The 72,089-nt window shown below is 41.2% G+C and overlaps 2 protein-coding genes and 1 pseudogene across 2 annotated transcripts; 1 reads left to right on the top strand and 2 right to left on the bottom strand.

The window, feature by feature from the left end:
- Positions 1–8,538: 8,538 nt before the first annotated feature.
- On the top strand, positions 8,539–10,365 carry WFDC11 (WAP four-disulfide core domain 11). Its single transcript, XM_063093751.1, has 3 exons — positions 8,539–8,629; positions 9,624–9,762; positions 10,314–10,365. The coding sequence occupies exons 1-3, from the start codon at positions 8,539–8,541 to the stop codon at positions 10,363–10,365; spliced, it is 282 nt and encodes a 93-aa protein (XP_062949821.1).
- A 1,493-nt stretch (positions 10,366–11,858) lies between these two features.
- On the bottom strand, positions 11,859–60,713 carry LOC134375278 (WAP four-disulfide core domain protein 6A-like; annotated as a pseudogene).
- Positions 60,714–60,942: 229 nt separating this feature from the next.
- LOC134375217 (eppin-like) lies at positions 60,943–68,529 on the bottom strand. The gene is made up of 4 exons (XM_063093501.1): positions 68,438–68,529; positions 66,825–67,009; positions 63,669–63,836; positions 60,943–61,025 (listed from the first exon to the last, which is right to left on the bottom strand). Exons 1-4 carry the CDS (start codon positions 68,527–68,529, stop codon positions 60,943–60,945), a joined length of 528 nt encoding a protein of 175 aa, XP_062949571.1.
- Positions 68,530–72,089: the final 3,560 nt, after the last annotated feature.

Raw genomic sequence — 72,089 nt, 5'->3', positions numbered from 1 at the left:
ATGCTGAGTGATGTGTTCCTTGAAGTTGATATGACAAGCAAACAGAAAGGACATTGTTGGGAGGGAGGGGGGAGAGGGAGGAAGGAGGTGGTTTCGATAATGGGCCACAATAATCAACCACATTGTATATCGACAAAATAAAATAAAATTTGGAAGAAAAATAAAACAAAATAAAATAAAATTCTCATAAAGAAAAAAGAAGCATCTGCTCTATGATAATATTGGGGGACCTGATCACACCTCTCAGCATTGGACAGATCATCTAGGCAACAAATCAACAGAGTAACCATTATTCTTCCAGAAGGAGAGAAGAAATCTAGTGATATCAGAGGTGCGGGGGAGGGAGAGGGGGACGGGGAGAGATTGGACAAGGGGCATAAAGAATAAGTACAATTTGTAGCAATATACATAATAGTAATATTGATTTGATCAACATATGTCAACATTGAACCCTCAAAATATGTATAATCAACTATGATTCAATTTAAAAAGTTAATAAATAAATAAAAATGAAAAACACTCATATGCACATAAAAACTGGTGAAATCTACATAAGGTCCATAGTTTATTTAATAGTTGTGGACCAGTGTCAATTTTCTGGTTATTATTATACGGTCAAATAAGTTGTTTCTATTAGAGGAAGCTGAATGATGATGGATACACAGGAGTTTTCCAAACAATTTTTGCAACTTATTGTGAGTCTAAAATTATTTCAAAATAAAAAAATTTTAAATCACTCATAAAAGATAAAAAATAAAAAGAATCGTCAGCCCAGAAGATGGGAAAGGAGAGCATTTGTATATTGGTTCCTAATCCCACTGGCCGAGCATTGCCTCGGGGGGTATTAATCCCCTCATACTTTAAGGTTGTGCATGCATCAGTGTGTCCCAGGATACAGCATCACTTAAGTCACAGGAGAGAAAGCAAGAGATATGCAGTATGACTGAGGCAAGGTAAGGTTGACTGGAAATACCTGGAGTGGGCTGAGATGAAGAGATGAGGCACAAGAGTTGTACACTCAGGTTCACTCACACCTCTGTTAATTGCAACCTGTCACAAAAGCTTCACAGTTACAACTAGCCTTCAAACTATTTAATATAGGAATGTTAGTGGAATAAGCTACAGACCTCACTGTTGCATCATTTCTCTCCTTTATTACCATTCTATATGTTCTTATCTTTGACCAGCCCTTCAGCAGGTCTAAATTACTTGCCTGGTGTTATGATCCAGAACTGCATCCCTGAGGGATCTGAATCACTAGCTGCCTTATACTTTTGAGGTCAGGGCTTCTGCAAAGACCCATTTAGACTTGCCCTTGAACCCATCAGACACCCCTGCCAATATAGTAACTCCTTCCATTGTATCTTGGTCCACCAAAAGATCAGGTAGCAGTTATAGCTTCAAGGTTAGTGGAACCTTCACTGTGTTCCTTGCTATAAATATCCCCACTCAGAGGCCAATTCCTTTTAACCTGCAGTGTCTAAGGTTTTGGGAGTGAGAGGTATAAATTATACAATTGGGACAGCGGAGATGATGGTGAGAAAGGCCAATCCTACGTCCACATCTTTGTTCCTGGACGTGAATATTCTCGCTATTGTAGAAAAAACATCAAGTTTCAGCTGTTTGGCCTGATGGAGTGAAGTGCAGGATTCTTTGCCAATAAATCTGTAAGCCCTTGGATGCTGGCGCTGGTGTAAAGCTGTTGGCAAGGAAGGCAAGGCTAAATCTATAGGGGTCAGTTCTAGTAAGGATGAGTTCCTGCCCTCTCCTGTCTCTGAAAACTTTGCAACATTTATGATCATTTTTTGGACAAACTTTTCAACAGTCTTCTCTCCAGCTGCAAAGAAGAATACTTCAGTGAAGTTTGTCTGGATTTCACGGCTTGCTTTGACCTAATAATTGCCTCTCATGAGTACGCCATTCTCTTTTTTTAAAGGGTTATACACTTAATATAAGCCAGTCAATTTCACAATCAATATTATTACCACTGACTTCATCTATTTCATGTGATATAACTATTGTATAAGCCAGTGGTTCCCCTTCCACATGTGCCTCATACCAACTTACTCTGGGTAACAATCAAATATGCGAGATGCTCCACTTATCACTCCACTTATCAGTAGGAATCACTCCACTTATCAGTAGGAATAAAACCCGTGTTGTCATGAGCCTGGTAAATGATCCAACTGCAAAATCCCATCAAGAAACTCTGCTGTTTACAGGCACTCTTGGCACAAACTATTTTGGTTTGGGTGCAATGAAAGCAGTTCCTGAGACAAGGATTTGAGTGCAAGTGTTTGGAAAGTGATCCCAGGAGGGAGAATGTGGGTTTGAGAAGGGAGGAAAGCCCATAATGTTTCATCATGAGTGTGTTACTACGTGAGAAACTGGAGCTTACATCCAGTGGGGGATCGTCTCAGAGAAATTGTGTAGATTCCCAGAACTGTCCCACTGGGGGTCAAGAAAGTCACTAATTCCCACCCCTCACTTGCTCAGCGTTGCTCCTGATATACTAAATGAACAGAACATTATTTTGACCCGTGCTTTCTCCAGAAGGCTGCAATATTATCAGGCATAGATATTCGAGAAGATGCCAGTGTAAACAGGAACTGTCTTCAGGTGACCTCTGAAGTGGATAGGGTACCCAAGAAGAGATGGGTAGGTACTTCCAGCATCTGATATGGAGAAGGAGCCTAAGCAATTGAACTGATATAGAACTTCATTTTTTATACCATAACCATTCTGTACATGGGCCCAATGCTCAAGCACTGGGCATAACTGTGTGCACTCTAACTTCGAAAATATACTTTCCGTTAATACTAAGAACTCCAGTAGCATATAGAACTTTGCTCCAACATAGCTTCCTTCCTTCCTCTCTCAAGTGCTATTTTTCATATATATTACATCTCTATTTTAAGCCCAATAATACAGTTGCATGATTATAATTATTGTTTTGCATAGTTGTCCTTCAAATTTAAGTGTAAAATTGTTTATATCATCTTTCATATTTAACTACATAAATACCTTTACCGGTCCTCTTTATATCTTAACGTAGATTCTAATTATTGCCTGTTGTTCTTTCTTTTTAGCTTTAAGGCCTTTCTCTTGGACTTCTTGAAGGCAGTCCTGCTAATGACAAATTCTCTCAGTCTTTGTTTTTTGGGGAATGTCTAATTATAGAAGAATGTCATTCATTATGGAAGAATAATTTTGCTGGAAATAGAATTATTGGTTATAGCATTTTAGATATTGCAACAGGAAATTCTTAACTGAAATAGACTAGGAGTACGCAGATTGCCCTAAATCCTGCAGAGCCTTCTGCAGACTCATCTGCATGATCCAGAGCCAAGAGTAACTAGCTCTGGGAGGAACCCCACTGGCACTCCTCACCTACTCATCAGTGACTGTGCTCCTCAAACAGACCATCAAGGACTTCCAGTATCTTGGCCAGACGTGGAACAGAGGACTGTGATCTCCTTGCATGGAACATTATTTTCCTGCCACATAAACCAATGTCATAGAAATCCATAATTCAATCATTTTAGGTTGGACACCATTTTCAGCCCCTATCAAAGTCCCCTTCAATTTGTTCCCACACCTTTATATCCAGGTCCCCAAACTCTGCCTTTTGTCTCTACTCTGATTTACCCCCTCAGCTAACTTCCCAGAGTCCTGGTATATACTTCCTATTGCTCAATGCACCCAATGTATCCTGAGAAGAATTGCTCATATATGGACATCTCCTGTCACTGTATAAAATATTCCTGTAGACACGGTTTGAGAAAAAGAGGTCTGTTCCTTCAGAGTCCCTGTCTCTTTCCCACTTAACTCTTCTCTTCCAATGAGCTCAGATCATGTGTATGTGTGCTCAATGTAATGCCCCTTTCCGACATTTGGTGAAAAAAATCCCTTCACTCCTCAACCAATAAGCCTATGCCAAGATTGTGCTGCAAGATTTGATCACTTCACTTTCTTCATTTGCTAGGTGGTTATCTATCTTTTCTAAAATCCTTCCTATTCAGTCTCTTTTTATCTACATAAAAACCAGAGGGCATTTGGTAGAGATGATGTTATACTTTTATTTGCAAGGGAAAATCAATACTGAGAAGGATGGGACATTAAATTGGAGACACAACAAGTCAAAGATAGATGTTCCGACTCTGTCCTCAACTCTCTACCTATGGATGGACTCAGATGTATCAGATAAAGACTCTGGGGACATGCGGCTTGGATCTGCTGGGAGTAGAGCTGCAATCCAGGTACACAGTGTTCTTTCCAGCTTATCAGGAGATACTGCCTACATCAAGGAAAATCTAGTACTTCTGGATGGGTAAGTATCAAAGGAAAGAGCCTGTGATACAGGCAGCCAACATGTACTTCCTGGGTAGAGTTAAAGATCTGCCACCACAAAAATTACCATTACATTCTGGGCCTTTGAAATTTGTTTTCCTGCTCTTCTGCCCCCTGTTCCAGGCCCCTCCTCTACCTCCTCCCCTGCCCTCTGTTAACAAGAGGCCAGACAAAATATCTGTCATCCACTTACCACAGACACCCAACTCGGACATCTTTACAGGTAGGTGGGGGTAAGGGTCTTGAAGTATGAGATTTTATTGTGGCTTGAATAAGATCCCTACCCAGATGGTGTCAACACTATTTCTATGAGGTGGGGATTATTGTCTCTTTTGTTCAAATAAGAAAATTGAGAGAGAAGTGAAATGACCTATCTGAGGTTCCACAGGTAAAAGGGACAGAGATAAAACAAGACAGCAGCATTCATGATTCTAAATCCAGTATGCTTTTTAAAAAAAACTTTACCCGAATAGCCAAAAATCCCGGATTTTGGAGGGAACAGTAATTCTGTGTCTTTCTGGGGATCTTTCAACTGTCCTATACTCCATTTCAAGATGACCTAAGAATTCACCCATAACTCTGTATGTGAGAAGTACCCAGTCTGGGCACAATGATATTTCTCTTCTTTGAGATCATTTAATACAACCTGAGGTGTGCAAAGAAAGGGATTAGTCATCCCCTGGATCCTGAACACCTTTGGGGAGCAAGTAAGGAACGCTGAAAACTGGACTAAGAATGAGGCCTTGCAAATAGATCTCCAATTTATAGAGATCTATAAATAGATCTCAAAGCTCTGGAAAACTTGTGCCTAAATGATAGTTTTGAAAACAAAAAAACAACCTCATAGAACCCATTGCTTTATATTTATTGTGTTCCTTTCACTGTATGCCAGTCTTGCTCCTTTTTTATGCAAAAGGAAGGTGCTAGGAATCCACAGGCCCACGGAAATTCCTGCCCACCTTCACTCAGTTAGCTAATCACTCACATTCCCACCTGTAAGTGGATAACAGCATCTGCACTGCACACATGTCTTGCCCTATGCTCGTGTCTTCACAGGTTCAGAACGCTCTGAGCCTCAGACTCGAGAACTGGGTGTTCTGCTACTGCTAGCTGGCTTTCCTGTGCAAAGAATGTGAGTGATTTTCAGAATTTCTGGAAGCCTGCCATGCTTAAAAATAGTTCTCTATGGCCTGAGTCTTCACTGATTAAGCTGTATCCTTCGATGTAAGTATTGTCCAATGGTAAATGACGTCTCAACATCGTAACTTGGCAATTTTCCTTCACGAAGCCACACTAAAGCAAGGTGGCAGACATGGGTTTTGAATAGAGAAGGTCAGAGAGCAGATATACACAAGCTTCAGAGTGGAAGCCCCCCAAACATCTGATCTCTTACAATTTAAGAGCATCTCTTCTCTTTTTCTTTCTCTTTCTAATTTCCTGCTCTTGCTCTTGCCTCTCTTCAAATCTCTTAATACCAATTTGCCTAAAAGTCAATGGATCTGATGTTTCGTGAGCCTAAAACTTGTATTTTTCCATCTTCCAAGGTTCGCATATGCCAAGAGGAGAATAAGTTTTTGAGCCCCCTTTTGAAAAATTCTGCATCTTTTATATGATCTCTAGTACTACACCTGCTTTTGAGCAGAAAAATTTTGGTGGATTCATCTACAGCAACATTGTTCAGTAGAACCTTCTGTGATGATGGAACTGTTCTATGTCTGAGATGTTCAATGTAATTGTTACTAGCTACATGTAGCATTGAATACTTGAAATGACTGGAAACTGAGTTTTTGATTTAATTTAATGAGTTTACATAGTTACATGTGGCTAGAGGCTACCATACTGGACAGCACAGATGAGTCTCTTCTGCTTGGTTGAAAACTTCTGAACAGATATAAAGACTTACAGGGAGAGAAATGATCACTGCCTTGTTACTATGTAATTAACAATATCAGAACTTTACCCCTTTCTGTTTTGTTCCAGTAAGGTGAATGAAGCAACAGAGAATGAGGGAGGCAGATAGAGAATGGGGGCAGGAAATTTTGAATGGTAATCAAGGCTCCTTTTCCCACGCTCCAACCCCCCCACCCCTCAGCTGCCATTTGCCAGCAGCTTATTTTATCTTCTTCTGTTTCCTTTGTTCCCTCCTTACCACTTATTGCCATCTGTGTATTTTCTTAATATCTTGTTTAACTAGAATGCCAGCTCTGTGAATGCGAAGACTTCTGTCTGTTTTGTTCCAGTGCCTAGAACTTGAAATGTAGTTAAGCACTTAATAAGTATTTATTGAATGAATAAACTCCCCCTCCAAACACACAGGCATACACATTAGACAGGTTAAAATGCTAATTGTAAAAAAAAAAAAAAGAAATGAAAATAGTTTTCAAACATCTGGAGGGGGAAAGAAATGAGTTTGATGCTAACAGCTAACATTTATTGAATGTATGTTATATTCCTATTCCTATGCTCAGTGTTTCAAACGTATTAAATTGTTTGACCTTCCTAGAAACACACTGAGATGAGTATTGATGTTTTTCTATGATATGGATGAAGAAACTGAGGATCTGAGAATTATGGGCTGACCCAGTTTCCACAGCTAAAAGTTAGTGGGAGTGACATTCTAGTTCAAGTTTGACTGTGGAGCCCATGTTCTTTCCTCTGTAAAATCACTGAATAGCAAACAGAGTGGTGACAGAAATTACCTTTGTGCTGCCTAGGCTAGAACAAGGTTGGGGGCACATGCATCTCATGTCCAGTCTGTGGATATGTAACCTAACTCCTAGTGAGAAAAATGTAGCAGCAATTGTCCAAAGCCTGAAAAAGACAATGTCTTTTGCCTGGTAATCTTTCTTTATTAACTCATATAAAAATAATATGTCCCAAAGCTTTAGTTGTAAGGAGGTTCATTGGGACATAACTCTTAATAATTAAAATGTGTAGGCCCATGAAATTAACCACAACTCCATAAATTGTTTAGAACTGTGGACTCTCTCTTCTCTCAGAAGCTCCAGTTACCGAACGAGACGTGGTCAATATCTCTTTCTCAGGCTCTTTGTGATTGTTTCTCCACCCCCACCTGGCTAAAGAAGTTTCTGTCTCCTAGAAAGTAGAGGGAGGAAGGACCAATAAGAGGGAGTAGGAAAGGTCACACAATAGATAATATCATAAGCTGGCTCTGTCCTGACTCTTTCGTGGGAGATTTCAAGGGTTCATTGGAGACATAAAATGTCATCTGGCCATTTACAACTGAGATACTTCCCAAACTGCAGATCTCTTTTCTGCTACTGCAAGCCACCTTAGCCAGATCTTCCCCCTTTAGAGTCTTTAGCCATGATTTGAAGACAAGTTTACTATGTCCGCACAAACTTTTGGGGAAAAACAGTGAGCTCTATGAGTAGTACTCACAAAGCCTTTTCTCTCAACTTGGAATTAGAAGGGAGCATCCCTTCTTCCCGGAACTAAGATTTTTACTAATAAAACCTGAAAAATCCTCTCTACAATTTCTTCAACTCTGGACCATCTATATAAAGTTTTATGTGTCTGTAACCAGTTCTTGATCATTATCTCTTCTCAGTGATCAAGAACTGATTACGGACACATAAAACTTTAATCCATATAGATACTGAATAATCTATTTCATAACTCACTCTGAAATCACTCTAGTACCTTTTGTCTTGGGACCTTTGTCAAACTTCCATTATACCATCCTGTTATATATAGTTTTAAATAAAATATCAGGACACTTAATGTGTCCAATTTCATAAAAATAATGGTTACAACATAAAAGTATGTATTTGTGCACATACTAGTTATCTCTAGGTGGTAGAATTACTAATGCTTATTTATTTCCTCTTTGTGTTTTTTTATTTTACAAATTGTATAATAGGAAGGTTTATTGCTTTTTAATTAGAAAAAAGCAATTCAGCTTAAAAAGAAATAATTTTTCAAAGAAAGGAGTATATATGTGAGATTGGGAGAAGCCTGGGGAAGTCAATGGCTAGCTTGGGAGTCCATAAGTTGTTGGGTAACAGAGGGTGAAAAGGAAAAGTGGCAGAAAGAATAACATAGAATTCACAAGCACTTTCCTTCTCTTTCCTACCTATTCTCCTCAGTCCCTTTTCTGTCTTTAGTAGCATCGGGGATAGACCTGTCTCCTGCCAGAACTTAACCCAAACACACATAGAGAACACCATGAAGCTGTGGATTCTTCTGCTCATCATGCTCGTCTGCGAGGTTGTGATGTTTCTGCCTGTGCTGGGAAGCTTCAAGAGCAAATCTTTCTGTATGTGATGTGGGAAGGGGAGGTGCTCTCCCCAGTCCTGACATAGCTAATTCAGGGTCCACATTTCTAGGATTAGCCTTTAAAGGATCAGAGCCCTCCTTAAGCAGATACATCCCAGTGAGATTAGGTTGGACATTCCCAGTCTAGTGTCTCTTCAAGCTCTCTTTCCCAGTTCTGAAAGCAATACTGACTATACAAAAAGGGACCATAGCTTTGAACTACATTTCATAAACTAGCAGGAAATAATATTTTTCAATTCACTTGAGCTTGGGTAGAGGAAGTACCAACACAGAGCTTCCCTCTGAGCCCATATTTTCAGAATCTCTGTGCCTCAGCTGAATGACCCTTTAATGAATACCACAAGGATAATATTTAACATATTCGTTTAGTATGAAGAGAAAAATATTTTGGAACACAAAAAAATGGAAAAAGCAACTAAGAGGCTCTTAGTAGGTTGAAGTTTGGGGTTGTATGCTATGAAATGGGGATAACAGAGACTGAGCAGGAGGGTTGTGAGTCAGCAAAAGACATGGAACTTAGGGAGAGGCTGGGTGCTTATGTGGTATCAGCAGGGAAGCAAACAGAAAGGGAGAAAAGCAGGTTCCTTTTCTTCCTTGGCTCAGTTTCCCATTCTGCAAATTGGGTCTGGAAACTAGAGCTAGAGAATATTGCAGGCCCCGAAATCTAAGCTCATACGAAAAAATTTGGTGGGGATGGTATCATACATGGTGAAGGTGTCCCAGGTCCTATCTTTAGAGCCCAGAGTCCTGCAATGCTGTGGGTGTAGAAGGAGAGAAAACATGTCATACAAAGATGGTCTCTTGTGAAGAGACAGTTGCTAGAATTTGAGAAAGGGATTTTCTTTGAAAGCAGAGAAATGTTTTGCTTGTAGCTTGGAGCTCAAGTCCCAGAAGGAACTGTTAAACTTGAAAAGGGTTTCTTCTCTAAGTCATGGGCGGATGGACTCTGCCAGCTTCTACCATCTTAATTCCAGCTGACATGGAAGTTGAGCAGTGCTGGGTACAGCCTCCAATAAAGTATTGTAGAAGAAGGTGCACTAAAATACAGACCTGTTTACTTCCAAATCACACATGCTGCTGGACCTACTGTGGTAACATCTGCTTGGATGATGAGTGAGTTGATTGGGGTGAGAAGGTTAGGGCCTATGGGATGGGAAGTTTAGGGCCTAGGTGTGCTTTGTCACTGCTCCTCATCCACTATTCAGAACCTGTGACCTGGAGCAGAGGGCTCCAGTCACCCAACTCCTGGTCAAAGAAACAGGCAGTATAAGGAAGTGGCCTCCTATCTCCATACCTGGGCTTCCATTCAGTGCAAAATAAACCAAGACACCATCATGGGATCCACTACTTTTTCCTTCACTCTCATTGGGTTCTTTGCTTCCCTCAAAACATCACCCATTAATTTGCACATCTGTCCTTTGTCCAAGGCCCCAGTTACTGCCTCCTTAGACAGGCCTTATCTCAGCCAGGCCCAAGGAGACCTAGTCTCCACCTGTCTGCTCAATTGGAAAACCTCTTGGGAGAAACAGCTTAGAAGTGTGTAACTCCTGATATAACAGACAGAATTTCTGTTCTCCTTACCTGGGCCCTAGGGTGCTTTTAAATTTGGAAACGAATTTCCTCCAGGGTTCCTGACTTTTAACCGCCTTACTTTTCTCTTCCAGAGAGCCAGTTAAATCAATGCTAAACCCTAGATTCTATCTGGCCCACCACTAACATGGGCTGGAGGACAAATAGGTGGTCTAGGAAGAGTGCTGCCTGCTTCCCTGATGGGACACCCACTTGCTCTAGCTGAGGAATTCTCTGCTGTCTTCGTGACCTCTTTACCCTGAAAAGGCTCAAGTTTTTGCCAAATAAACTGATACATCAACTTGAGGGCTCTGCATGTTTTTGGTACTCTCTATGACTTAATTTTCCTCATTATAATCCCCAATAGTCCCAATGCTTGTTCCGCTCCATCATGGGCACCAAATTCTGCCTTTCCAGGTTGACCTATTTATCAGCCAGGATGGCTAATTGCTGTAATGAAAATACAAAATATTTATAAAAATCTCAGGGGGTTAATGCAGTAAGCATTTATTTTCATTCAAAATACATTTCACTGAGGGTGGTCGGTGGTCAGTCATCCGTGCCCTAATTCAAGGACCTGGTTCCTTCCATCTGTAGCTCTGTTATCTCCCAGGCCCTCCTCTGCTAGGTCCTCTACATCCAGCCAGCAGATGAGAGAAGAAAGGTAACATGCAGGCTTATACAGAAAGTTTTATTTATTTATTTTTAAAATATTTTTTAAAAAGATGACCAGTAAGGGGATCTTAACCCTTGACTTGGTGTTGTCAGCACCATGCTCACCCAGTGAGCAAACCGGCCATCCCTATATGGGATCTGAACCCGTGGCCTTGGTGTTATCAGCACCGCACTCTCCCAAGTGAGCCACAGGCCGGCCCTATACAGAAAGTTTTAAAGGGCTGGGCCTACAAGCGGAGTTTGTCATTTTTATCCACATTCCATTGGCCATGGTGCAGTCATATGGTATTGTCTATTTGCAAAAGAGGCTGGAAATGTAGTCTATCTTTATTACCAAGAAGAACAGAAAATGGGACTTGATGAACACATGGCAGTCTATGATCTGTCTACTCAAGAAAAGCCAGACTCCTCAACAAAGACCCAAGACCCTGACCTCTATAGCACTCTGTCCAATGGAACAAACACCCTCCTTCTTAAAAGCTAGTATATCCTGTTATTGGAGAGAGCATTCCTGCCTTCCAGGTGGGTACCATGAGCTTCCAGAATGACCTTTTCCTTTTTCCATTCTTAAACTCCTCTTATTCCTGCCAGATCACTTCTGTCTGCCTGGCAGTTTTAGTTGGGTAATATTACACATATCCTAAGATTTCAGTAAAGAAAAGCAGGCTTTTATGCCCATGTTGTTTTTCTAGATTATGTATGAAGTTCCACCATTTGTCATTAGTATCCTGAAGATAATTTAAAAAATGTAATTTCCCCTTGATGGGGAGATTATAGAGTGCCTTCTATGTGTCCAGTCTTGTGCCTCTCCTTGGTGCCAGAAGACAAGATATTATCACTCAGATGGATGAGTCATAACGTCACATCTGTCAACTTTATAGCCTAAGAAAAGACTTGGGAGTGTTATATAGCAAAGCCCAAGGCCAGGCAAGGGACTTGAGCCTAACAGAATACTGGATAGTGCCTTAGAGCTCAAGAAATGAAAAGGGACAATGATTCAGGTCTTGTAGGCTCAGGTAAACATCCTTCAGGAGCAGGGCTTTGTCTTGACTGTAAGATATACAGACGGCTTGAAGCTCTTTAGAGTGAAGATGATTACTTATTCCTGAAAAAAAGTAAAGAAAAACACAAAGTTAGAGACTTCCAAAGAAAGTATTAGGTAAGGAAAAAGTTGTTTTCTTGGGTATCCTACTTTGTTATCATATTCCTTTTACATCATCATCGGCCAAGCCTGTGTCATGAAAGATGGAAAGGAGAGAAAATGATGCTTGGCCAATATTAACAAAAGAGTAATTGGCAAAGAGAAGTTGAAGAGCTCCAAATGGGTCAGTAAATTGTGGACTGGCAGACAGCACTGCTCCTTTGCCAGCTACATAGACACATGCTCAAGGGCTATGGATTGTACAGACTGAGAGCCAACTAAGTTTTCAGCCACGTCACTTACTGAAGAAGATATGAAGCCCAAATTGTGCTTCTCTTTCATGGTAGTTAATGCTAGTAGACTTCAGATTGAGTGGTGGAAAAACATAACCATCTTTGTTATTAAGACAGAAGTGGTAATAAATGCTGAAAGTAACATCTATTGGTATAACTCATTGGTCTTGTCCAGCAGCATGAAACAAATACGCCAATTAGTTTTTGTGTAAGACACTATTAGAACCCTACCCACATTCCCTTTATTGGCTGCTGCACTCATCTTTTAGCTCCTGAAAGTGCTGTGGGTAATGATGCATACCTGCAACTTTCTTTGGAGATTTGTCCTCAGTTGGTGGGAGTCACCTCAGCCAGAAATGCCTGCCTCTGCAGGTGGTATATACCTAATACAGGGCTACAGACCCTGGCTCCCCTGTCCAACATTCTGGCTTTTTGCAGTGCTCCCCAAGGGACTAGTTTCTGTCTTGGCTGACTCAGAGCTCTAATGGAACCAGCAAAGTTTGGATGCCTGGGGGCCTCTAAAGATAAGGGAGAGTGCAGGCAGCTTGCTGCAGTACCTGAGGACCTTCATTGCCACAGACAGAAGCTAGAACAGATTGGCATGATCAGGATAAGGTGCCGTACTTATGACTTCCACCTTGGGAGGGAGGAGGAAGAGTGAAGCATCCAGTGTTATGGCTTTTTGGAGGGCTGCCTGAGGGACTTGTATCTATCCTCCCTGACTTGGGGTGGTTATGGGGATACAGCATACTTTGGATGCCTGGAGGCTGCTGAGAACAAAGGAGAATGGAGCAGTTGCTGCTACAGCACCAGAGAACCCTCAGTAGTAGAAACAGACTCCAGAAGAAACAAGAGATTACAGGCTCCCAAGAAAAAAACAAGCAAACCTCTCAAATTGGGAAATTGCTGCACAAGCACAGAGAAGAGGCATCCCCTATAAAATCTCTCAGAAGCCCTGAAAATCTCTAGCCAAATTGTTTGGTGAACGTCTTCCTTGTACAAAATCAGTCCATAAAGGCTGGGAGGGTGGCTGTTTCTTCAACTGTATAAAATACAGCAACAAACAAAAATACAAAAGGCACATGAAGAAGGGAAAAATGACCTAATCCAAGAAACAAATTAAAACCCCAGAAACCAACCCCTAAGAAACAAAGGTCTATAAATTACCTAACAAGAAATTCAAAATAATTGTTTGAAAGAACACAGATACACAATTAAACAATATTAGGAAAATGATGCATGAACAAAATGAAAATTTACAACAAAGACAGAAACTACAAAAAAGAACCAAGCAGAAATTTTGGAGCTGAAGAATACAATAACTGTATTAGAAAATAAGGACCCAGGAAGAGCCTCTGCCTGTAGGAAAGAGGAAAGAGAAACCCCACCCTGGGTCACCCACTCAAACTGAGGTGCTCCAGTATACCCTAGTGCACCCATCAGGGTAATAAGACACAAGCCAGAGTACCAACAAGCCCATCCAGGGTCATCCCCCCAGCCAAAGAGTGAGAAGTTACCCAGGTGTTTCTCCCAAGAACTGAAAAGCTCCCCTATGTCCTTGACAACCCAACACAGTGTCACCAACCTCATCAAAGTATCACTAAGTGCTCCAGTGCCTAGGCCACAGAGGCACTCACACACAACTCTGACACTGAATGCAGCCAAAGTACCTTATACAGTAATCACTATCATGAATACACAAGAAAGAACAAAACCCACTGGTAGAACAAAAATGCAAATTAGAAAGAGAAAGAAACTAAATCTTTCCACCTCAAAAAACCAACAAACACGAAAGGAATAAAAGATATATAAAACATCCAAACAAAAATAAATAAAATGCCAGGAGTAAGATAATACCTTTTGATAACAATCCTAAATGTAAGTGGATTAAATTTCCCACTCAGACATAGAGTGGCTGAATTAAAAAGCTAGAACCAACTGTAACTATCTACAAGAGATTCACCTCACCTGTAAAGACATACACAGACTAATAGTGAAGAGATGGAAAAAGGTATATCACACAAGTGGAAAACAAAAATGAGCAGGACTAGCTATTCTTATGTTGGATAAAAGTCTTTAAATCAAAAACCATAAAAAGAGACTAAGAAGGCCATTCAATAATGGTAAATGGATCTATCCAGCAATAATACATAACAGTCATAAATATATATGCACCCAACACTGGAGCCCCCAGATATATAAAGCAAACACTATTGGATTTTTAAAAAATTTTTAAAAATTTTTAAATTATTTATTTATTTATTTATTTATTCATTTATTTTTTTAAGTTTTATTTTGTCGATATACATTGTGGCTGATTATTGCTCCCCATCACCAAAACCTCCCTCCCTTCTCCCTCCCCCCTCCCCCCCAACAATGTCCTTTCTGTTTGCTTGTCGTATCAACTTCAAGTAGTTGTGGTTGTTATATCTTCTCCCCCCCCCCCCGGTTTTGTGTGTGTGTGTGTGTGTGTGTGAATTTATATATTAATTTTTAGCTCTCACCAATAAGTGAGAACATGTGGTATTTCTCTTTCTGTGCCTGACTTGTTTCACTTAATATAATTCTCTCGAGGTCCATCCATGTTGTTGCAAATGGCAGTATTTCATTCGTTTTTATAGCTGAGTAGTATTCCATTGTGTAGATGTACCACATTTTCCGTATCCACTCATCGGATGATGGGCATTTGGGCTGGTTCCAACTCTTGGCTATTGTAAAGAGTGCTGCCATGAACATTGGGGAACAGGTATACCTTTGACTTGATGATTTCCATTCCTCTGGGTATATTCCCAGCAGTGGGATAGCTGGGTCGTATGGTAGATCTATCTGCAGTTGTTTGAGGAACCTCCATACCATTTTCCATAGAGGCTGCACCATTTTGCAGTCCCACCAACAATGTATGAGAGTTCCTTTTTCTCCGCAACCTCGCCAGCATTTATCGTTCAGAGTCTTTTGGATTTTAGCCATCCTAACAAACACTATTGGATTTAAAGAAAGAGATAGACCCTGATACAATAATAGTTGGGGACTTAAACAACCCTCTCTAAGTACTGCACAGATCATCTAGGCAACAAATCAGTAGAGAAACACAGAATTTAAATTACACTTTACAACAATTGGATTTGTCAGACATCTATGGAGCATTTCATCCAAATAACTAAAGAACATATGTTCTTCTCATTAGTACATAGAGCATTCTCCAGGAAAGACCACATATTAGGTTGTAAACCAGATCTCTACAAGTTTAAAAAAATTGTAATAATTTCAAGTATCTTTTCAGGCCTCAATGTATTAAAACTAGATGTCAATAAGAAATGAAACTCGGGAAACTATACAAAGACACAGAAATTAAACAACATGCTCCTGAACAACCTATGGGTCCAAGAAGAAACTAAACAGGAAATCAAAAAATTTCTCAAGGGCTGGCCCGTGGCTCACTCGGGAGAGTGCAGTGCTGATAAAACCAAGGCCAGGGTTCAGATCCCTATATAGGGATGGCCAGTTAGCTCACTTGGGAGAGCGTGGTGCTGACAGCACCAAGTCAAGGGTTAAGATCCCCTTACCAGTCATCTTTAAAAAATTTTTTTTTCTTGAAACCAATTAAAACAAATACACATCATACCAAAACCTATGGCATACTGCAAAAACATAATGAAGAGGTAAGTTTATTGCAATAAATGCTTACATCAAGAGCACAGAAATATTTCAAATAAAGAACCTAAAAGTGCATCTCAAAGAACTAGAAAAATAAGAACAACCCAATCCCCAAATTATTATATACTAAGAAATAATTTTTTTTCAGGCATAGTTCATCTGTTTTTTTTTTTACTGGCTATGAATATTCATGAGATACAAAGCTGATTGTCACTCCTCATGCCCATGATGTGAGGGCCAGATTCATAGTGGCAGCATACCTATTACCACAAAGTGCATTTGTACCCCATGTCCTCCACCCAACTGTCCCCAGCCTCCCTCCCCCTCCCCTTTATCCCCCACTCTACTTTGTAGCCCAAGGGATGTTCTCTCTCTCTGAAAGTCCAATGTACCACTGTGGTCTTTCTTTCCCTCCTTCTTTCTCTATTAGATCCCACATATGAGTGAGTACATGTGGTATTTATCCCTCTGTGCTTTGCTTATTTTACTCAACATGAGTTTCTCCAGGCTCATCCATTTTATGCAAATGAGAGTATATCATTCTTTTTTATGGCAGAGTAGTATTCCATGGTGTATATATACCACAGTTTCCTTATCCAATCATCCATTGATGGACATTTAGGTTGGTTCCATGTCTTGGCCATTGTAAACAGAGCTGTGACAACCATGGGAGTGCAGGTATCCCTCTGACATGATGATTTCCATTCCTCTGGGTACATTCCCAGAAGTGGGATTGCAGGATTGTATGGAAGATCTGTCTGTGGTTGTTTGAGAAACTTTCATACTGTTTTCCATAGTGGTTGTACTAATTTACAGTTCCACCAACAGTGTAGGAGCATTCCCCTCTCTCCACACCCTTGTCAGCATTTGTTATTCACTGTCTTTTTGATTTTAGCCAGTCTAACTGGGGTGAGGTGGTATCTCAATGTAGTTTTAATTTGCATTTCCCTGATGACTAGAGAGGTCGAGCATTTTTTCATGTATCTGTTGGCCATTTGTATGTCTTCCTTTGTAAAATGTCTATTCAGCTCCTTTACCCATTTCTTAATTGAGTCATTTATTTTTTTATTGCACAATTGCTTGAGTTCTATGTATATTCTGGATATTAATCCCTTGTTGGATATATAGTTAGCAAAAATCTTCTCCCACTCTGTAGGTTGTCATTTCGGTCTGTTGATTGTTTCCTTTGCTGTGCAGAAGCTTTTTAGTTTGATATAGTCCCATCTGTTTATTTTTTCTTTTGCTGCTTGTACATTTGGGCTCATGTTCATAAAGCCTGTGCCTTGACCTAATTGCTGAAGTGTTTCACCTATATTTTCCCTTAGTAATTTTACAGATTCAGGTCTTATACTTAAGTCTTTATACATTTTGAGTTGATTTCAGTGTATGGTGAGAGATGCATATTTAGTTTCATTATTCTGCATGTGGTTATACAGTTTTCCCATCACCACTTGCTGAAGAGGCAATCTTTTCGAAACCCAATGTAGATTTTTGTTGCCTTTGTCCAATATCAGATGGCTATAAGCCTGAGAAGTGATTTCTGGGTTCTTAATTCTGCTCCACTGGTCTGAATGTCTATTTTTACATCAGTACCATGCTGTTTTGGTTACAATAGCTTTGTAGTATAATTTGAAGTCAGGTAGTATTATGCCTCCAGCTTTATTTGTTTTGCTCAGGATTGCTTTGGCTATTTGGGGTCTTTTGATTTTCCATATGAAAGGTAATATTGTTTTTTCCATTTCTGTGAAGAATGTCATTGATATTTTGATGGGGATTTCATTGAATCTGTAGATCACTTTGGGTAGTATAGACATTTTCACAATGTTAATTCTTCCAATCCAGGAGCATGGAATATCTTTCCATCTTTTTGTGTCTTCTTTAATTTCTTTCAGAAGTGGTTTGTAGTTCTAATTGTAGAGGTCTTTCACCTCCTTGGTTAAATTGATCCCTAGGTATCTTATTTTTTTGTGACAATTGTTAATGGGCTTGCTTTCTTGATTTCTCTTTCCATTAATTCATTATTTGAGTATATAAATGCTACTGATTTTTTGGCATTTATTTTGTATCCTGCAACATTACTGAAGTTATTAACCAGCTATAGGAGTTTTTTGATAGTGGCTTTAGGTTTTTCTATATACAGTATCATGTCATCTGCAAATAGAGAAAGTTTGACTTCATTTTTTCCAGTCTGGATCCCCTTTATTTCTTTCTCTTGCTTGATTGTTCTGGGTAGTACCTCTAGTACTATGTTAAATAGAAGTGGTGAAGGTGGGTATCCTTGGTTTGTTCCTGTCCTTAAGGGAAAGGCCTTCAATTTTTCTCCATTTGGAATGATACTGGCAGTGGGCTAGTCATAAATGGCTTTTATTTTGTTGAGATATTTTCCTTCTATACCTAATTTGTTGAGATTCTTTATCATGAATGGATGTTGAATTTTGTCAAATGCGTTTTCAGCATCTGTTGAGATAATCATATGGTCTTTGTCCTTGAGTTTGTTGATGTGATGTATCACATTTATTGACATTTCTATTTTTTTTTAACTTTATTTTGTCGATATACATTGTGGGTGATTATTGTGCCCATCAGCAAAACCTCCGTCCCTCCTCCCTCCCCCCCTCTTCCCCACTAATGTCCCCTCTGTTTGCTTGTCATATCAAATTCAAGTAATTGTGGTTGTTATATCTTCTCCCCCCACCCCCAGTTTTTTTTGTGTGTGTGTGTGTTTGCGTGAATTTATATATTAATTTTTAGCTCCCACCAATAAGTGAGAACATGTGGTATTTCCCTTTCTGTGCCTGACTTGTTTCACTTAATATAATTCTCTCAAGGTCCATCCATGTTGTTGCAAATGGCAGTATTTCATTCGTTTTTATAGCTGAGTAGTATTCCATTGTGTACATGTACCACATTTTCCGTATCCACTCATCTGATGATGGACATTTGGGCTGGTTCCAACTCTTCGCGATTGTAAAGTGTGCTGCGATGAACATTGGGGAACAGGTATACCTTCGACTTGATGATTTCCATTCCTCTGGGTATATTCCCAACAGTGGGATAGCTGGGTCGTATGGTAGATCTATCTGCAATTGTTTGAGGAACCTCCATACCATTTTCCATAGATGCTGCACCATATTGCAGACCCACCAACAATGTATAAGAGTTCCTTTTTCTCCGCAACCTTGCCAGCATTTATCGTTCATACTCTTTTGGATTTTAGCCATCCAAACTGGGGTGAGATGGTATCTCAATGTGGTTTTGATTTGCATTTCCCGGATGCTGAGTGATGTTGAGCATTTTTTCATATGTCTGTTGGCCATTTGGATATCTTCCTTAGAGAAATGCCTACTTAGCTCTTTTGCCCATTTTTTAATTGGGTTGCTTGTTTTTTTCTTGTCAAGTTGTTTGAGTTCCTTATATATTCGGGATATTAATCCTTTGTCAGATGTATATTTTGCAAATATTTTCCCCCACTCTGTTGGTCGTCTTTTAACTCTGTTATTTGTTTCTTTTGCTGTGCAGAAGCTTTTTAGTTTGATATAATCCCATTTGTTTATTTTTCCTTTGGTTGCCTGTGCTTTTGGTGTCGTATTGATGAAGTCTGTGCCCAGTCCTATTTCCTGAAGTGTTTCTCCTATGTTTTCTTTAAGAAGTTTTATTGTTTCAGGGTGTATATTTAAATCCTTAATCCATTTTGAGTTGATTTTAGTACACAGTGAGAGGTATGGATCTAGTTTCATTCTCCTGCATATGGATATCCAGTTATCCCAGCACTATTTGCTGAAGAGGCAGTCCCTTCCCCAGTGAAAAGGGTTGGTGCCTTTCTCAAAGATCAGATGGCAGTACGTGGGTGGGTTGATTTCTGGGTTCTCTATTCTATTCCATTGATCAGTGTGTCTGTTTTATGCCAGTACCATATTGTTTTGGATATTATAGCTTTGTAGTATAGCTTTTTTAAAAAAATTTTATTTTGTCGATATACATTGTAGCTGATTATTGCTCCCCATCACCAAGACCTCCCTCCCTTCTCCCTCCCCCCCCAACAATGTCCTTTCTGTTTGCTTGTCGTATCAACTTCAAATAATTGTGCTTGTTATATCTTCTCCCCCCCCCCCGGTTTTGTGTGTGTGTGTGTGTGTGTGTGTGTGTGAATTTATATATTAATTTTTAGCTCTCACCAATAAGTGAGAACATGTGGTATTTCTCTTTCTGTGCCTGACTTGTTTCACTTAATATAATTCTCTCGAGGTCCATCCATGTTGTTGCAAATGGCAGTATTTCATTCGTTTTTATAGCTGAGTAGTATTCCATTGTGTACATTTACCACATTTTCCGTATCCACTCATCGGATGATGGGCATTTGGGCTGGTTCCAACTCTTGGCTATTGTAAAGAGTGCTGCGATGAACATTGGGGAACAGGTATACCTTCGACTTGATGATTTCCATTCCTCTGGGTATATTCCCAACAATGGGATAGCTGGGTCGTATGGTAGATCTATCTGCAGTTGTTTGAGGAACCTCCATACCATTTTCCATAGAGGCTGCACCATTTTGCAGTACCACCAACAATGTATGAGAGTTCCTTTTTCTCCGCAGCCTCGCCAGCATTTATCGTTCATAGTCTTTTGGATTTTAGCCATCCTTACTGGGGTTAGATGGTATCTCAGTGTGGTTTTGATTTGTATTTCCCGGATGCTGAGTGATGTTGAGCATTTTTTCATATGTCTGTTGGCCATTTGTATATCTTCCTTAGAGAAATGCCTACTTAGCTCTTTTGCCCATTTTTTAATTGGGTTGCTTGTTTTCTTCTTGTAAAGTTGTTTGAGTTCCTTATATATTCGGGATATTAATCCTTTGTCAGATGTATATTTTGCAAATATTTTCTCCCACTCTGTTGGTTGTCTTTTAATTCTTTTAATTGTTTCTTTTGCTGTGCAGAAGCTTTTTAGTTTGATATCATCCCATTTGTTTATTTTTCCTTTGGTTGCCCGTGCTTTTGGGGTCGTATTCATGAAGTCTGTGTCCAGTCCTATTTCCTGAAGTGTTTCTCCTATGTTTTCTTTAAGAAGTTTTATTGTTTCAGGGTGTATATTTAAATCCTTAATCCATTTTGAGTTGATTTTAGTCTACGGTGAGAGGTATGGATCTAGTTTCATTCTCCTGCACATGGATATCCAGTTCTCCCAGCACCATTTGCTGAAGAGGCAGTCCCTTCCCCAGTGAATAGGCTTGGTGCCTTTGTCAAAGATCAGATGGCAGTAAGTGTGTGGGTTGATTTCTGGATTCTCTATTCTATTCCATTGGTCAGTGTGTCTGTTTTTATGCCAGTACCATACTGTTTTGGTTATTATAGCTTTGTAGTATAGCTTAAAGTCAGGTAGTGTTATGCCTCCAGCTTTATTATTTTTTTCTCAGCATTGCTTTGGCTATGCGTGGTCTTTTATTGTTCCATATAAATGTCTGAATAGTTTTTCCCATTTCTGAGAAAAATGTCTTTGGAATTTTGATGGGGATTGCATTGAATTTGTATATCACTTTGGGTAGTATGGACATTTTCACTATGTTGATTCTTCCAATCCAAGAGCATGGAATATCTTTCCATCTTCTTGTATCCTCTCTAATTTCTCTCAGCAGTGGTTTGTAGTTCTCATGATAGAGATTTTTCACCTCCTTGGTCAACTCAATTCCTAAGTATTTTATTTTTTTGGTGGCTATTGTAAATGGGCAGGCTTTCTTGATTTCTCCTTCTGCATGTTCACTATTGGAGAAAAGAAATGCTACTGATTTTTGTGTGTTGATTTTGTATCCTGCTACTGTGCTGAAATCATTTATCAAATCCAACAGTTTTTTTGTAGAGGTTTTAGGCTCTTCGATATATAGGATCATGTCATCTGCAAACAGGGACAGTTTGACTTCATCTTTTCTGATCTGGATGCCCTTTGTTTCCTTCTCTTCTCTGATTGCTCTGGCTAGTACTTCCAACACTATGTTGAATAGGAGTGGTGAGAGTGGGCATCCTTGTCTAGTTCCTGTTCTTAAAGGAAAAGCTTTCAGCTTTTCCCCATTCAGGATGATATTGGCTGTGGGTTTGGCATATATGGATTTAATTATGTTGAGATACTTTCCCTCTATACCTAACTTATAGAGGGTCTTTGTCATGAATGAGTGCTGAACTATATCAAGTGCTTTTTCAGCATCTATAGAGATGATCATATGGTCCTTGTGTTTGAGTTTATTAATATGGTGTATCACATTTATTGATTTGCGTATATTGAACCAACCTTGCATCCCTGGGATGAATCCCACTTGATCGTGATGAATAATTTTACGTATGTGTTGCTGTATTCTGTTTGCTAGTATTTTAGTGAGGATTTTTGCATCTATATTCATCAAGGATATCGGCCTGTAGTTTTCTTTTTTGGTTATATCTTTACCTGGTTTTGGTATCAGGATGATGTTTGCTTCATAGAATGAGTTTGGGAGATTTGCGTCTTTTTCAATCTTTTGGAATAGTTTGTAAAGAATCGGTGTCAATTCCTCTTTGAATGTTTGGTAAAATTCTGCTGTGAATCCATCTGGTCCTGGGCTTTTCTTTGTTGGGAGCCTTCTGATAACAGCTTCAATCTCCTTTATTTTTATTGGTCTGTTCAAATTTTCTACGTCTTCATGGTTCAGTTTTGGGAGCTTGTGTGTGTCCAGAAATTTATCCATTTCCTCCAGATTTTCAAATTTGTTGGCGTATAGTTGTTTATAGTAGTCTCGAATGATTCCTTGTATTTCAGATGAATCAGTTGTAATATCGCCTTTTTCATTTCTAATTTTGGTTATTTGAGTCTTCTCTCTTCTCTTTTTTGTTAGCCATGCTAATGGTTTGTCAATTTTATTTATCTTTTCGAAAAACCAACTTTTTGATTCGTTGATCTTTTGAATTGTTTTTTGGTTTTCAATTTCATTCAGTTCTGCTCTGATCTTAATGATTTCTTTCCGTCTGCTAACTTTAGGATTGGATTGTTCTTGTTTTTCTAGTTCTTTAAGGTGAAGTGTTAGGTTGTTCACTTGCCATCTTTCCATTCTTCTGAAGTGAGCGTTTAATGCGATAAATTTCCCCCTCAATACTGCTTTTGCAGTATCCCACAGGTTTTGGTATGATGTATCATTGTTTTCATTAGTTTCAATAAATTTTTTGATTTCCTGCTTGATTTCTTCTTGGACCCATATGTGATTAAGTAGAATGCTGTTTAATTTCCATGTGTTTGTATAGTTTCCAAAGTTTCATTTGTTACTAATTTCTAGTTTTAATCCATTGTGGTCTGAGAAGATACATGGGATAATTCCAATTTTTTTGAATTTATTGAGACTTGATTTGTGACCTAATATGTGATCTATCCTGGAGAATGATCCATGTGCTGCTGAGAAGAATGAATATTCTAAGGTTGTTGGGTGGAATGTTCTGTAGATATCTGCCATTTCCAATTGGTCTAGAGTCTTGTTTAGATCTTGTGTTTCTCTACTGATTCTTTGCCTAGATGATCTGTCTCATATTGACAGTGGGGTGTTCAGGTCCCCTGCTATTATGGTATTAGTGTCTATTTCCTTCTTTAGGTCTAATAGAGTTTGTTTTATAAATCTGGCTGCTCCAACATTGGGTGCGTACATATTTATGATTGTTATGTCTCCTTGATGCATCAGTCCTTTTATCATTAAGTAGTGTCCCTCATTGTCTCTTTTTATGGTTTTTAGTTTAAAGTCTATTTTGTCAAATATAAGAATAGCTACTCCCGCTCGCTTTTCTTTTCTGTTTGCATGGTAAATTTTTTTCCATCCTTTCACTCTTAGTCTGTGTGAATCTTTATGGGTGAGGTGGGTCTCTTGTAGGCAGCATATAGTTGGGTCCTCCTTTTTGATCCAGTCAGCCAGTCTGTGTCTTTTAATTGGGGAATTTAAGCCTTTTACATTAAGAGTTGTTATTGAAAGGTGTTGATTTATTCCTAGCATTTTATTGGTTGTTTGGTTGTCTTAGGTGTCTTTTGTTCCTTGCTTTCTGATTTACTGTTTGGTTTCTGTGTTTGTTGGTTCCTTAGGTTGTAGATAGCGTTTTTGTTTGCTTGTTTTCTCTTCATGAATGCCATTTTTATTATACTAGTGGGTTTTGATTTTTCTTGGGTTTTTATGGCAGTGGTAGTTATTTTTCAGGAACCAAACCCAGTACTCCCTTGAGGATTTCTTGTAAGGGTCATCGTGTGGTAGTGAACTCCCGCAGTTTTTGTTTGTCTGAGAAATATACTATTTGTCCTTCATTTCGGAAGGATAGCATTGCAGGGTAGAGTATTCTTGGGTGGCAATCTTTGTCTTTTAGTATTTTGAAAATATCATCCCATTCCTTTCTAGGTTTTAGGGTTTGTGATGAAAAGTCTGATGTTAGCCTGATTGGGGCTCCCTTATATGTGATTTGACGCTTCTCTCTTGCAGCTTATAAGATTCTCTCTTTGTCTCTGAGTTTTGCCAATTTGACTATGACATGTCTTGGAGAAGGCCTTTTTGGGTTGAATACATTTGGAGATCGTTGAGCTTCCTGGATCTGAAGATCTGTGACTTTTCCTATACCTGGGAAGTTTTCTGCCACTATTTTGTTGAATATGTTTTCAATGCAATCTCCGTTTTCCTCCCCTTCTGGAATACCCATGACTCGGATATTTGAGCGCTTAAGGTTGTCTGATATCTCTCTCAGATTTTCTTCAATGTCTTTGATTCTTTTTTCTTTCTTTTTGTCTGATTGTGTTATTTCAAACAGCCCATCTTCACGTTCAGAGGTTCTCTCTTCAACTTTGACAAGCCTGCTGGTTAAACTCTCCGTTGTGTTTTTTATTTCGCTGGATAACTTCTTCAGTTCAGCAAGTTCTGCTATATTTTTTTTCAGTACATTGATTTCCTTGTACATTTCCTCTTTCAGATCCTGTATACTTTTCCTCATTTCATCATGATGTCTAGCTGAGTTTTCTTGTATCTCATTTAGTTTCCTTAGAATTATCACTCAAAATTCCTTGTCAGTCATTTCAAGGGCTTCTTGTTCTATAGGATCTAGAGTTTGAGATTTATTAACTTTTGGTGGTGTACTTTCCAGATTTTTTGTATTTCTGGTATCTTTTTTTTGATGTTTATTCATTGTGGCAGAGGGTTTCACAGTCCACCGGTTTGAGACTATTGACTAACTAAGATGTTGCTGTGGTTGCCAATTTGGTATGGCTACCTCTGTGACTGCTCAGTTGGCCTCTAGTGCCTTGTGTGCATAGTTGCCTTGGGTCTTGGGCCTCTCTGGGGAGCCCTCTCTCTGGTCATCTTGGACTATGCTGGGCTGCTGGATCACGTGGCGATACTGCAGGGCATGTGCTATCTGTTGAGCTTCCACTTCCCATGCAGGACTTCTCCCTGTTCCGTGCGCTCTGGCCCAGGTTGTTGGATCATGCAGTGGCTACCCCACAGGGTGTGTGGTTTCTGTCTAGTCTCCGCCTCCCTAGCCAGATGTCTCCCCACTCTGTGCATACTGGGCTGGGCTGGGACGTGTCTTCTGCAACCCTCATCTATCAGCTCGGCCTTCAAGACCCTGCTTGGCACCGCTTCACCCAGGAAGTCTACCAGGTTTCTGCTAGGCGCAGACGACCGTTTGCTCTAGTTTCCTTTGTAGCACTGTGTAGATCTTTCTCGGGACTTATCACCTTCCTCCTGGTATCACGGTTATTTGTGTGCTTGTCTTATCTCCCACACCAGAGTGTGAGTTCCTCGGGGGAGGAGCCTGCAGCACATGATTCACCTTTGAATCCCCCCGGCACGGACCGAGTCAGTTGCCTGCCTGCCGTTAGCTCTCCGGCAGGTTCAAGTGAACTCGGGAACTCTCCGACCACACTATTCCTAACAAGAAATCCGTTAGGTGTTTTTCCGAACTGGTGGCCACAGAGATGGTATCTTCCTCCTGGTAAAAGGAAGTTTACCGGGGGCTGGAGACCAGGGTGCTGTGGAGTGACAGTCGGCCCAGCCCATACTTCCTTGCCCTCCCCACCCTGGCCGAGGATGCCCCACGCCACCAGCCCCGCCAGAGAACCACAGAGGGAGTGGGATGGGAGGCCGGCCCACAGGCCCCGGGAAGCCCCGTGCCCGGGCAAGCAAGTGGGAAAGCTCAGTGAGGAGCCAAGCCAGGTGAGGAGGACAAGCTTGGCCAAGCAGGGCCAGAGCCACCACCACCTGAGAAAATGGAGGCAGCCCCAAGGCTGGTGAGTGGCCCGGTGGGTCAGGCGGAAGCCAGGCAGGCATCTGCCCCCCAAGCAGGGCTGGGCGGGGGTCACTCACAGGGCTGTGCTGGGTCGGGCGGCTCCCTCTCTGCCTCTGCGTCATCACCGTCCCCGTTCTCAGCCGCCACCGCCTCGGGCTGCTCACTCGGTCCCGCGGCATGGCTCGGGCACTCCCAGGAATCTTCTTTTATGCCGGCCTGAAACCTCGAATCCTGAGTAGGGCAGCTGGCTGCCTTCAGCGTGGCCCCGGCCTCCGGGATCCTGGCAGAGTCAGCAGCGGCCTGGCGCCATATTCCCTGTTTAGAGACTCGCTTTTGCAGCTAAGAAACAGTTCTTTTCCTGCTCCATACTTCAAAGCTGTTGCCTGTAAATGAGGCAGCCCCTCCTGCCGAGGGCAAAGTGGCAGTCCGCCCCCACGACCGGCCACCAGCAGCGGTCCTCCCTTAAGAGACGGCAAGAGGAAGGTCCACAAGTTTCCCGGCTGCCTCAGGCCCAGTGGCCGCCTTTTCCACCTCAGCTACTCCGCGCCAACCGCCGTAGCCACTGCCATCTTAGGATCCCATCCTGCCGTATTGACCTCTCTCTTTGACATTCAATTTTCTTCCCTTTAAAATGGGAGTGTAATAGCCACATGTTAGGCTTATTGACAGGTTAGGGGTAACCACTGGCAAGCATTGATATATCGGAAATAAATTAGTAAATAGTAGCTGCTCTTAATCTCTTTGTCCCTTCCTTAACCAAGAAGACTCTTGAGAACGAGGACATCATCATACTCATTTCTGCAGTGTTGGTGCCTCACACAGTCCTGGCTCTTAGTTCTCAATAAATATTTATTAACAACCACACGCACACACAAAAATCCTCCAAACAATCCTGAGCTCCTCTGAGACAGGGTTACAAATTTTTTATTTTCTCTTTATGTGTTCCTGTCCCCAAGTTTTATCTTTGCAGTAACCATTTCACAGTTGCTTTTAGGACTTGCAATGTTACGTGAGGAAACTAAGGTCGAAGAGAGGAAGCACTCGTCCTAATGTCATGCTAGGAAGTGGTAGGACCAAGAATCAACTCCAGCACGGTCCAGCTGCGATGGCTTGCAGGTTCTCAATCCATCTTTGTTGTTGAATGGATGGATGGATGATCACACCTACGAGAGTACTTCACAAAGTTCATGGAAAAATAAAATTGGAAGATAATATTAATTTTCGATGAACTTTTGAAGTACCCTCATATGGTGGAATTTTAGGTAGCAGCCTAGACAGGGGAAAGGTTCAGGCTCTGTCTTGTCCTTCTATCTGCAAGGCTGACTCTAAGAGTGAAGGATAATGGAGAAGAGGCAGAATAGTTTGTCCAATCAAGACAGGAGGTGAAGTGGGGTTGGTAGGAATGTTCATGAGACATTTTAGTCACAGCTGCATCACCCCCTGCAGGTGACTCTATAAGGACTGGAGTCCCACCTGCTTTTTCATTTTCTCAGTCTTGTCTCTTTGTTTTTCCATTTCATTAAACCAAAGGAAAATCACTTAACCTGTTTCCTTTCTTATGTAATGGGGATAATGATACTCTCTTTACGTGTGTGTGTGTGTGTGTGTGTGTGTGTGTGTGTGTGTGTGTGTGTGTGTGTGTTGTACTGTCTGTGTATTTTTAGTGCAACAGAAGATGTTCTAAGTACTTCACAAGAATCTGTTAAGAGCTGATATACTGAGAGCTTTATAAACATCAGATCATTTGATCAATGAAGTAGATAAGATGATTAGCCTTATTTCACAGAAGAAACAAGGCACAGAGTTTTTAAGTGGTGCAGCCAGGATCTGAACCCAGGTATGGCTGACCCCAGGTGGGTGTATCCTGTTGACCACACATTCTTCTTTCTTGCAGCATAGGTTCTCAAACTTGAGTGTGCATCGGAATCATCTGGAAGGCTGCTTAGAACAAACACTGTGAAAACCACTTCCATAGTTTCTGATCAGGTAGGACTGGAAGCTAGTAAATTCTCACTTGATGCTGCTGCTGCTGCTGGACTGGGTGACAAACTTTGAGAGCCACTGACCTTTAGGGTTATTGGGAGATTTAGGATTTCACTTGTATGTAAGAATCTATAATCTATAGCTTTATGTAGAGATGTGTAGAGGGATCAATGTGCAAGGATGTTTATCAGCACATTAATAGCAATAATCTATGGAAGGTAAGATGTTGACAAATTTTACTTTCTCCCTTACACTTTTGTGTATTATAATTTAAAAAATAGGAACCCCACTGGCTGCTCAAAAATCTCCAGAACTAAAACTAACTGTCCCAATTTCCAGCAGATTATCTTGGTTATACTACACTTCATCTTCCCACTTTCATTTGCAGATTTAAAGCTTCAGCAAAGAAAGGGGTCCAGGTAGAGGCCCTTTCGTATAAGTAGGCCTAAATTTTCCAAGTCACTAACCCTCAAATTTCGGCTATCTTCCTTTCTCAATCTCATCTTGCCGGTCACTAGCCTCACACCCATCTTTGAAGCCTCCTTATCCTGCTTTACTTTTTCTATTTTCTACAGCACTCTTACTGTCTGTCATATGTGTTAGGTATTGTCCATCTTTCTCCCAGTAGAATAGGAATTCCAAAAAGGCAGTCTTTGGCTTGTTCTTTAACCCCAGCACCAAGAACAGTACCTAGCACATAATATGCACCCAATATATATTTGATGAAATGGATTAAATTGACTCCCTATCCTGTGAGATAAGAAATGGACTCTCTTTGTACTGCCAGGTTCTTTGCTCCATGTCCAATCTACTCTTTGAGATCCCACATTTCATACTAAGCTGTTCTTATTTCTGGTCGAAGCTCTTGGCAGAGGGTGAGAAACAGAACAGGGAGAAAGGCCTGGTGCTTCATGGGGCCACAAAGCCAGTGGTGCAGCCTGAGGTTGCCATTTTAGAGAGAAAGGGGACCAAGGGGAGGGGCCTGCTCCCACAATCAGCTCATTCACCCAGAACCCCTGCTATCCATGGGGCCAGGCTGCCTCTGGAATAGAGTGTCCAGCCCACGCACAGCGCTGTTTTTCTCCCCCTGGCCTTATCTGATCTGGCCACAAAGGCCACTTTACTACCACTTCAGGGTGGAAACCTCTTTAACAACAACAAAACAACAGCTACCATTTGTTCAGTGCCTTTACTTTTCCAGGCGTCATGCAAAATACTCTTCACAGATCACCTCCGTTGAATCCACAGAGGAATCCTACATGACTTAGAACACTCACTTTGTACAAGAGGAGAGATTAAGCTACTTTGAGCATTGTTACATGCACGGCAAGTTTCAGAGCCAAGACTGAGACCCTGGTCTATCTACCCAGCCCCATGCGCTTGTATCATTCATTCATTCAACAAACATTTCTCAGGTACCCACAGCACATCGGGCATAGTGTTAGTAGGGCATAGTGAACCCATCCTATCTGAGTTCTCTGAGGGAATTATGAGAACACACACACATTGTCTGAAGATCAGAAAGAGTCACCTACTTGAAGAAGGAGCAGACTCAATATATTTAAATAGAAATGTCAAAAGCACAGTGTAGAAGGACCCAGCTTTGTCTGTTCCAGAAGGTCATTCTGTCTAGAGACATGCCCCAGTCACCGGAGTTCAGCACATCCCCCATTTGCCTCCTTTCCTGGATCCTCTAGAGATCTGATTTTGGGGGAAGACAAAGCCAGCATGCTTTAGTGGAATTTAGCGAGCCTCGGATTTGAGGTCTGAGGTTGTGTTGAGACCAGCTATTCTTTTTAAGACTATTATTTTATTATGTATTTCTTTTCTTTATTATTATTTATTTTAAAGTAAAAATTGTACACAGAAGGTCCCCAACTTCTGCTGGCTCGACTTTAGGTGGTGCAAAAGTGTCCCACATTCAGTAGAAAGTGTTGCTTGAGTATACATATATCCATTCTGTTTTTCACTTTCAGTACAATATTCAATAAATTCCATGAGATATTCAACAATCTCTTGTAAAATATGCTTTGTGTTAGATGATTTTGCCCAACTATCGGCTAATATAAATTGTTTAAGCATGTTTAAGGTAGGCTAGGCTAAGCTATGATGTTCAGTAGGTGGAGTATATTAAATGCATCTTCAACTAATGATATTTTCAACCTAGAATAGGTTTATCTGGACCACACCCTATTGTAAGTCAAGGAGTATCTGTATCTTTACAGTGTGCAACAGGATGTTTTTAAGTAAGTATACAATGTGGACTGCTAAATCAAGCTAATTAACATACGTCACATATTTATTATTTTGGGGGGCGGGGTGAGAACACTTACAATCTACCATCTTAGCAGTTTTCAAATATACATTGTTATTGACTACAGTCACCATGTTGTACAATAGATTTCCTCAACTTATTCTTCATATATAATTGAAATTTTGTACCCTTTGATCAACATGTCTCCTATATACCCCAACTCCCCTAGAGCCTCTGGTAACCACTATTCTGCTCTTTGTTTCTATGAGTTCAAATTTTTTAGAGTCCACATATAAGCAAGATAATGCAGTATTTGTTTCTGTGTCTGGCTCATTTCATTTAACCTAATTCCTTCAGGCTCATTCATGTTGCTGCCAATAGCAGGATTTCCTTCTTTTTAAAGGCTAAATAGTATCCCATTGTGCATATGTATCTCATTTTCTTTATCCATTAATCCAGTGATGGACACTTAGGTTGACTCCAGTCCTCTTGACCTGGGGTGAGTCATTTAACCTCTTTGGGCCTCAGTTTTCTCATCTATAAATTGGGATTAATTATGCTGGCTTAGCATACTTCCCAGAATTCACTCAAGTGTTCAACGAATATTCAAATGCATCATAAACTGTAACTGCGCACACAGGCACATGCCATTTGCAAGGGATATGTGTGTGTGGCATGATGTCTTTTTGGAAATGGGAATGCTAACTGGATGAGCACTGTACTTGGTCTCTACAGAAGTGTGTTTGAAACTTTGCAGATTAGTTGTAGCTTTTCCTTCTCTTTAAATCCCCCAAAGCCACAATACTCATTCCTTGACCACTGCTTCTCCCTATGGTAGTTCACAGAATTGTTGGTTAATCCTTTCATCATCTGTTGGCCTTCACTGCTTACTCTGTCTTTATTTCTTTGAAGGCATCTCTGAAGCTTACATTTCAACATCTCTGTGATACATCTTCCTTTGTAATTTGGTGGGTCCACAGGCATTATCCCTGGTTTGTCCTTCCTTAGCTCTTTTGGGTGGTCCAATCTATTCATCAGAATACAAACTAACAGAAGAAGGAGTCCTGAAGGGAGTGAACAGACTGGCATTTGCCATTTAGGCAGAGGACAGGTAGGGTGGCCCATTGGTGCTCCTTGGCGGAGAGATTACCACAGAGCTGACTGGGAAGGGAGAAGCTGCCTTTCAACACACTATTCAGGAAAGCAGGAGAGGGAGGCGATTCTGCCCCCAGGGACACTTGACAACGTCTAGAGACGTTTCTGATTGTCACAACTTGGGGATGAGGGATGCCTACTGACATCTAGTGGGTAGAGGCCAGGGATGCTGCTAAACATCCTACAATGCCCAGGACTGCCCTCCTTCTCCCCCCTGGCCTCATATGTTAATCATGTAAAGGTTAGAAAACCCTGCAGAAGTTATGGACATAAATAGTTTTTTAAATTATGAAAATATTTCCAACATGAACATCATGATAAGGACTTGGTGCAGTGGGGTGCAGTACTTGATGAGGTGTGACTGTACTTATTTGAACAACACGCCTTGTGGGAGAATGTGAGAGGAGCTGGCCTTTGAAAAGCAGGCATTCTGTACCCAGGTCATCCTGGGGGACCTTTGGTCATAACTCAGTGACTTGGTTCTTCCCCCAGGTGATCTGGGTGGCAGTGTTACTTGTAATTCCAGAAGATGGAGAGCAAGTGTAAGATTCATTAAAAATACATCAGAGCAGCTGTCAGGAAGCTTTTTCTAGTTATCTAGGACTTACCAAAGAATATCTTACTAGCCCTGTGTCAACCATATGTGCATACACATGTGCATGTGTCAAAAATAGTTACTTTATTTTTGATTGAGACCCAACTTTTTGGATGGTGTAGGGTTGGGCGAAGTAAATAAGGGTGAGATTTTGAAAAAAAAAGTCTCCCCATTCAGGTTCTAACCTCCATATAATGTTTATCATCTCTGGAAAGAGGAAGAGGACTAACATCATATGAGCACCTGCTATATGTCAGACAATTTTCTTCCTTGTTTCATTGAATTCTCATGAAAAGTTCTTGGAATAGATGTTATGACCATCCACATTTCACCAAACACAAGAACAGGAACTTAGAAAGGAGACATGCTTATACATACAATAAATACACATATGTATTATTAGACATGCTTATACATATAACAAATGTACATATTTGTATATCTAACAAATACATATATAATAAACACATACATACCAACCCAATTTATTTATCTTTTTACCTTGCTTATGTTCAAAATAAATGTCCAGAGGGAAACAATAGGATTGGTCACTTAAGAGTAGAATAAATTTATGTCTTCAGAAACCACAGTGGGATTTTTAGCAAAAGATATTTAGCATTCTGTGTCAAATAGCTTTAGTATAAATAGGGACTTTAGAGTAAGGAAGAAAATACCTGTAGAACTTAGGAACCTAAAATTCTCCATAAAGTATGGGAAATTCCTACTGTGGGGGGCTCCAGGTTGACTCCTTTCCTGGTAGCTGTGACCCTATAGGGTGTGCATCTCAGTGTCTGAGATCATGAAGTGGTGCCTGCATTTTATACTGTTTGTTCTAACAATAATACTAATCTTTATTGTTTATGAAACTTCTCCTAAATACCAGGCAGAATGTTATACATGTTACATAAATCATCTATAATATCATTTTGTGATCATAACAAAAATTCTATGCCACGGATTTATTGTTTTGCATATTTCACAGATGTGCAAACCAGCAAACCCAGAGAAGTTATGAGACATGCCCTACTTTATTTAAGTTTCAAGAGGCCAGACTGAGATTTAACTCAAGTCCCTCTGACTCAAGGCTTTGATAAACCATTTTACCCCGTCATCCCACCCCCCACCCCTGCAAGGGTCTCTGTCCCTCAGAGGGGCCTCTACTCTCCATTACTTTTCATATCCCAGACAGATCATGGGTTCTCCATGAACTCAATGTCTGTCCACTTCTGGGCTTTATTCCCTCTAGAAATGGAGACTGGTGGTAGAGGAAGAGAGGGACTCAATGTAGAGAGCAGAGTCTGCTGTGGCTGAGAGATTCCTCCATGCTTCGGATGCAAATGGAATTGGGTGTGTTTGTAGTGACTTAGATTCCAGTAAAATGTAGTAACTTTGCACCAGTACAGCTCCATTTTCTGCCTTGTTCTTTGTACTTTTATTGTCATATCTATTACATTTTTGTATGTTATAAATCTAACAATACAGTGTTGTAATCATTGCTACAAACTATCTTGTCCTTTTAAAAGAAATTAAGAGAAGACCGTATATACATGTGTATACACACACACACACACACACACATACACATCCTATTGTATTTATCCACATATTTACCATTTCTGGTGTTCTTAATTTCTTCCTGTGGATCCAAATTACCATCTGGAGTCATCTCCTTTCAGCCTTAAGGATAAGGTCTGATCTGAGAGAACCATCACCTTCTCTCACCTTTTGTTTATATGACAATGACTTTATTTTTATTTTTGTCTTTCTTTTCTTCCTTTTTTTAAAATTGAGGTCAGCGGTTTATATCAGCACTTCTCAAAACTTTTAACATCATTCAACGTAACACATGTAATGATGGTCATATTCCTACAGCATCTTGGGGAAATGGGGAACACACTGGGGCATGGAGTGGGTGTGGGCTGCAGGGTGGGTCCTCACGTCCCACCTTCTATCCCCTTTCCTCGAGTTGAGGCAGACATGGCTCTCAGCATCACTTGAATTACAGAGGAGCTCCGCTAGGGCCTCCCTGCAGGGAACTGGGTGTTTTCCCTTTATTTTCTTTAGTTCAAATTTTTGTTGAGAATAATTTTAGATTCACATGCTGTTGTTAACAAATGTACAGAGATCCCTTTTAACCTTCATTGTTTCCTTCAATGGTAACATTTTGAAAAACCATAGTACAATATCACAATTGGCAATTTGGCATTGAAACAATTCACTGATCTCATTCGTATTTCCTGTTTTACTTGTGCTTATCTGTGTGTGTGTGTGTGTGTGTGTGTGTGTGTGTGTGTGTGTACGTGCATCTACTTAGTTCTATACAATTTTATCACGTGTTTAGACCTGTGGATCGACCACCACAACCGAGATGCTGACCAGTTCTGTCACTGCGAGGATCCCTGATGTTGCCCTTTTATACCACACTCTCTCCTTCTCACTCTTCCTCTCCAGAACCAGTCCATAGCCCGGGACCACTAACCTGTTCTCCATTTCTAAAATTTTGTCATTTAAAAAGTTCTATAATTGGAATCACACATATTTAGTCCTTTGGATTTGGTTTGTTTGCTTTTTTAACTTGGCATATTTTTCTGAAGATTCACGTTGTTACATGCACCAGTAGTTCACTCCTTTTTGTTTTTGTTTTTTAATTTTTAATTTTAACATTTACTTACACATATTTGTGGAGTACAGTGTGTTGTTTCAATACATGCATATACTGCAGAATAATTTGCTTAGGGCAGATAACACAGTTTTATACCCATTAGTCCACCACTTCTCTTCCCCCCGTCCTCTCCCTCCCAGCCTCTGGTGACCATTATTCTACTCTCTGCCTCAATGGTTTTTGAGTCCACATATGAGTGAAATGTGGTGTTTGTCTTTCTATGCCTGACTTCACTTCACATGATGGTTTCCAGTTCCATACATGTTGTTGAAAATGATAAGATATCATTTGTTATAGCTGAATAGTATTCCATTATGTATATATACCATATTATTTGTTTTTAATCCACTCATCTGCCGATGGACGTTTAGGTTGGTTCCATCTGTTGACTATTGTGAATAGTGTTGGTATTATGTATCACATTTATTGATTTGTGTGTGTTGAAACATCCTTGCATCCCTGGGGTGAATCCCTCTTGATCATTGTGAATAATCTTTTTAATGTGTTGTCGGATTCTATTTGCTAGTATTTTGTTGAAGATCTTCACATCTGTGTTCATTAGGGATATTGGTCTGTAGTTTTTTTGTGTTGTTGTGTCTTTTTCTTGTTTTAGTATGAGGGTAATGCTGGCCTTGTAGAATGAGTTTGGAAATATTCCCTCTTTTTCAAATTTTTGGAAGTGTTTGAGAAGAATTGGTATTAGTTCTTCTTTAAGTGTTTGGTAGAATTCAGCAGTGAAGCCATCTGGTTCTGGGGTTTTCTTTGTTGGGAGACTTTTTATTACTGCTTCAATCTCATTACTTGTTATAGTTCTGTTTAGGTTTTCTAGTTCTTCTTGATTCAACCAATGTAAGTTGTACGTGCCCAGGAATTTACCCATTTCTTTCAGATTTTCCAGTGTGTTCACATACAGTTGTTCATCATTCCTTTCTATTGTTAAGTAATAATCCATGGATACCACCACTAAATTGCTTGTGTACTATTGAGTTTTGAGAATTCTTGTTTGAAATGTGTGCATGTGGGTGCCTACTACTATGACTTGAGATAAACATTCATGTTTATCAGCTGCTCTTAAGCTGCCTGCTATAAGCCTAAGAAGAGACACTGTTCTTATTTCCTTTTTATTTTCTTCATGGCTTGTGACATGGATTGAATGTGTCCCCCAAACGTCCATGTATCAGTAACTTAATCCCTATTGTGACAGTGTTAAGAAGGTGGGAAATCCTATTACAGTAATTGAAAAATGGGGCCTTGAAGAGGTGATTAGAATGTGAGGATGATACCTACTATAAGCAACAGAAACAGACTAGCACACTTGCAGTTGAATTAGCACCTTCACTAAGAATCACTGGGGTGACCATATGATGGAGTTTGAATGTGTTGTCCCCTCCAAAACTCATGTGGAAATTTGATCCCCAATGTGGCAGTGTTGGAAAGTGATTGAGTTATGGGGGCAGATTCCTCATGAATGGATTAGTGCTCTCCCTAGGTGGGAGGAGTAATGAGTGAGTTCTCGCTCTATTAGTTCCCACAAGAACTGGTAGTGTATAGGACCCTGGCACCCCCCCCCTCGCTTCCTCTCACCATGTGCTCTGCTTGTACCTGCCAGCTGCCTGCCACTTTCCTCCATGAGTAGAAGCAGCCTGAGACCTGTGCCAGATGCAGCTGTCCCAGAATCATAAGCCAAATAAACTTCTGTTCTTTATAAAATACCCAGTCTTGGGTATTTCTGTTATAGCAACACAAAGGGACTAATACACCATGCATCCTGGTGGAATTATTAATAGCACTTTTTTTTTTTTTTTGCAGCTGGCCAGTATGGTGATCCAAACAGCACCTTTGTACACTCTCAGAAGTGTCCCATTTGGATTATAAATTCACTACCACACTAACCAACTGAGCTAATTGGCCAGCCCTTGAATGATAAGTTCATATCTTCATTCAAGGATGATATTAAGTTACCTGCCTTGAAGGCATGGCCATCTCTCTCTTTCCCCACTAGCACTTATGCTTGAATGTGTTGTCCAAAATTTGGATGTGGGGTGGGAGCTGAGAGCCTAAGCCATGTGACATAACTCCATTTTATTTTATTTATTTTATTTTTTATTGGTTATGAATATTCATGAGATACACAGCTGGTTGTCATCCCTCCTGTCCAAGATGTGAAGGCCAGATTCACACTGGCAGCTTGCCCATTACCACAAATTGAATTTGTACCCCATGTCCCCCACCCAATTATCCTCTCCCTCCCTCTCCCTCCCTCTTTCTTCCCTCCCACTCCAGTTTGTATCATAAGGTATGTTCTCTCCTTCTGCAAGCCCAGTGTACCACTGTGGTTTTTCTTACCTTCCTTCTTTCTCTCTTAGCTTCCTCTTATGAGTGAGTACATGTGCTATTTATCCCTCTGTGCTTTGCTTATTTCACTCAACATAAGTTTCTCCAAGCTCATTCATGTTGTTGCAAATGGGAGAATTTCATTTTTTTATCACACAGTAGTGTTTCATGGTGTATATATACCACAGTTTCCAGCAGTGCAGGAGTGTTACCTTCTCTCCACACCCTCACTGGCATTTGTTATTCTCCATCTTTTTGATTATAGCCAGTCTAACTGGGGTGATGTGGTATCTCAATGTAGTTTTAATTTGCATTTCCCTGATGAATAGTGATGACACAACTCCATTTTAATCAGAAAACCTTGCACTGAGTAGTGCTGAATGCTTGACCATGTATTTCACAGCAGTACCTAGTTTCACATTTGCCTCTTGTCTTGTTCACAAGTTGGGAACCCCTTAGAGAAGGAAAGGTGAGAAGTTAGGTAGGATTTGGGAACTCCTGGCTGCCTTCTGCTTTGGGGCATGTGGATTTTTGTTGCCTTGTCAAAGATGGATTTCTCCTGCTCCTCTTTGGGACTGGAGATGGGCCATGAGGTATTCCACCTCCTGCTGTGCAGAGACCTGACCAAGGGGGAATGGGAGTCCAAGGATGTGCCACACATAAGTTGGAGGCAGGGGAGAGATCCTTTCTTCACGCTTTCCTGATGGTACAGGTGTAATAACTGAGGCCCAAAGAGGAGAATGACTTGCTTGTTATCACATAGAGATTAAGGTCTGGGAACAGCCTTAGAGACCAGTTCCCCAAGTCCAAGCCTTTTTCTACTATTCATGGAACTAGTCTAACTTTACCCTGTTATTCTGGACAGAATGCTCTTTCTGGTTCTCCCTCAAGCATCAGTTATTCCCTAATGTCTTGGTCCTTCCACTGAGAAAGCAAGATAAAAAATAACCTCAGTGTTATGCACTCCTGACCATTAATCTTCTAAAGGGCACCTCTTCCAAGGTAAAATTTAACCCAAAGGAATATGAAACACACACAACATGCTGACAGGCTTCAGGAACCAGTTGTATGGAGGCATTCCACTGAACCACATCACATACGGTGGCAATCAATATCATAAGAAAAAAAACTTCTGTTGAGCTCCTTGAGACTTCTAGCCTCAGAGTCCCTGCCAGGTACTATCCTTGCCACATCAGTCATGATTTCTAGACAAAAATCCAACTCTAGTTATTTTAGTATATGTGCTGCCAAAGCAAGCACAAACTCTAGTTATTTTAAACAGAAAGAAAATTTATTTTTAAAATTTTGGGTAGTTCACAGGATCACCAGTGGGACTGGAAAAAAGGTTAGGGGAATGGGCAGAAACAAAGAAGACTACAAAACAAGGGCTCTACTCAAAAGAACACTGGATTCTGGGTACCCATCTTGCACCCTTGATGCCATCATCATCATCCCTACCACTGCTGCTCCCTGGAAACAGAATGAGGCTGTCTGCTGTTGCTGCTGCCATTGGAATAAATTCTCCATTGTCTTTTCTTCTTTGCTCACTAGCTCCCAATTCAATGTCTGAGGTGGGAGTGTCTGATTGGCTGAGCCTAAGTCAAGTGCTTGTTTGCTAGCTGCAAGAGCGGCTGGGAAAGTGAATATGCTGGTTACTTCCTGTCTTAGCCCATTTTCTATTGCTTATAACAAAATACCTGAAACTGGGTAATCTATAAAGAAATGAAATTTATTTCTTACACATCTGGAGGCTGGGAAGTCCAAGGTCTAGGAGGCACATCTGGTGAAGGTCTTATTACTGGTTGGGGACTCTGCAGCATCCTAAGGCAGTGCAGGACATAACATGGCAAGGGGGCTGAGTGTGCTAATGTGCTCAGGTTTCTCTTCCTCTTCATTTAACGCCACCAGTTTCACTCCCATGATAACCCATTAATCCATGAATAGAATAATTCCTCATGATTCGATCACATTTTAAATTTCCCACCTCTCAATACTGCCACATCAGGGATTAAGATTCAACATGAGCTTTGAGGGGGACATTCAAACCATAGCATTTAGCTACTGTCTCCCAGTTCCAAGCCCATTCTTCTATACTCCTTTCTGTGATGCTTGGAATGGGACTCTGCAAACTAGATTTACTCTTACTCTTTTGCCAGTTTGCTTCTAGTCAGTGTCTGTGAAAGGGAGCCACTGAGAGAAAATTGACAGGTGAAAGAAGGAGAGAAGGAATTTTCATCCTGTTTCTGGCTCCTGTCAACATCTCTCCAGCAGCAGTAAACAGTTACACCTCCAGTTTCTGGATCCTTTTGGCACACTTCATATGAGCTGAACTCCACCACCGCAGAGATACCAACATCAGTTGGCTCTGTTCTCCCCTCTCCCCCATCCACCAGTGGACCAAGCACCATTTGAGCCCCCAGATGCTTCAGGTGTTTGAACACCAATTGCAGTGCATTTTAGAAGATAGAGTGCCAGCCACACAGCTCCCACCTGTCTGTGGCCTCAGAGGAGTGAGCACAAGCTGTTCTTGGCCCGCTTCCATTAACTCCTAGGTAATAGTAAATAGTTTATTCCTCCAAATTTAGGGGTGAGGAATGTCTCAGCTTCTCCTCCGTTTTTCTTTCACCCTCCCAATACTCATGTAACCAGTTCTCAGTATTAAATCCTCTCTGTTTGAAATGCACAGTACAGCTTTTGTGTTCTTTACTGTACCCTGACTAATAGAGTAAGAGTCTGGCCCTTTCAGCTCCTATACTGAAATGCTAGTCTTACCTCCCTCCAAGGCTCCCCTGGCAGGGAATTCTTCAACTATAGGAAAGACATTTAGATGCTGAGTTTTATAAAATAAAATGACAAATAGGCACTATGACCACCCTAATTTCCAACTAGTGTGTGGAATATGGCAACACCATGCAACCCTTCAGACCTGGATTTTGGCTCTAGTTTTACAATGGACTTGCTGTGTGAGCTCAGTCACGTCTATTCCCTACTAGAAGCTCCCAGTTGTACATGTGTAATAAAAAAAAAAAAGAAGGGGACTTGGGGCTGGTGGAGATCTCTAGGTCCTTCAGCTCAGACATTCCCTGAGTTTCCAAACCATCCATGTATCCTTCTGGCATTTCTGGCTATGGAGACAGCTCTGAGGAGAGAATAAGTAAGACAGGAAGACGCGGGATCCAGGGTCTGCATGGAACCATGAGAAACATCTAAAGATTCCACTTGAGGTGTCTTCTGGGGTCTAATAGGAAGAATAATGAGCAAAAAATCAGTAATAAAGAGAACCAGTATCCTCCAGCTCCACCGAGGTCCTTCAAGGAAGAGGTTCCTTGTGCTCAGCTCTGAGGGCTCTGAATTTATTCCTGAGCAGAGCAGGTGGGCAGATGTTGTCAATCACAGAGCACACTTTGGTTGTTTCCAGGGGCCTGTTTGGTCCCTGGGCCCCTGGGACAGAGTAATTCTGTTCCAGTCATTCATGTATGTCAACCCTGATCAAAGGTTGAGATGTACCAATGGGATGGATGAGCACCGGGTGCTTATCAGATTTGGCAGGATTCCTGAGCTGCCATATTTTCTCAAATTTAGAAGTACTTTTTGAGATCATTAGTCCATCACCTTCATCTTACAGATGGGAAACCGAGGACCTGAGAGGATCATCTTTGCACCCTGCCTCACCCCAACCAGGGTGAAGTTGGGATTCAGATTCAAATCTCTATTTCCAGACATGGGCTCTTCCCACAGCATGCTGACCAAGGTTGACTTGTTGGCAATTTGGTCTGGATCGTAAGAATGCACAGGTGTGAGATAGGCTCCCCAGGAGAGCAGACTAGCTCTCACACAGGTGTGAGACAACAGCAAATGTAAATGTGGGAGCTACCACACATGGGGACAACTCGACTAGATGGACATTTTGCAAAACTGCCAAATAAACAGTGTTATTAGGGTCTTCACCACCACCTTTCCCTATCCTCCTCCTTTCAACAATTCTAACATTTTCTCCTAATCTCACTCTACACCAGAATCAGGAAAAACTAGACTTTTTTTTCATAAGGACAAGAAATGTGGCACAATTTTGTTGCAATCATTCAAAATTTTAGTTCCAGGATATTATTGATTTTCTTTCCCATTATGTTAAATACTTAAAAAGTATTATGTCTTTTCTGTTCGGGGAGTTAATTTTTAACAATTGCATTAAACTTTTTATCTCAGTAACTATTTGGACTTAACAGTAATATTTATAACAGTTTTATTTAGACATCATTGACCCATAAAAATTATATATATTTAAGGTGTACCACTTGGTGTTCTGACATATTTATACATTGTGAAATGATCACAACATTTAGCTAATTAACATATCTATCACCTCTATTTAGTTACCATGTTTGTGTGTTTGTGTGTGTGTTGAGAAGATTTATATTAAATTTTATGCTCTTACTAAATTTCAAGTACACAGTACAGTACTGTCAGCTATTGTGACCATGCTGTACATTAGATCTCTGGAACTTATTCATCTTGCATAACTGAAACTTTGTACCTTTGACCAACATCAGCCCATTTCCCCCAGCACCTGGCAACCAGCATCCTACTCTCTGCATCTATGAATTGTATCCTTGAAAAATTCTAAGAAAGTGGCTTTTAAATGTTCTCACCACTAAGTGATAACTGTGAGATAATGCATATGTTAATTAACTAGATTCAACCATTCCACAATGTATATATATATTTCAAAGCATTATGTTGTACACAATAAATATAATTTTATTTGTCAATCATTAAAAATTTTTTTTATTCCATAAATATATATAATTATCATGGGTCAACTAAGAAAAAATAAATTAAGAAGGAAAAATTCAGAGACAAAAGTAGATTAGAGGTTACCAGAAACAGAGGGAAGGAATAATGAGAATTTATTACGTAATGGGTACAGAGTTTATATTTAGGATGACAAAAAAGTTTTGGAAATAGAGGTGGTGATCATACAAAATTATGAATATAATTAATTTCAAACAATTGAATGTTTTAAAATGCTTACAATAGCAATTCTTATGTTATAAATGTCCTACCAGCAAAAAAATTCTATGAGGAAAAAAGAAAAAAATTACCTATAGTGAGATCATGCAGTATTTCTCTTTGTCTTGCTTATTTCACCTAGCATAATGTCTTCTAGCTCCATTCATATTGCCCCAAATGTCAGAAATTTTTTTTTCCCCTAAGACTGATAATATCTCATTCTCTCTGTCTGCCTATGTACACATACACACACCCACACCCCACCACATTTATTTTTCCATTCACCTGCCAGTATATATTTAAGCTGTTTCAATATTTGTCATGAATAATGCTGCAATAAATATGGGAGTGCCGATATCGCTTCTCAATCCTGATTTCAATATCTTTGGATATATACCTAGAAGTGGGATTGCTGGATCATGTGATAATCTATTCTTAATTTTTGAGGAACTTCCATATTGTTTTCCAATGGCTGTACCAATTTACATCCCTATCAACACTGTACAAAAGTTCCCTTTTCTCCACATCCTTGCCAACACTTACAATAGCCATCCTAACAGGTTGTCAGGTGACATCTCATTGTGCTTTTGATTTGTGTTTCCCTGATAATTAGAGATCTTGGGCACCTTTCAATATCCCTGTTGGCCATTTGAATTTCTTCCTTTGAGAAGTGTCTATTTAGATCCTTGGACCATTTTTAATTAAATTGTTTGTATTTTTGATATTGAGTTGTATTAACCCCTTATTGGATATATGGTTTGCAAGTAGTTTTTCCCATTTAGTTTTCCCTTGTTGTGCAGAAGCTTTTTAGTTTGACGTAATCCCCCTTACATATTTTTTGCTTTTGCTGTCTGTGATTTCTGTGTCATATCCAAAAAAGTCAGTTCCAAGACCAATGTCAAGGGTTTTCCTCATGTTTTCATCTAGGAATAATTTTTCCTCCCAGCTTTATTGAGGCATAATTGACAAATAGGAATTGTTTATATTTAAGGTATACAGCTTGATATTTTGATATATACACACGTTGTGAAATGATCACCACTTTTAAGCTAATCAACATATACATCACCTTTCAGAGTTACCCCTTTTTGTGATGAGAACACTTACGATCTACCCTCTTAGCAAATTTCAAGTACACAAAGCAGTATAATACAATGTTGTTAACTGTAGTTAACACATTGTATGTTAGATCTCCAGAAGTGAACTCTTTCATCTTGCGTGACTGAAACTGAAACTGAAACTGAATCTCTTGACTGACATCTGCTTACTTTTCCCTTTCCATGTCCTTGGCAACCACCATTCTAGTCTCTGCTTCTATGAGTTTGAACATTTGACATTCCACATATAAGTGAGATCATGCAATATTTGTCTTTCTGTGTCTGGCTTATTTCACTTAAAGTAATGTTCTTCAGTTTCATCCATGTTGTGGCAAATTGCAAGATTTCCTTCTTTTTAAAGGCTCAATAATATTCCATTGTATATATACATACATATGTATACACACATACATATATACATATACATATACAAACATATATATATATACATATACATATATATATATATACATACATATATATATATATTCCTTATCCATTCATCTGTTGCTGGACATTTTGGTTGTGTCCATATCTTGGCTATTGTGAATAATGCTGCAATGAACATGGGAGTGCCAATATCTCTTCAAGACTTTTTCTGGTTTCAAGATGGCGGCGGCTGCGGCGGCTGGCGCGGAGTAGCTGAGGTGGAAAAGGTGGCCACTGGGCCTCAGGCAGCCGGGAAATTTGTGGACCTTCCTCTGGCCATCTCTTAAGGGAGGACTGCTGCTGCTGGCCGGTTGTGGGGGCTCAACGCCACTTTGCCCCCGGCAGGAGAGGCTGCCTCATTTACAGGCAACAGCTTTGAAGTGTGGAGCAGGAAAAGAACTGATTCTTAGCTGCAAAAGCGAGTCTTGAAACAGGGAACACGGCGCCAGGGCTGCTGTGGATGCAGCCAGGATCCCGGAGGCTGGGGCCGCACTGAAGGCGGCCAGCTGCCCTATTCAGGATTCGAGGTTTCAGGCCGGCATTAAAGAAGATTCCTGGGAGCGCCCGAGCGGCGCCGCGACTGAACAGCCCGAGGCGGCAGCGCCGAGAACACGGAAGGCAACAAACCAGAGACAGAGCGAGCGCCCGACCTGGCACAGCACTGTGAGTGATCCCTGGCACAGCTCTGTTCGGGGGGTGGATGCCCACGTGGCTCCCGCCTGCACCACCAGGCCACTCACTCCCCCGGTGCTGCCTCCATTTTCCCAGGTGCGGGCAGCTCCGCCCTGCTCGGCCATCACTGAGCCCATTTGCTTGGCCTGGCGCGGGGCTTTCCGGACCCTGCGGGCCGACCTCCTCTCCCACTCCCTCCGCGGTTCTCTGGCAGGGCTGGGGGTGTGGGGCGTCCCGACCAGTTTTGGGAGGGCTAGGAAGTACGGGCGGGCGACTGTCACTCCACCACACCCTGGACTCCGGCCCCGGTAAACTTCCTGTTACTGGGAGGCAGATACCATCTCTGCGACCACCAGTTTGGAAAAAAGCCTAACGAGTTTCTGGTTGGGAATAGTGTGGTAGGAGAGTTCCCAGGTCCGCTTGAACCTGCCAGAGAGCAGGCTGCAGGCGGGCACTAGACTCGGTTTATACCGGGGGGATATAAAGGTGAACAAGACCCGAGAAAGATCTACACAGTGCTACAAAGGCACCCAGAGAGACCGGTCGTCTGTGCCTAGCAGAAACCTGGTAGACTTCCTGGGCGAGGCGGTGCTGAGCAGGGTCTTGAAGGCCCAGCTGATAGACGAGGGGTGCAGAAGACACGCCCCAGCCCAGCACAGTGTGCACAGAGGGGGGAGACGTGCGGCCAGGGAGGCGGAGACTCGACAGAAACCACACACCCGGTGGGGTCGCCACTGCACGATCTAACAGCCTGGGCCAGAGCACACGGAACGGGGAGAAGTCCTGTACAGAAAGTGAAAGCTCAACAGAGTTCACACACCCTGTGGTACGTGATCCACCAGCCCAGCAGAGTACAAGCTGACCAGAAAGGTGGATCCCCGGAGAAGCCCAAGACCCGAGGCAACCACACACACAAGACACTAGAGGCCAACTGAGCAGTCACGGCGGGAGCCATACCAAATTGGCAACCACAGCAACATCCTAGTTAGTCATTAGTCTTAAACCGGTGGACTGTGAAACCCCCTGCCACAATGAATAAACACCAAAAAAAAGACACCAGAAATACAAAAAATCAAGAAAGTACACCACCAAAAGTTAATAAATCTCATACTCTAGATCCTATAGAACAAGAAGCCCTTGAAATAACTGACAAGGAATTTCGAGTGATAATTCTAAGGAAACTGAATGAGATACAAGAAAACTCAGCTAGATATCATGATGAAATGAGGAAAAGTATACAGGATCTGAAAGAGGAAATATACAAGGAAATCAATGTCCTGAAAAAAAATGTAGCAGAACTTGCTGAACTGAAGAAGTTATTCAGCGAAATAAAAAACACAACGGAGAGTTTAACCAGCAGGCTTGTCGAAGTTGAAGAGAGAACCTCTGAACTTGAAGATGGGCTGTTTGAAATAACACAAGCAGACAAAAAGAAAGAAAAAAGAATCAAGGACATGGAAGAAAATCTGAGAGAGATATCAGACAACCTCAAGCGCTCAAATATCCGAGTCATGGGTATTCCAGAAGGGGAGGAAAATGGAGATTCCATTGAAAACATATTCAACAAAATAGTGGCAGAAAACTTCCCAGGTATAGGAAAAGTCACAGATCTTCAGATCCAGGAAGCTCAACGATCTCCAAACGTATTCAACCCAAAAAGGCCTTCTCCAAGACATGTCATAGTCAAATTGGCAAAACTCAGAGACAAAGAGAGAATCTTAAAAGCTGCAAGAGAGAAGCGTCAAATCACCTATAAGGGAGCCCCAATCAGGTTAACATCAGACTTTTCATCACAAACCCTAAAAGCTAGAAAGGAATGGGATGATATTTTCAAAATACTAAAAGACAAAGATTGCCAGCCAAGAATACTCTACCCTGCAAGGCTATCCTTCCGAAATGAGGGGCAAATAGTATATTTCTCAGACAAACAAAAACTGCGGGAGTTCACTACCACAAGACCACCCTTACAAGAAATCCTCAAGGGAGTACTGGGTTTGGTTCCTGAAAAATAACTACCACTGCCATAAAAACCTAAGAAAAATCTAAACCTGCTAGTACAATAAAAATGGCATTCATGAAGAGAAAACAAGCTAACAAAAACACTATCTACAACCTAAGGAACCAACAAACAAAGAAACCAAACAGTAAATCAGAAAGCAAGGAACAAAAGACACCTAAGACAACCAAACAACCAATAAAATGCTAGGAATAAATCAACACCTTTCAATAACAACTCTTAATGTTAAAGGCTTAAATTCCCCAATTAAAAGACACAGACTGGCTGACTGGATCAAAAAGCAGGACCCAACTATATGCTGCCTACAAGAGACCCACCTCACCCATAAAGATTCACACAGACTAAGAGTGAAAGGATGGAAAAAGATTTACCATGCAAACAGAAAAGAAAAACGAGCTGGAGTGGCTATTCTTATATCTGACAAAATAGACTTTAAACTAAAAACCATAAAAAGAGACAATGAGGGACACTACTTAATGATAAAAGGACTGATCCATCAAGAAGACATAACAATCATAAATATGTACGCACCCAATGTTGGAGCAGCCAGATTTATAAAACAAACTCTATTAGACCTAAAGAAGGAAATAGACACTAATACCATAATAGCAGGGGACCTGAACACTCCACTGTCAATATTAGACAGATCATCTAGGCAAAGAATCAGTAGAGAAACACAAGATCTAAACAAGACTCTAGACCAATTGGAATTGGCAGATATCTACAGAACATTCCACCCAACAACCTCAGAATATTCATTCTTCTCATCAGCACATGGATCATTCTCCAGGATAGATCACATATTAGGTCACAAATCAAGTCTCAATAAATTCAAAAAAATTGGAATTATCCCATGTATCTTCTCAGACCACAATGGATTAAAACTAGAAATTAATAACAAACAAAACTCTGGAAACTATACAAACACATGGAAATTAAACAGCATTCTACTTAATGACATATGGGTCCAAGAAGAAATCAAGCAGGAAATCAAAAAGTTTATTGAAACTAATGAAAACAATGATACATCATACCAAAACCTGTGGGATACTGCAAAAGCAGTATTGAGGGGAAAATTTATTGCATTAAATGCTCACTTCAGAAGAATGGAAAGATGGCAAGTGAACAACCTAACACTTCACCTTAAAGAACTAGAAAAACAAGAACAATCCAATCCTAAAGTTAGCAGACGGAAAGAAATCATTAAGATCAGAGCAGAACTGAATGAAATTGAAAACCAAAAAACAATTCAAAAGATCAACGAATCAAAAAGTTGGTTTTTTGAAAAGATAAATAAAATTGACAAACCATTAGCATGGCTAACAAAAAAAAGAAGAGAGAAGACTCAAATAACAAAAATTAGAAATGAAAAAGGCGATATTACAACTGATTCATCTGAAATACAAGGAATCATTCGAGACTACTATAAACAACTATACGCCAACAAATTTGAAAATCTGGAGGAAATGGATAAATTTCTGGACACACACAAGCTCCCAAAACTGAACCGTGAAGACGTAGAAAATTTGAACAGACCAATAACAATAAAGGAGATTGAAGCTGTTATCAGAAGGCTCCCAACAAAGAAAAGCCCAGGACCAGATGGATTCACAGCAGAATTTTACCAAACATTCAAAGAGGAATTGACACACCGATTCTTTACAAACTATTCCAAAAGATTGAAACAGACGCAAATCTCCCAAACTCATTCTATGAAGCAAACATCATCCTGATACCAAAACCAGGTAAAGATATAACCAAAAAAGAAAACTACAGGCCGATATCCTTGATGAATATAGATGCAAAAATCCTCACTAAAATACTAGCAAACAGAATACAGCAACACATACGAAAAATTATTCATCACGATCAAGTGGGATTCATCCCAGGGATGCAAGGTTGGTTTAACATACGCAAATCAATAAATGTGATACACCATATTAATAAACTCAAACACAAGGACCATATGATCATCTCTATAGATGCTGAAAAAGCATTTGATAAAGTTCAGCACTCATTCATGACAAAGACCCTCTATAAGTTAGGTATAGAGGGAAAGTATCTCAACATAATTAAAGCCATATATGACAAACCCACTGCCAATATCATCCTGAATGGGGAAAAGCTGAAAGCTTTTCCTTTAAGAACAGGCACTAGACAAGGATGCCCACTCTCACCACTCCTATTCAACATAGTGTTGGAAGTACTAGCCAGAGCAATCAGAGAAGAGAAGGAAATAAAGGGCATCCAGATTGGAAAAGATGAAGTCAAACTGTCCCTGTTTGCAGATGACATGATCCTATATATCGAACAGCCTAAAACCTCTACAAAAAAACTGTTGGAATTGATAAATGATTTCAGCACAGTAGCAGGATACAAAATCAACACACATAAATCAGTAGCATTTCTTTTCTCCAATAATGAACATGCAGAAGGAGAAATCAAGAAAGCCTGCCCATTTACAATAGCCACCAAAAAAATAAAATACTTAGGAATTGAGTTAACCAAGGAGGTGAAAAATCTCTATAATGAGAACTACAAACCACTGCTGAGAGAAATTAGAGAGGATACAAGAAGATGGAAAGATATTCCATGCTCTTGGATTGGAAGAATCAACATAGTGAAAATGTCCATACTACCCAAAGTGATATACAAATTCAATGCAATCCCCATCAAAATTCCAAAGACATTTTTCTCAGAAATGGAAAAAACTATTCAGACATTTATATGGAACAATAAAAGACCACGAATAGCCAAAGCAATGCTCAGCAAAAAAAATAAAGCTGGAGGCATAACACTACCTGACTTTAAGCTATACTACAAAGCTATAATAACCAAAACAGTATGGTACTGGCATAAAAACAGACACACTGACCAATGGAATAGAATAGAGAATCCAGAAATCAACCCACACACTTACTGCCATCTGATCTTTGACAAAGGCACCAAGCCTATTCACTGGGGAAGGGACTGCCTCTTCAGCAAGTGGTGCTGGGATAACTGGATATCGATATGCAGGAGAATGAAACTAGATCCATACCTCTCACCGTATACTAAAATCAACTCAAAATGGATTAAGGATTTAAATATACACCCTGAGACAATAAAACTTCTTAAAGAAAACATAGGGGAAACACTTCAGGAAATGGGACTGGGCACAGACTTCATGAATACGACCCCAAAAGCACGGGCAACCAAAGGAAAAATAAACAAATGGGATTATATCAAACTAAAAAGCTTCTGCACAGCAAAAGAAACAATTAAAAGAGTTAAAAGACAACCAACAGAGTGGGAGAAAATATTTGCAAAATATACATCTGACAAAGGATTAATATCCAGAATATATAAGGAACTCAAACAACTTTACAAGAAGAAAACAAGCAACCCAATTAAAAAATGGGCAAAAGAGCTAAGTAGGCATTTCTCTAAGGAAGATATCCAAATGGCCAACAGACATATGAAAAAATGCTCAACATCACTCAGCATCCGGGAAATGCAAATCAAAACCACATTGAGATACCATCTAACCCCAGTTAGGATGGCTAAAATCCAAAAGACTCTGAACGATAAATGCTGGCGAGGCTGCGGAGAAAAAGGAACTCTCATACATTGTTGGTGGGACTGCAAAATGGTGCAGCCTCTATGGAAAATGGTATGGAGGTTCCTTAAACAATTGCAAATAGATCTACCATACGACCCAGCCATCCCACTGTTGGGAATATACCCAGAGGAATGGAAATCATCAAGTCGAAGGTATACCTGTTCCCCAATGTTCATCGCAGCACTCTTTACAATAGCCAAGAGTTGGAACCAGCCCAAATGCCCATCATCAGATGAGTGGATACGGAAAATGTGGTACATCTACACAATGGAATACTACTCAGCTATAAAAACGAATGAAATACTGCCATTTGCAACAACATGGATGGACCTTGAGAGAATTATATTAAGTGAAACAAGTCAGGCACAGAAAGAGAAATACCACATGTTCTCACTTATTGGAGGGAGCTAAAAATTAATATATAAATTCACACACACACATACCCACATACACACACAAACCGGGGGGGGGGGGGAAGAAGATATAACAACCGCAATTGTTTGAAGTTGATGCAACAGACAAACGGAGGGGACATGGTTGGGGGGGAGGGGGGGAGGGAGAAGGGAGGGAGGTTTTGGTGATGGGGAGCATTAATCAGCTACAATGTATATCGACAAAATAAAATTTAAAAAAAAAAAAAAAAAAAGAATATTTTCCTAATAAAATTGGAGAGTACACACACACACACACACACAAAAAAAAAAAAAAAAAAAAAAGACTTTTTCTTAAGGAGTTTTACAGTTTCAGGGCTCATGTTTAGGACCCTAATTCATTTTGGGTTGCCTTTTGTGTATGGTGTGAGATACGGGTCCAATTTCATTCTTTTGCCTATGGATATCCAGTTTTCCCAGCACTGTTTCTTGAACACACTGTCCTTTCCGTTGTGTGTTCTCGGCACCCTTGTCAAAGATCAGTTGGCTGCAAATGTGTGGGTTTATTTCTGGGTTCTCTATTCTGTTCCATTGGTCTATATGTCTGTTTTTATGTCAGTAAGATACTGTTTTGATTACTACATCTTTGCAATATAATTTGAAGTTAGAAAGCGTGATGCCTACAGCTCTGTTCTTTTTCGATAGTGCTTTGGCTATTCCAAGATTTTGTGGTTCTACATAAATTTTAGGACTTTTTTTCTGTAACAAATGCCATTGGCATTTTGATAGGGATTGCATTGAATTTGTATGTTGAAAAATGTATGGACATTTTGCCAATATTAATTCTTAGGATCCATAAACATAAGAAGTCTTTCCATTTATCTATGGCTCTTAAATCTCCTTCATCAATGTTTTATAATTTTCAGTGTACAAGTCTTTCAACTCTTTGGTTGAGTTAATTAGTAAGTGTTATCTTTTGTTGTTGCTAAAGTAAATGGGACTTTTAAAAAAATCCCTTTCAAATAGCTTGTTATTCGTCTATAAAATTGCCACTGAGTTTTGTATGTTTATTTTGTATCCTACAACTTCAGTGAATTTGTTATTAGCTCTAACAGGGGTTTTTTTTGTGTGTGTGTGTGGAATCCTTAGAGTTTTCTACATGTATGATTGTCATTTTCAAACAGATAATCTTACTTCACCAATAGATTTCTTAAGTCTTTTTTTTTTTTTTCACTGCTGGTTTGGCTCTTAAATATTATTCAATCCCCAGATTCTGAAACTTTAGAATCACTTGACAGTACTTGTTAAAAATGCAGGTTCCTGGGCTCTGCCCCTAGAGATAGCAATTTGCTAGATCTGGAGAACCCACATTTTAAACAAGCCCTAATGTAGGCATTTAATAACAGCATTTTCAGAAATAGTAATCAGTTTAACCAGCCCTTTTTAAGAAGAGGAAAACTGAGAGATGGCAGCAGCAACCATGGCAAGCAGATCCCAGCCTCTTTTTAGAGCCTCTTAGCTCAAGTCATACTAAGCATTACATTTATTTGAAAAGAGATGTCAAGTTTTGGTGTGCTCTAATTACAAGCCTCTGCTGTGGTGCCCCCTTCTCAAACCTGGCACCCTCTTATCTTGGCCAGATCTTTTTTCCTTCCCCAAGGCACCTTCTCTTCCTCTTCCCTCCCCTGCTTCCATCTCCCCTTCCTTCCATTCCATTCCCATCTTCAGTTACCTATTGCTGTAAATAAATTTTCCCCAAGCTCAGCCATTTAAAGCACCCATTTTATTTTCCCCATGATTTTGTGGGTCAGGAATTTGAGAAGGAATCAGCCTGGTGGTTCTCTCAGGGGGTCTTTCACATGGTTGCAGTCAGGTGTCTGCTGGGCTGTAGTCATCCGAAGATTCTATTGAATTGGGCAGCTCAGTCACTCAGCTGGAAATTGATGCTAGCTATTAGTTAGAGCTTATCCGGGGCTGCTGGCCAGAGCACACACATGTCCTCTCTAGCATGGCTGTCCCAAGACAGCTGGACCTCTTACACAGTAGTGTCCCTTGCTCTCCACACCCCAAACAAGCTTCCTAGGAGGACCAAGTGGGTGTTGCACTTTTTCTGGCCTTGCCTTTGAAGTCATGTAATATTATTTTTGCTTGCTTTATTTTATTGGCCAGAGCAGTCACTGAACGTGCCCAGATTCAAAGGGAGGAGACACAGGCCCCATCTCTAGGTGGGAGGCATGTGAAAAGTTTAAGACCCTGCTTTAAAATGGTTGGATCATCCAGTATCTTTTCCTCCTTCATCCCTCTATTCTTATTCTTTCCTGTTTAACTCCTTTTCACTTCTCTCTGTCTCCTCCTTTCATGCCTCTTCCCAATTATTTTCTATTTTGAAGTTTTTGCACCACGCTATGGAATTCTCTCCTTTACTGCAACCCCAGAAAAGTCCATGGGCCCTTTTAGAGTTGTATTTACCCTGAAGTTGTTGGAGCTCAAATCTCAGGGTCCCTCACTTGAGCAGGCCCCTTTTAAGATTTGAGGAATGAACCTAGCTATATGTTTACATGGTCAAATAATAATTGTAACACTTGTAAGAGTAAAATATTCTAGCCATATTCAAACAGACTGCCTTCCCTTTCCACTCCAACTTTCCCTCTGTCATACTTCTCCTGGGTCAGGGTGTTGGAATGGCTGCCAGCATTTTTGGCATCCAGATAGAGGAAAGTTGAGTTGGGGACATATTTAATTTGGATTTAGTGAGATATATTTAGGTTGTTTGTTTTCATTTCTATGCATAGAAAGTTGCTTCTGGCTGTCCTGGTGCAGGAATGGCTGCAAGCAATACTTTTATTATCTACTGTCCCAATCATGTGACATCATGACACTAAGGCATAGGGGTGAAAGGCTGCATTGTAATGTGTGGGTGGAGGAGGAACAAGTTTGAAATAAAAGAAACCAGAAAAACAGGTCTGTGGAAAATTCTTCCAAATACTATATACGTAAAATTATAAATAGAACAAAATCAGTTCTTATGGAAGCCTGTTCAGCAGTTCTTTACTAGAAAGAATATACTTAATAATTCAATAGATACAATTTTAAATGTACTATACATTTTTTTCTTTGTGGATGAAATTGCACAAAAAGGAATATATTAAAATTCCTGTGTTTTTACAGCAAAGGAAATAATCAACAAAGTGAAATGACAAGTTACAGAGTGGGAGAAACTTTGTGCTAACTATGCATCCGAGAAGGGATTAATATCCAGAATATACAAGGAACTTAAGCAATTGTACAATAAAAAAACAAATAACCAATTAAAAAATGGGTAAAGTAGCTGAATAGAATCTTTCAAAGGAAGACGTAGAAATGGCCAACAGGTACATGAAAAAATACTCAACATCACTAGTCATCAGGGAAATGAAAATTCAAACCACATTGAGATATCATCTCACCCCAGTTAGACTGGCTATAATCAAAAAGGTGGAGAATAACAAATGTTAGCAAGGGTGTGGAGAGAAGGAAATGCTCCTACACTGTTGGTGGGACTATAAATTAGTACAACCGCTATAGAAAACAGTATGGAGGTTTCTCAAACAAATACAGGTAGATCTTCCATACTATCCAGCAATGCCACTTCTAGGTATATACCCAAAGGAATGGAAATCATCATGTCACAGGGATACCTGCACTCCCATGTTCATCGCAGCTCTGTTTGCAATAGCCAAGATATGAAACCAGCCTAAATGTCCATCAATGGATGATTGGATAAGGAAACTGTGGTATATATACACCATGGAATACTACTCTGCCATAAAAAAGAATGAAATTCTCCCATTTGCAACAACATGGATGAACTTGGAGAAACTTATGTTGAGTGAGATAAACAAAGCACAGAGGGATAAATACCGCATGTGCTCACTCATAAGTGGAATCTAAGAGAGAAAGAAGGAAGGAAAGAAAGACCACAGTGGTGCTTTGGACTTGCAGAGGGAGAGAACATACCTAGGGATACAAAGTGGAGTGGGGAAAGGGGGGTGGGCAGGGAGATCGAGGATAATTGGGTGTGGGACATGGGGTATATAATCCAAATTTTGGTAATGGGCCTGCTGACAGTATGGATCTGGCCATTACATCTTGGGCACGAGTGGTGACAGTCAGGTTTGTACCTCATGAATATTCATAACCAATTAAAAATAATTCCTGTGTTTTTAGGGCACAGACATGTAGAGCAACTATAAATGTCAAGTATGTCTTTTTATTTAGTCACATTCTTTATACATCCCGACTACAATCAAGATCAAAATATAATTGTATTTTGGTCAGTCATATTAAATGAAAGACTGAATTGTCTTTCCATTCCCTCCATAAAAATTGAGTTTTACAGAATCAATGTCACAAATGTAAAAGGTTAATTAATAATTAATTTGTATACATTTTGCGCAATGTGTGGTATTTTTCAGCTTTTTAAAATTTGTAATTGGTTGCAATTTACTTTCTCATTTTTTAAAAATGTTTTTTATTTTAATTGACATATTGTAATTGTACATACTTATGGGGTACAATCTGATGTTTTGATATACATATATTGTGTAATGATCCAGTCAGGGTAGTTAATGTAACCATCACCTCTTGCATTTATCATTTCTTTATTGCAAAAATATTCAGTCTCTCCTCTAGCTATTCGAGAGAACACCAAGACCTATTCCTCCTATCTAATTGGAATTTTCTATCTGTTGGCCAACCTCTCCCTGTTTTCCATTCCCTGGTCTCTGCTAACAACTGTTCTACTCTGTATCTCTTTTTTAATAGATTCCACATATGAAGAGTATTCTCTTTTGTATTTCATGTGTATTTGGTTTTTAAAGGAGACCATAATTTATAAGGTTTAGACAAATTCCGGATCTGCTTTGGCTGCATTCTTAAGCATCTTATGACAATTTTACCAGAGTATCAGTGTCACCAGAATTATTGATTTGCAAGATTTGCATACTCCTCTCTCCCTTTTTAGTGTCACATAAAACCAATAATTTCTTGTTTTCTGAAAACTGCATATAGGGAGTTGGGAATATATGCGAGTATCTGTGTATTGCGGATTGAATTATTCAGCCTCAGATATATCAGACCTCACAGACCACACTTTATGAGGATAAACTGGAGGCTTCATAAGAATAAATGGGGTCCATGAATGTTGAAGAGATAGGGTCTCACCCTCAGAAGAGGTCAAAGGGCAAAGGGCATCACATTTGAAGAGAAGCTGAGCTGGAGGAAAGGGCGTAAGCAAATCCTGGGGTTCAGTTTTTGACACAGCCAAGAGCTTTGATTTGACCAATGGAAGCCAATTTGCAGCATCAATCAGGCACATGTGGAGAGCGCCCTGGATTACGAGCCAAATCCTCAAGATTCTTCCATCTCCTCCTTATCCTATCCAGGAAGATGAGTCTGTGAGACAGCAGAAGAAAAGGTCAGCTGTTTGGACCGTGGTCACCTTAGGAACCAAATCTTGCAGTTAAAGGAAAAAAAGAAGATGGGATCATTTTTACACCTTTTGTCAGGAAGAGAAAACAGAAGTGAGGTGAGTTTGGGGATAGAGCAATCATGTGTTCTGATTTTTCCAGTAGAGTCCCAGTTTATGCCTGTTGTCCCAGTGTGATAATTAATGGCACCCCCTTTCACTCTCAAAAGTGTCTCGGTTTGGCTGATAAAAAAATGCGGTTGACCTGGCTATAAATTACCTTAAAAAGGAAGAGAAGTGGTGACAAGCTTTGGTGAGAAGTAAAAACCTGTAATGATTGGCTGGTGAATGATGCCCAGCACTGGGATGGGTTTACTGGGCCTCCTTCTGATTTGGTCTGGGACACTCCACCACTTCTGTTTCCTCTCTGCACCCCCTACCCACCTTGTACTTTGACTACTGCCTCCCTTCCCACCCTCTCTTTCTGAAAATATCCTTCTACTTACATCTCTGCAAGGTGCATTCTTACCTCCTGATTGGAGCTGGCACTTTCATCCCCAGGCCGGTCCAGGTCTTAGTATGGACCAGCAACACCTAGACTTCTCAGTGTGGCCCCAGTGAGCATGGTAGACTGGGAACCCTGGAACTTACGTTTTCTTTGGCAGGTGACCATGCAGACAGCTTCAGATTGGAAGTTGTTACTGTTCCCTTGACAACCACCATAGATGAATTCGGAGCAGGTCTCAGTTTCTTTATCATACCACCAGCGTGGAATGTAGGCCATGCAGGGGCCAACTTCCTTTGGCATGCTGCATGTATCTGCAGGGAGATGGCAGAGCAGAGCTGTCGGGTGCTCATCTCCTTAGAGAATATCCACCTCCCGCTTTGTCTCCACTGAGAGGCAAATTCAGCTCGGGGCTCTGCTCCCAATTCAGTGTAAACCTTGACCATTCACGTTACCCCTCTGGTGCTTGACTTTCTCATCTGTGAGACGAGAATACAAAATCCCACCCTGCTTGTCTTACAGAGCCACTGCAGCACCACAAGGCCTCATTTTCTGGACCTCCCCGATGTCTGAACAGCTAAATCTCACAGATTTGCCTCTTAAGTAGCTCTCCTTTATTTCCTTTCTACCACTTTCTTAGTTGAAGCATCATTATTTTTTGCCAGGACTTCCATGAAAGGCCTCCACCTGGTCTCCAGGACTTCTCCAGTCCACTCCATGTTGGTTTCCAGAATGACTGATCCATTTAGCTCAAGACAAAGTCCTACCAAAACCCAGAATGACTTCAGAATCCATTTCCTCCTCCTCCTCTGCAGCTGAATTTCTTTCTTTTTATTTTTTTTTAGAAGATGACCGGTAAGGGGATCTTAACGCTTGACGTGTTGTTGTCAGCAGCCCACTCGCCCAAGTGAGCCAACTGGCCATCCCTATATAGGGATCCGAACCCCTGGCCTTGGTGTTACCAGTACCACACTCTCCTGAGTGAGCCACGGGCCGGACCTCAACTATATTTCTTATGCTGCACTCAAACCCACCCATTCAATCTTTATGCTCTAAAAATCATCTGTTCTTACAAATCTTCAAGCCTTTGCACATACCCAAAAGGTTCACCCCTCTCTTGGTAACTAGGTGCACTCTTAATCATTCTTTAAAAGCTTTCCCACACATCAACTCTTTCGTGATGTCTTTACTGAATATATTTTTTACCCTTTGCTTTTCTTCATTGCTTCTTAATTTCGCACACATGTTTGTCACTTCTGTGTAATTATTTGTTTATATTTTCTGGTTCCTTCTTGAGAATGGGAAGTTTTAGAGGGTGGGGATTGAGTCATCTTTTTTAAAAAAATTGTAAACCAGTATAACATAAGAGTATACGTTTTAGGTAATTTGAAACAAACAATTGCATGGAATTAATTACATTCACAATGTTGTGTAACCACCACCTCTATCTATTTCTGAAACTTTTTCGTCAGCTAGAACATAAGCAACAACTTCCCATTATTCCTTTCCATCTTTTTCAGGTAACTTCTAATCTACTTCTGTCTCTGAATTTTTTAAATTTATTTTTTAATTGACCCATAATAATTGTGTATATTTATGGAGCACAATATGATATTTGGGTTTATGTTATCTTCATGCAGCAGTTCTTAGTTGATGGTTTGGCCCAGAGCCAATGCCTTAGGAGTGTTCACAGTTAAAAATTTTAAAAAAGACAAAAAAAGTAAAAAATGTATCCAGAACTTAAAGAAGCATTTAATGAGCAACTGTTTTGTCCATAGTGTTATGAGGTACAAATAGTTTGTTAGAATCTCATAATCTGAAGCACAATAAAACAACGATTATAACATTTTATTAAAGTGCAATATATTTCATATGTTAAAGAAGTTAATGTTTAGTCTTATGAGGTAGGTCCTCTTATTGGTCTCATTATGCAGATGAGGAACCTGAGGCTTGAAGAGGCTAAGTAGCTTTTCTGAGCTCACATAGACGGGGAGGGATTTGAATGTAGACAATTCATTGCTCTCAGAGTCAAGACAAGACCACTTAACCCTCTCTGCCCAGTCCAGCTCCGTCTTTCTCGTCTTCCCCATGTCTTGCCGTGTAATACTCACTTTCTGTGCTCTGCCCTTCCTAGGCCTGAGCACGCTGCCTCCTAACACAGGCCCCTTGCACAAGCTTCCACCTGGAAGGCTATTCCCTCTCACTTTTGCATATGTACTGCCCATCTTTCAAATCTCAAATCATGGATCCCTTTTCCAGGGAAACCTTTCCTGACCTCACTGGCCACAATGAGCAAGTAAAGCCCATCATAGGTGCTAGGGGCATCGGTAAATATGTGTTGAATGAACGTGTGGATGAGTAGTCCTTGAGGCTCTTTTCTGGAGTTCAATTATATGGGCAGAGAGGAAAGAGTATAGGAGATCTAAGGTGGTAAGAGAAGGCATCCTGGATTTATGGAGACAGTGAGATCTGGAGAAAAAAAGCCAGGAAATACAGATTATAGACGTTTCTTTTATAATTGTCATATAACCTGTCACAATGGTGTTATTTGGTGGGACTTCAGTGGCATCTCAGAGGATCACTGAAGAATAGCCAAGAGATCATGTGGTCTGATACCCATACCCATCTTATAGATGAGGAAACTGAGGCCCAGAAAGGAAAAACTACATTTCTCACCTCCCATACCAAAATAGGGGCAGAAATGAAATAAAATCCACATCTCCCAAGCCCAGTACTGACAGGATTTGTGTCAAGTAGAAGATGCACCCAGACTCTTGGTCAGAGACGAGCCACGAGAGAAGGAGGAGAGGGGAAGGGACAATGCCAGTGCAGGTGGTGGCAGGAGGGAAGGGCACTGGATAATTCAGGGGATCTGTGGGTTACCTTTTCGGAGGTCTAAACATTTCTTTCCACAGCTGAACAAGCAGCACTTCATCTTTTCCGGGCAATGTCTGTGCTTCGTGCATTGGTTCCTTTCCTTGATTTCTCATTTTACTCTGATTTTGGGACACGTTTCTAAGGGAGGGGAAGATGTACTCCTGTGAGGCCTTGAAGGGGCCAGTGCTCTCTCTTCCCAAGCCCGGGGCACCACTTCAGAGTTAGGGAAGCTTGATTTCACTTCATCTGTCCCCAGACGGTAGTGACCGTGAGCAGGCTCAGGATTTTCACAACACTGCCCACACCCCCAGCCCCATAACAACTCACCATCTAATCCCCAGTCTCACCCCTACCCCTGCCTCCACCATCTATAATGTTCCAGGGAGTAGGACAGTCTCTCCTAGGACTATTTTGGTGACTTGGCCCTGCTGTGCTTGGATGTTCCTCTGGGAGGCACAGTAGCTCTTGGTGATTAAGGTCTCCATTTCTGGCACCAGATGGCTGGGCTTTGAATTCTGCGCCACTTTTGGTTTGGCAGGTACTCTCTCTGAACCTTGATTTCCTCATCTGCCTATAGGGTCATTTTGAAGACTAGTGCAATAAAGTTTGAAAAGCTATTGTCAAGCTGCTTGGGGCAAAATAATAATGACTAATATTGATGAGGCACTTACTATGTGCTTGGTGTTTTCTCTCTAACCCTCATTACAACTCTCTGAAAAGTCCTATTAATATTCACATTTTATAAACAGGAATCTGAAGTAGAGGGAGGTTATGTGAACTTGCCCAGGGTCACACTGCTACTAAGGAGCGGAGCCAGGATTGAACCTGCCTTATGTGGCTCCTGAGTACTCACTTTCAACCACTACTTTTTAAGTTCTCCATATATTTTAGCTGCTGATTATGGGGTCTTCATATTCAGCATTCCAAGGGACTTCTGGAGTTCGTTCTTTACCCCAAAGGTAAGGATCCTCTGGGAGTGCAGGAAAACTTTTGGGGGCTGCAATGGGAAGATTTGGAAACTGATGAGGGTAGCACTGAGAGCAGAGGCCTGTCATTATGCAAAAGCCCCTTAGGCCTCCGAGTTCCCTGGTCTATTTCATGAGCTCTAGGTCCAGGCACGTCCAGGAAGAATTCCTTGGAATGGCAGTGGGGTGTCAGTTGTCACAGAATCAGTTTCTGCATTGACCAAAGGAGTCTTACCAGGAGAAAGGGACCTGAAAGAATGACTCCAGTGACTCTGGGGTCCTCTCCCCTGCCCAGGATCCAGTCTGAGGTGGGGAAAGCATTCCTCATCTGTGAAATTGGTCTTTGTTCCCTCCTTCCCATTGAGTTCCTCTTCTCTACTACAAGGACTGAGTCCCCAATACTTACTGAGAAAGAACCCCTTAACCAGCCCAGATTCCTGGACATCCTCCAGGAGGATGAGTGATAACAGGATAGGCAGAAGTCCTGAGAGTCCCATTTTAGGGGTACTGGTCTGGCTGGTGCCACCAAACTAGGAACTGCTGCTCTGCAGCTCCTGCCTCTGAACATTGGCTTCCCCTGTGCAGCCTTACGCTCCGGGAGACAACACTGGACACAAGCCAGCCACACTCCCTCCTCTTGGGAACAACAAGCCCCTGAGGCCATCAGTGGGACTAGCTGGCACCTACAGCACCAACCCTGGGGGAAGGGACTCTGGTTGGTGGCTCCTAATCCTCAGAACTCTGAGGCTCGCTGTCCCTCTGATCCACAGGGAGACGGGGCACATCTTGTCTGGGGTTTTCCAGACTCCCTTAGCAGTAGGGAATGTTCAACTCCAGAGTCTTCCATTTCCCAGGGGAGTTTGGAGGTTGAGAGTATCCTAGTTCTCTTCTTTCTTTCTAATTTTACTCTTCTCCTGACATGTCTATTTTTCTGTTTTATCTTTTCACTGTTTCTTTTTCTCCTCTTTATGTCACTTTACATCTCTTACCCTGTGCTTGTCACTTTCTCTTTTTCAGTGAGTCTCTCTCTGTCTACGTCTCTTTTTTTTGAATATGTAATCATCTGCTTTTATTATTTGCATACTAGTTCTCTTAATTTATGCCTCTTTCTCCCCTCCTTCTATTTCCCTTCTGCCCTTCTTTCTCTCCTCTTTGGCTCACTCCTTTTCTCTAGCCATTGTCAAACAGTAAAGATATTGAGATGAGTGGGGTTCGGCGGAGAAATCAGGTTGATTCCAGGTTGAACTGAATCTGTAGAGTGTCGGTCAAGGTACTTTGAAAGCAGGAAAGAATATTAGAGTGAACAGAGAGCTTCTATCATTGGGTGCAATTTAGAATAGGTGATGCAGGAGAGAAATAATAAATGCCAGTTATGGTTGCAGAACCAGCTTCAGCAGCAGGGCCTTAGGAATGGTCCACTGAACTCACCAATTTAATTGATGATGCATCAGTGAGAGAATGGACTCAGTGTCTGGCACGAGTGAATCAGAGCAATACCAAGATAGACTATAGCAGGGGTGCTGTTATCCCACCCGACATGCTCTTGGCTTACCTCTAACTTCACCTGCAGCTGCGAGAGACAATTCCAGTGCACATTTTTTCTTAATCTGTTTTTTAAAAATTGAGGTAGAATTCATATCATATAAAATTAACCATTTTAAGGTGAACAATTCAGTGGCCTTTTTAGTACGTTCACAATGTTGTGCAACCACTATTAGTTCCCAAACAGTACTATGGATCCAAATGAAAACTCTGTACCCATTAGCAATCGCTCCCTTGTTTCCCCCAACCCCCACCCCCTAATCACTGGTGACCACTAATCTGCTTTCTATCTCTCTAGATTTACCGATTCTGGATATTTCCTGTAAATGAAATCATAGTGTCTGTGACCTTCCGTGTCTGGCTACTCCATTGAGTGTGATGTTTCTGAGGTTCATCGACAGTGCAGCACGTCTCAGTGCTTCATTCCTTTGTATGGCTGAATAACATCCAGCGTACATCGACAGCCTCCCACTGCAAGTGTCAGAGTCCCTGCTTCTCTGCTGTGGGTATTCTCTGCCTCCCTAGGAGCACGCTCAGCTTGCATGCAGAACAGTCTAGAAGAGTGAGGGATTTGATACCCCAGGTATCCAGTGTGGGATGAGAATCCATGAATAAATACCTCAGGTTCCTCATCACTGGAGACAGGCGAAGAAAAGTTGGAGGGACGTTTACATGGTTCTCTAGAAGATCCGTGATGGAGTTGAGCTGCAGTTTCCCACAGCGGTAACCAGCTCATAATGGCCTCTTCTCTCTTCCCTGAGTCACTTATCCTACTCCGACCTTGAGCTTCTTCAGAGACCTTCCAAACAAACTACCTGCACCCAAGGTCAGTTTGTGGGAGATCCAAACTAAGGCAACTAACCCTTAAGAGGGTTCTACAATTTTTTTGGAAGAAACAGAGGAGGATAACCATATCCCTGAATCTCTTGACTCTCAAGGTTCTGATGTCACCACTCCCTTCAATGGTGTCAACAGAAGCCTCAGTGATCCTGTAGTCTCTGCAAAGTGTAATGTGCCAAACAGACATGAATTACTCAGCCTCAGAGGCACAAGAACCAAATACTTTATTGAGAAAAAGTGGAAGCTACACAAATATAAACAGGAAGCTCTAGAAGTTGGAGATAAAGGGTAAGGCATAGAGATGGGGTCAAAATGGAAGGTTATTATGCATGAAAAGAGGTGGAGATGGAGAAAGGGGAGGCAGATCCTGGGGTTCAGTTTTGGGAGGAGGTAAGGCCTTGGATTGCTGAGAGTAGAACAGTGGAAGCCGACCTGGTGCATCAGTCAGGTATATGGACAGAGCCTTGGAGCATGAGCCAAATCCTGGCAGTTGTTCCAGAGTGTCCTTATCCATTCAGGAAGAGGAGCCTGTTGAGAATGTAGGATAAGACCAGCTGAGCATCTTGGACTCAGCTCATCTTTAGAACTTGAAGTTACGCTTATACATCTTTTCACAGGACGAGACTAAAAGGAAGTGGGTTTGCTCTGGGGAGCTGTCTCTTTCAAGGAAAAATAAATGGGAGCGGATGGCTAGCAGAGAGCTTTGATGAGGAAATTGATGAGGAAATTGATGGCCTGGAAGGGTTGGTCAGGTAATGCGTCCAGGGCTAGGTTGGACCCTTTTGCAGTTGGCCTCTTAGATTTCACCACTTCTGCACACTCCCTCCACCCCTTCTAACTCCTCTCATACTTGCTAACTTTGAGTCCCCTCCATGTCCCTTCCCATCCTCAGTTCTGAGAAAGCCACTCTGTCTACCCTTCTGTGAGGTGCATTCTTACCCGATGATTGAAGCTGGCTCTGTCAGCATCAGGATGGCCAAGGGTGTAGCTACCCTGTAATGGACCAGCAAACACCCAGGCCTCCCAGCATGGCCCTGGTGAGGATGGGAAACTACAGCCCAAGGACTCACGTGTTTTTTTGCAGGTATTCTGGCAGATGCTTTTGGTTTGGAAGTTGTTATTGTTTCCCTGGCAGCCACCATAGATAAAGCTGGAGCAGGTGTTATTTTCCTTACTATACCACCAACGAAGAAAATAAGCCATGCAGGGGCCAGATTCTTTTGGCATCTTGCATATGTCTGCAGAGAGACCCCAGAGTTAAGAACTCAGAGTGCCCACCCCAGAAAGAAACAAAAACAAAACCAGCTTTTATTGTTCCCCATGGCAACTACCATAGATAAAATTGGAATAGGCTCCTTTCCCTTTATTACACTGCAGGAGCCTAGCTCGATGACATATTGCACACATTTGCAAAGAGACCCCAGCGTGGGTATCTGCATGCCTGGGAACAGGTTTGTTTGTAGATGTAATTAGTTAAGATGAGGTCATACTGGAGTAGGCTGGGCCCCTAATCCAATATGACTGGTGTACTTATAAAAAAGGGTAAATGTGAACAGACACACACACACACACACACAGGGAGACACCACATGAACATGAAAGGAGAAATTGGGGTGATGTGACTACAAGCCAAGGAATTCCAAAGATTGCCAGAAAGTACCAGAAACTAATAGAGAAGCATGGAACAGATTTCCCTATCTCAGTTCCTGAGAAGAAACCAACTCTGCTGACACCTTCATCTTTGACTTCTACCTGGCAGAACTGTAAAACAATACATTTCTGTTGTTTAGGCACCAGTCTATTGTTGATACCCTAGCAAACTAATACGGGTCCCATCTAAACTATGAGTTCCATGAAGGTAAATCTCCACAGCTCAACAATTAAGTCCTGCTAAGTTTTACCTCCTAACAGCTCTGCCTGTCTCTTTCATTTAAGCCTCTGCATCTCATACTTGCGCTGTTGAGATAACCTCGAATTGGTCCTCCTACATCTGGTTCTAGCCCCTGCAATCAATCTTTCATGCTGTTCACTGGATGGAATGATCTGATGGATCAGAAAGTGAAGCCAATTGTGTTATTCTACAGATAAGACCTACCCTGATTTAATGAGAAAATTCTGCCATGACTCATAAGGCCCTTCACCATCTGACTCCTACTTGTGGCTCTGGCTTCCTCTCCTGCCACAGGCTACAGGCTCTGGCAATACTCAGCACACCATGCTGTGCCACAACTCCATACCTTCGCATTGCCATACGCCAACTGTTGCTCATTAGTGACACTCCTATTCTTCCATCAAAGCCTTTCTCAGACATCAACTCCTCTGTGATATCTCTCTTGACTCCACTATACACCCCATATCCGCACTGGTTCAGGTGCCTGAATCAATCCTGCATTTCTCTACCTTGCTGCTGCATAACTTGTATCTTGTGCATATACTTGTCATTTGATTATATCTTTGGTCTCATCCCTGAGGCTACGTGTTTCTAGTGAGCAGGAATTGTGTCTTATTTAATACTGGAATTCCATTTCCTAGCAGGTGGTCTGGCACAATATATGACTTTACAGAATGCTGAGGGTGAAATAAGATGAATCCTGACCTGAACTGAATAAATCATTCATTGAGCACCTACTATATGCTAAACAATTTAAAGGACAAAGAAAAAACATGGTTTCTCCTATTCAGCAGCTCCCAAGAATGACAAATAATTTAAGCTGATAGGTATTAGGTGGCTATTAAGTGCTAGGCATTGCTTTAAGCGCTTCATGTGCATCAATTTATTTGATGCTCAAAATAACCTCTGACACTGGTCCTTTTACTAACAGAGGAAAGTGAGGCACAGTGTGGTGAAGATGTTAATATGCCCAAGAGAAAAAGACTGGGGCTAAGATTTGAACTCAGGAAGTCTGGATTCAGAATCCCTCACCTGCAGGCATATGAATGACTTATCGCCCCCTTTCCTCCCTGGTCTGCTCCATTGTCAAGTCCTATTTGCCTCATAAATACTATTCAAACACATCCCACTCTTCTCATTCCCTTAGCTACCTCTCCCTAGTCCAAGTTACCGTTTTCTTTCATGTTTAAGTTACATGGTTCCTCCTGTTTCCTGCACTGTGGGCTTAGTATGATCGTGCTCATGTCACTGCCCCACCTCGATGAATTTCCATGGCTCTTAGGATCCAGGTGAGACTCTTTAATCTGGGCAACCAGACCTGAATAGTGTGATCCCTGCCAACCTAGGATCCATTTACCTTTACCATGCACATGCTCAGTCTGCTCTCTGGCCTCCCTAGGCCCCACAGTTGAGCCTTTGTACATGCTATTCCCTGTGCCTGGAAAGCCCTTCCACACACTTTTTCCTAAAATATTATCCATCCTTCTGAACTCAACTCCAGGTATGCTTTCTTTTCTTTTTTTTTTCCTTTTTTTGACCAGTAAGGGGATCGCAACCCTCAGCTCAGTGTCATCTGTACCACGCTCAGCCAGTGAGCGCACCGGCCATCCCTATATAGGATCCAAACCTGCGGCATTGGTGCTGCCAGCACTGCACTCTCTTGAGTGAGCCACAGGGCCAGCCCCAGGTTTGCTTTCTCAGAGAAGTCTTTCCCAACCTCACTGACCACACTGAGCAGGTCAAATCCTATTAGGGGTCTCAGTGGCACTCAAGAAACATTTGTTAATTAAATGAATAAAGAATTGTTGATAGTCTTTTTGGAGCCCAGGGAGATGGACAGGGAGTTATGATTGCAGCAGCAAAGGAAAAGCCCTATAGTATGGAGTAGTCAGGGGAGGTTTCTTGGTGCAAAGTTGGATCTGTATGGGCAGAGAGGTGGTCACTTCAGAGCCAAAAGCTAGGAAATATAAATTGCTTAATTTATGACATACGGCAACAGTGTTGGTGTATGTTAGAACCACCATGGCCACCAGGGGACTCAGAAAATTATAAGAGTGAAAAGTAACCAAGTGGCCAAAAACCATCTAATTCCATCCCACTCTTGCTCCCATAGTTTGGTGAAACTGAACCCTGATATCACTTGACAAGATAAGGACATTACTAACGTCAGACACCATGTTAGGAGCACTAGTGAATCTAAATCTCATGTCTCCCAAGTCCAGCAATCTTACCCAGAGACCAGCTTTCAGAGAACCAGAGAAAACAGTCAGCCCAAGTGGGCAGAAGGTCAGGGCGTGGGTAGAGGGGTTGATTATTCCAAGGTCCCGAATATTACCTTTTTTAAGATCTAAACATTTTTTTCCACAGCTGAGAACGCAACACTTCTTGCTGTCCTCACATTCTCTGTTGCTCGTACACATGTCTCTTTCTTTGAATTCACATTTCTCTCTGATTCTGGGGCATTTCCCTAGGGAAGAAGCAATTGTACAACCATGAGCCTTGGAGGGCAAAGGGCCCACCCTCTTCACAACCCAGGACAATTCTGGGGAGTCAGAGAAGTTTGCTTTCATTTTGCTCATGCGCAGGAGTCCTTTCTCTCAGGGCGCCCTCAGGTATTTCCCTACTGCCTACACTACTCTCCCTTCTGACCACCCTCACTCTACCTTTTTACCCCATCTCTAGTTCCACCCTCTAGCCCCATCCCTTCCAAGGCACATTTCTCTACCACTAGTGACATTTGTGCTGGATCATTCTTTGGGTGGGGTGTCCTGTGCATTGCAGGATGCTTTGTAGCATCCCTGGCCTCTATGCATTAGATAACAGTAGCCAACCCCAAGTTATAATAACCCAATATATCTCCAGACATTGGAAATGTTCCCTGGAAGGCAAAATTGCCCCATTGGTAGCCACTGGTTTAAGGTGATATTGTCCTTTTGGCCTTGTTGAGGAGTCGGGGTTTGGGAGTTGCTCTGGGGTGGAGGGGGGGAGGATTATATTATATAGTAATTAAGATCTCTCACCCTGTAGATGGTTTGGTTTTTGAATTCTATCAATTGGTCTGCTACTTACCCTCTCTGAACCTTGGTTTCTTCATCTGTAAAATCATTTTGTCCTTACAGAGGTATGAGGAAAAAAGGAGGCAAAGCGTATAGAGCTTTCTAATTATAGTAATTTATGCACAGTAATATTAACTAACATTTGTTACTTATTTACCATAAGTCACACACTCTTCTAAGCATTTAAAATGGATAATCTCATTTTATCACCACAACAGCTCTAGGAGGTAAATTCTATTAATATCTTCATTTTACAGATGAGGAAACTGACACATATGGAATTTAAGTAATTTTCCCAGGTGTATATGTCTATTAGGATTTGAGTCCACTAAATCTGACTACAGATCCCTCTTAAATTTTTTGTAAATCCCTACTTTCCAAGTGTTCAACAAATGGTAACAATTATCACTATTACTATATAGACATGGAGTATTAGTGTCTCGAGTTTAAAGGGACTTTTTTATCCCAAAGTCAAGGAACCCCTGCGGATGCAGGGACACTTTGTGGGACCACATGTGAAAGAAGAAGGAGAAGATAGATGATGTCCTGAGAAAAGATCCTGTCTTTCTTACGGGGTGAGGGGAAGGTCCTTTAGGCTTCCCAGATTCCTACATCCCCTCCCATAAATACTAGATCCTGTGACTCTCTCCCGTCTCCCTGAGAAAGACCCTCTACTTCAAAGGGGATAAAGAGGGGATTTCCTAAGTGTGGGTTCCTTTATTAACAGAAGGGATCTTCCACAGAAGGGGTTTTCCAAATGTCTCTCTACTCTCCCAACCCAGGACCAGGGCTAGGATGGTGGAAAGCAACTCAGATCTGAGGAATTGTTCCTTGTTCCTTCCTACCAGAAAATTTCCCTCTTTCAGGGCAAGGGCTGAGGCCCAATACTTACCGTAAATACTTACAGTTATTTAGACGAGTTCCCTGGACATTCGCAAAGAGGATAAATAGCACCAGGATGCACAAAAGTCCAGAAGATTCCATTCTGAAGAGAGGCAAGCCTCTCTGGTGGTTTCAGAACATAGAAATGTCTTCATGCCTTGGCCCAGCCTATTCCTTCGGTATCCAGTACCCTGCATATGAGAACTGGAGACAAGCCAGCCACCCCCTTTCTTGCTGGGAACACCGGGTTCCTGAGGTTGTAAATGGGATTCATTGGCATCTACAGCTCACAGCTCTGGGGAAAAGGTCTTTTTGGGTGACTCCTTTTCCTGAATCCCCTGGCTGCACGGGGCAGGACCCTCTGGGCGACCGCACGGAGTAGGCAAATCTTGTCTCACACTTTCCTGGCTACCTTACAAATAAACCCACCATCTCGGGTCTTCGTTCTGATCATTTGGAGAGTTGTGCAATGTCCTCAGCCTCCATCCATTTTCCATTTTCCATGCAAACTAACTAGCATTCTTCTGTTTGTCTCTAACAATGTATCTTATTGATCTCTTGGTGTTTCTTTGCTTCTCTGTGCCTCTCTGAACCTGTGAAGAACTCCGTTCTCTTCTTCTGAGAGTCTCCCATTGTCTCTGTGTCCCTTTTCCCCTCTCCCACAGTTTCCTCCTATCTTTCTCCATTTTATCTTCTCTTGGGTCACTCATATGCTTTGACTAAGGCCAAAGAGTAACAATGTGGCCACAGAGTGTGTTATGGCAGAGAAATCAGACAGAGAACAGACTCTTCAGATAGTGTTTGTCAAAGTTGTGCTGCTTTGAGAGCAGGAGAGAATGTGAGAGCTTGTAAGGAGTTTCTACCATTTGATGCAAACTCCCTGTTGTCTGAGGAGGAAGCAGAAGATGAAGAGACCTGCCTGGGAGGCTATGACTGAATAAAGTTCAACAACACTGCAGACCTGCTCGATTCTAACAGGGTTTATGGAGGAGTTACGGGAAGAGGGTGTTGGAAAACTTGGGCAATTTTGTCATAGCTGAGGAAGCCACAACACCAGTCAGTCACTCAGTCCTGGCACAGGGACAGATGCTCTTCAAAGAGGAAATGTTACCTGAAGGGCTCTCATTTCCTTCCCCAACTAGGTGTTTCCCGTTCGTGCCAAGATTTGTTCATCAAATTGTCCTGCATGGCAGACAGAAGCCAGACAAAGCCAGCCTTGTCATCAGTGAGTGACCATATGGTCACAAAATTTAGGATCACAAACAGAGCCCCCATGGGAATTCCCCTCACACCAACTTCACAATCTCATTTAAGGAAGATCCCCAAAAGAGGCTAAGGAGTAGAATTTCTAATGAATAACCAAGATGTCCTGTGCGGGTGCCGTCCCTCTTATTCCACTTCGTGTATTCACCCTAACCCAGCTCAGGAGAAAGTGAAAACCTGGAATCTCTATGTGGAAGGGTTGTGAAAGACCATTAAGCCCCATTTCCTCATTTTATAGATAAGGATCATACAGCCCAGAGAAGTGAGGATGCTGACTAAACGTCCCCCAGCAAGTGAGTTAGGTTAAGAGGGAGCTGAGCACTTGTTTCTGCCAGAGGTCACTAGGGAATCTTCTGATATTGGTGTGGATATAATATTTTATTGTGGAGTTGAAGACAGAGAGTGAGTGAGTTCAAATGGTGATTCCAAATGGGACGAAGGTGATGTCTTTAGTGGAGACAGAGGCTGAAATTTCAGAGTCAGTAAATTTCCAGTGGTTACCACGGTCCCCAATACAGGCTGCAATCCTCTTTAAATTTTCTTGAAAATAAATCAAACCTCTTTGTATCCCATTCTGTCATGCCTAATTTCTAGGCTCGCTCAATGGTGTCACTGTCCAAGCAGGCAAAGTGAAATTTATGTCTTTGGAGACTGGGATGAATCATGGTTTTGGCTCCTTCTCTCACCTAATTTCTAGGAGAGGGCAGGGAAAGGACCCACCCGGGTCCTTGGCTCTCCTTCCCTCATCTCCTCTCATTGGGTTTCATGGTGCCCAACCTCTGCTTCAGTTCCACTGTGGTTCTAGGACCAATCCTGTGCTCAGAATGGGGAACTCCATGTAGAATGAAGGCAGACTGGTCTCTACCTAGACACTCTTGCTTTTTCATTACCAGGACCTATCACTTAGACTGATTTCCTGTAACTCGCTCACAGCCCTGACCCAGAAGTGATTAATTATCTACACAGAAAGCCTTCCCCAGGGAATCAGCAGCAAATAGCAGCCTTCTCAAATGCCTACACATCAGTGTACAGACACAAAGATCAAGAAAGAACAGAGAAATACGTCCCCTCCAAATAAAAAAAGCAAAGCACCAGCAATGGATGCAGAAGAACAGAAGATCTATGAAATGTCTGATAAAGAATTCAGAATAGCTCTCTCAAGGATGTTCAGGGAATCACAAGAAAATTCAGGTAGCAGTTTAATTGATATCTGCAAAAATAATTCAGAAACAGAATGAGAAACTTGATAAAAAATAGAATCAATTTAAAAAATAGAAATTCTAGAAATGAAAAATACATTCATTAATTGAAAAATTCAATAGAAAGTTACAACAGCAGATAGAATCAGAGGAAAGAATCAGTGAGTTCAGAGATAAGACATGAAATAATACAATCAGAGGAGCAAAATGAAAAAAAGAATAAGAAAAAATGAGACTGAAATACAGCAAGTATGGGACTCCCTCAAGCAAAATAACCTCTGCACAATTGACATACCCAAAGGAGAGGAAAAGAGATGTAGAAAGCATATTCAAGAAAATAATGGCTGAACCATCTAACCCCAGTTAGGATGGCTAAAATCCAAAAGACTATGAACGATAAATGCTGGCGAGGCTGCGGAGAAAAAGGAACTCTCATACATTGTTGGTGGGACTGCAAAATGGTGCAGCCTCTATGGAAAATGGTATGGAGGTTCCTTAAACAATTGCAAATAGATCTACCATACGACCCAGCCATCCCACTGTTGGGAATATACCCAGAGGAATGGAAATCATCAAGTCGAAGGTATACCTGTTCCCCAATGTTCATCGCAGCACTCTTTACAATAGCCAAGAGTTGGAACCAGCCCAAATGCCCATCATCAGATGAGTGGATACGGAAAATGTGGTACATCTACACAATGGAATACTACTCAGCTATAAAAACGAATGAAATACTGCCATTTGCAACAACATGGATGGACCTTGAGAGAACTATATTAAGTGAAACAAGTCAGGCACAGAAAGAGAAATACCACATGTTCTCACTTATTGGAGGGAGCTAAAAATTAATATATAAATTCACACACACACGCACACACACACACACACACAAACGGGGGGGGGAAGAAGATATAACAACCACAATTATTTGAAGTTGATACGACAAGCAAACAGAAAGGACATTGTTGGGGGGGAGGGGGGGAAGGAGAAGGGAGGGAGGTTTGGGGAGCAATAATCAGCTACAATGTATATCAACAAAATAAAATTAAAAAAAAAGAAAATAATGGCTGAAAATTCCCCAAGTATGGAGAAAGATGACAGGTACAGGAAGCTCAGAGTTTGCCGGTCTAATTCAATCCAAGTAGGAACACCCTAAGGCACAACATAATCAAATGATCAAAACCTAAAGACAATGAGAGC

Source organism: Cynocephalus volans, chromosome 1 (genome assembly GCF_027409185.1).
Source record: "Cynocephalus volans isolate mCynVol1 chromosome 1, mCynVol1.pri, whole genome shotgun sequence".
In the NCBI taxonomy this organism is placed as follows: domain Eukaryota; kingdom Metazoa; phylum Chordata; class Mammalia; order Dermoptera; family Cynocephalidae; genus Cynocephalus; species Cynocephalus volans.
The sequence above is the reverse complement of the archived record's forward strand: the minus strand, read 5'-3'. Positions and strand labels throughout refer to the sequence as shown.

Excerpts from the sequence above, each read along its gene's own strand:
- WFDC11 (XM_063093751.1), top strand. The coding sequence starts at position 8,539 with ATGAAGCTGTGGATTCTTCTGCTCATCATGCTCGTCTGCGAGGTTGTG. Across the intron at positions 8,630-9,623 it reads CTTCAAGAGCAAATCTTTCT|CTGACATGGAAGTTGAGCAG; the intron begins GTATGTGATGTG and ends TCTTAATTCCAG. Across the intron at positions 9,763-10,313 it reads AACATCTGCTTGGATGATGA|AGAGCCAGTTAAATCAATGC; the intron begins GTGAGTTGATTG and ends TTTCTCTTCCAG.
- LOC134375217 (XM_063093501.1), bottom strand. The coding sequence starts at position 68,529 with ATGGAATCTTCTGGACTTTTGTGCATCCTGGTGCTATTTATCCTCTTT. Across the intron at positions 67,010-68,437 it reads AATAACTGTAAGTATTTACG|GGTGGGCCCTTTGCCCTCCA; the intron begins GTAAGTATTGGG and ends GGTTGTGAAGAG. Across the intron at positions 61,026-63,668 it reads GAATACCTGCAAAAAAACAC|GGAGTCTGGAAAACCCCAGA; the intron begins GTGAGTCCTTGG and ends CCTACTGCTAAG.